Source organism: Apium graveolens, chromosome 4 (genome assembly GCF_009905375.1).
Source record: "Apium graveolens cultivar Ventura chromosome 4, ASM990537v1, whole genome shotgun sequence".
Lineage (NCBI taxonomy): Eukaryota > Viridiplantae > Streptophyta > Magnoliopsida > Apiales > Apiaceae > Apium > Apium graveolens.
Window position 1 is genome coordinate 117,428,679 of NC_133650.1, and position 72,089 is coordinate 117,500,767.

General features: G+C 34.1%; 3 protein-coding genes and 1 non-coding gene across 4 annotated transcripts; 2 read left to right on the plus strand and 2 right to left on the minus strand.

Moving 5' to 3' along the window:
- Window positions 1–3,146: 3,146 nt before the first annotated feature.
- Window positions 3,147–4,477, plus strand: LOC141719225 (mitogen-activated protein kinase kinase kinase 20-like). Its single transcript, XM_074521602.1, has one exon. It carries the CDS (start codon window positions 3,265–3,267, stop codon window positions 4,324–4,326), a length of 1,062 nt encoding a protein of 353 aa, XP_074377703.1. The 5' UTR covers window positions 3,147–3,264; the 3' UTR covers window positions 4,327–4,477.
- A 22,314-nt stretch (window positions 4,478–26,791) lies between these two features.
- Window positions 26,792–30,081, plus strand: LOC141719234 (PI-PLC X domain-containing protein At5g67130-like). Its single transcript, XM_074521610.1, has 9 exons — window positions 26,792–26,907; window positions 27,036–27,101; window positions 27,195–27,323; window positions 27,603–27,740; window positions 27,962–28,060; window positions 28,179–28,482; window positions 28,823–29,046; window positions 29,169–29,255; window positions 29,647–30,081. Exons 1-9 carry the CDS (start codon window positions 26,893–26,895, stop codon window positions 29,821–29,823), a joined length of 1,239 nt encoding a protein of 412 aa, XP_074377711.1. The 5' UTR covers window positions 26,792–26,892; the 3' UTR covers window positions 29,824–30,081.
- TRNAS-GCU (transfer RNA serine (anticodon GCU)) lies at window positions 30,082–30,163 on the minus strand. Its single transcript has one exon. It is a non-coding gene; the product is annotated as a tRNA-Ser (tRNA).
- An 872-nt stretch (window positions 30,164–31,035) lies between these two features.
- LOC141719237 (nicotinate phosphoribosyltransferase 2-like) lies at window positions 31,036–40,740 on the minus strand. The gene is made up of 15 exons (XM_074521613.1): window positions 40,400–40,740; window positions 38,524–38,671; window positions 37,402–37,521; window positions 37,113–37,247; window positions 36,962–37,023; window positions 35,822–35,897; window positions 35,640–35,741; window positions 34,311–34,427; window positions 33,528–33,586; window positions 33,110–33,284; window positions 32,784–32,918; window positions 32,602–32,700; window positions 31,749–31,857; window positions 31,482–31,594; window positions 31,036–31,409 (listed from the first exon to the last, which is right to left on the minus strand). The coding sequence occupies exons 1-15, from the start codon at window positions 40,558–40,560 to the stop codon at window positions 31,332–31,334; spliced, it is 1,689 nt and encodes a 562-aa protein (XP_074377714.1). The 5' UTR covers window positions 40,561–40,740; the 3' UTR covers window positions 31,036–31,331.
- Window positions 40,741–72,089: the final 31,349 nt, after the last annotated feature.

The window sequence follows — 72,089 nt, forward strand, 5'->3', positions numbered from 1 at the left end:
GATGTGACAGGTGGTTAATGTTCAAGCGTTTTTCCCGGAGTGTCAGGTGGCGGTTGAACTTCTTGTACAAATATATGTGTAAGTATATGTGTATGCACGAAACGTTGCAGTTTTTTCCCCCTTTTTGCCTCAAAAGTCGCGCCTGTTAAATAATTACTGCTATGTAATCATTAACTGCAGCGGTTATTTTCTGGACGCTCAAGATTGCGCCACGTGTTCTCGATCAACGGACCGGATTGCGGGGCAGTTGAGGGGGTTAAAGCTCCTTTTGTGCCTATAAATACCCTCTCCTTCTCATTTCTTTTTCCTTTACGCAACTGCGAATACATCTTTCAGCCATTTTTTCTAAGTCGAATTTGGGAAACTCTTCGCTTTTTGAAGCCGATTTATTCTCCTGCTTTCTTGTAAGTTCTTGAACTTACCATCATACTTCTTCTTGTTTCTTCGTGATTGTTTAGTGAGTAACTGTAGTTAGGCTTTTTGGAATGCATGTATACTCAAGTATTTGGATTTGTATATCTCTATTGTGTCGAGTTTTGGTGAATCAAAATAGGTTGTTTGCTGTTTAGATTTATAGTTCAAATTTTGCGAAGAAAAAGTCGGTGTTTGTGGAGAATCTGGGTTTGTGTTTTGGTATGCATATGTGTGCAAATGAGGGTTTTAATCTGTGTAAAACTGGGCTTGATTTTTACTTTCGTGACTGTTCATAACATGCGATATGGGCTTGTATATGTATGTATAGGTTTGTTTGATATGATTTGGTATATTGATTTTGAAGTTAACTGTTTCTGAGTAGATTTTGTGTTTCATTCTTTTCTTTTCCTTCCCGAAATGGCATAGACTCCGGGGTTATATGGTTAGGAGGGGTAGGAAAAAACAATTAGCTAACCTGAAGTATAGACCCGACCGTCCCCACTTTGAATTTCCCAAATATTCTTCTAGTGACTCTTCACCGGAACTAGAAAATATGCCTCCCCGTCGCCAAGCCATAGTTGAGGAGCTGCCTACCTTTCTATTAAACCCCGGGCAGACCTTGGGTAGGAGAGACGGGTCGTGGATAGACATTGACCATTACTTCGTTCGGACTCGTGAGAACAGCCCTCCCCATGATTATCACTTTAGGGATCTTACCACTGCTTATAGGCTCGGGGGCTTAGAACCTTATGATGGGGCACGCATGGATCAACTTTTTTATAATGCCCCCGGGACAAGATATGTTCCTGCCCCCCGTTATCCTGACCTCTCCGAGTACACCTTCTAGCAGATAGATGATCTGGTGAAGGTTGTATTTCACTTCGGGGATGATATGGAGTGGAGGTGGCCCGAGCCTCACGAGAGAGTTTATCACCGTCCCGCTGGTGGTTGGATAGGAATTCCCTTAGAGCATCTGCGTAGTATGAGACCCAATCTCCATCAGTTTACCAAGTCCCTGTGTTGTGACGTCTATGGGATACCCTTCACCCAGCTAGCTCCGAACTCTATTAAGTGGGTTTCCTGGTTTCTGGCCTGTTGCCATGTGAAGAAGTACCTTCCGACTTTTAAGCTTTTTCACTATCTTTTTAAAATCAAAAAGTCCACCTTGCCTCCTCTTTTTGAGTTTACCTTTAATATAGATGGATGTGGGCTCCCTTCTGATGCCAAAAAGTCTCCAGTCTTCATGTTGAACTCGCTCCGGGGCTAGCACTAGGAGTTCATCTTCGTCCGGGGTGGGACCTGGAGTTTATGCCTTTGTACAAAATTACTTTGAAAAATAGCAGATTCCCATCCGAGAGGCTTGGTGAAGATGCCTTGACGAAGATGTACGACTTTGTGATTGCTCTTGGTGCTCAGTAGCCGTACTTGCTACAATGACCTTAAGCAGACTAGTCACAATGTTTAGTTCGTGGTTATGGTCAGCAAAAACACACCAAAATATTGTATACGTGTAACTCATAAATATAACAGGGAGGTCAATTAAGATCTCACGCAAGCAATGAGAACATATCTTAATAAAATGTGTAAACGTTTTACTTATTCATTGTATTAGACTCCAAAACAATACATCATACCCAATTTTTGGTATAGATTAAAATCTACCTAACTCAAAAGTCTCCATCGTGGCTTCAAATATTTATAAAATAAAATAATTAATTTGTTGTTTTGATTTTGTAGTGGTATATACAAAAAATTTCTAAGAAAATATTATAAAACAATATTAAATTTAGAAATGTCTTAAAATGGCGTATGGTGTTTTCTTCTTCTTTTTTTTTTTTTATTAATGGGGACACTCGCATGGTCAGAGGCCGAGCCACAACAAAGGCTGTGGGCGGTAGCCTACAGAAACAAAATTATTTAAAAAAAATTCCATTTTCCAGCCTAAATATTTAGAAGTTAGCTCAAAATAAATTAAGTCCAGCCCAATTTCTATTTTATGGAAACCATTCGATCTACGGGGTGAACATTGTTAAGAAATATAAAATCAATCCTTGAAGTTAATTTTCAAGCAAGCAAAAGAAGATCAGTAACTTAGAAGTACAACTAAAACAAGATGAGTTTATCTTAACTCAATGTGTTTTCATTGTTACTTTAGTACTGCTACTTTGGTACTTCTAGCCTAGCTTATGCAGTGAAGTCGGGGAAAAAATCAAGAAGCTAGCTTAGATAAAAAAAAATAATCAAAGTTAAAATTTATTTTCTGACTCCACCCTAGTTAATCAGGAAAAGCAAAGCATGTTAATATTCAACGCATTTGGACTACCAAATTTAGCACACCGCAGTTCTTGTTTTATTTCCATATTTGTAACAACTATGTACCCTTCTTTTAATCTCACTGAATTTGACTAATCCAATACTTTTTTTCAAAATGATACAATGAATATGGCCCCGCCATAAAAATCTCAACAAAAATCCAATATGCGTGGGAAATTAAAAGTCTTTTTGTATGAACCCAAAATAAAATTGAAAATAAATAAATGTCCGCCACAATTTCAACCACGTTTCAAAACTAACGTCCGCTATTGTTAGACGCATTTCTCAGAAATGTCCTCAACTATCACGTGCTCTTTTTTATTCGCGCCCCCATTTTTTCACCACTCACGACTACTTGTAATATTACTATTATTTTAGTATTGTGGTTTCACAACCGCCTATATAAACGACCACACTTCATTACATAGTTATTATTCTAGTTGTTTGTTCTTCCAAACTTAACTACTTCAACTTCAAGCTCTACAAGAAGAATATACATACACAGACAATAAATATATACACAAGGTTTTGTTACAAATGGAGTGGATTCGTGGAGAAAGAATCGGGCATGGAAGCTTTGGCACGGTGGATATTGCGAGAATGCGAAATTTCGATAATTGTTCGGTGATGGCGGTTAAATCTTGTGCTTATTCGCATTCATCTTCGCTTGCTAATGAGAAGGAAATATTGGATGTGTTAAAAGATTGTCCGCAGATTATTCAGAGTTTTGGTGATTGTTATAGTTTTGAAAATAATGAAAAATTGTACAATGTGTTGTTGGAATATGCTACTGGTGGTGATTTGGGTGACAAGGTCAAGAATTCGAGTTCTGGTAAATTGTCGGAATTTGAGGTACAAAGATGTACTAAATCGATTTTACAAGGGATTTATTCGATTCATGAAAATGGATTTGTTCATTGTGATATTAAACTTCAGAATGTTCTTCTGTTTTCGTCGAAATTTGGCGGGAATAATTCGATCAAAATCGCGGATTTCGGGTTGGCGAAAAGGGCGAGAAAGTTGAATTCAGGGTGCGAATTACGAGGTACGCCAATGTATATGTCGCCGGAAATGGTGGCCGGAGGTGAGCAAGAGGCGCCGGCCGATATTTGGGCACTTGGGTGTATGGTGGTGGAGATGTTGACAGGCGCTCCGGCGTGGAAGTGCCGGAGAGAGACGGATTTCGGTGGTTTGTTTATGAGAATCGGAGTTGGTGAAGAAGTACCGGAGATTCCTAAAGAATTGTCAGAAGACGGAAAAGATTTTCTAGGAAAATGTTTCGTAAAAGATCCGCGATCAAGATGGACGGCTGAGATGCTTCTACGTCATCCATTTTTAGCTAATGATGATTTAAATTGCCAAGTTACTTCAACTTCTCCTAGGAGTGCGTTTGATTTTCCAGATTGGGTATCCGAACAATCATCTCAAATGACGGTTTTGCCCTCGCCGGAATGTTCATCGAAGCACGGTTCATTTGACGAGTTTGATAATTTTGAGTCATTTTCAACTTGGCCGGCAATTAGATTAAATGAGCTAGTGACTGATCAGAAGACACCCAATTGGTCTGTTTTTGACAGTTGGGTCACAGTAAGGTCGTAGGAAATTAGAGATTATTTTTTAATTTATTTTGAAGTAGCAGATTGATTGAAATTCAATTACATTTGTAAATAGACTTTAGAGATGCAGAGAATTTTGTTAGTTCATTGAAGTTTCACATGGTGTACAGTTCTAGTGCTTGACATGCGAAATGAGAATGATATGTTTATTTTTGGAAAGACGGTCTTGTAGCATTCTTAATTCTTAAGAAACCGCTGTTTGCAGCATACGCCATTGTTTTCTAGATATGGGCAAAAATTAAATACTTTTCTATGAAATTTTCCATCCATTTGTTTTAACAAAAACACGGATAAATTACTGATTAGTGTAAAAGAATATAAAATTATCAAATCATTTTTATTTTATAACTTTTTTCAGTGCTGCTTATTGTGAATGCAGTGAAACAGTTTTATATTTTTTCTCTTTTTATGATAAAAAACGGAAAAAATTACAAATGCCATTTTGGATCAGATAAATAATAGTGAAAGAGCTCCCATTTCAAAATAGATAAATTTGTTGGAATAATCGGTGATGTTGATCGATGTTGTAAATTACAAACATCGGAAAGGTCAAATACACAATCTTCTTGGGAAGCAGAGAGAGGTTGCAAAGTATTAGTATCATATGTATGCAAATTGCAGTGCAAGTTACAATGATAATTAAGTGATGTTTTCTGTTTCTTATTCGGTTGCAACTTGCAACAGATAAAGAAGCTTAGCTTGCCTGTAACAATAAATAGACCATTGGCTGGAATTTTAAAGGAAAAAAAGACATACACCACTTGCCTTTTCCAAAAGACTGCTGCTGCTGGTCTTCTAGAGCCATATATAATTCATACAAGTTACCTCATCCATGATACTTACAGACTTTTCCAGAAACACTGCCCCAGTCTATGCATATTAGCACATATACCCCCCTCTCTGCTATTTAAAGCATGTCAACTTGCCTTTATTTTATTCAGATCCAGATCTTCTTCCAAATTTACATTTACATCCTTTCCAATAAGGATTAAACTAAGAAATACAGTGCATGATAGGGCTGCACATGCACTGAGTTGAGTCGGTTTCGACAATTTGGTGACCCAATAATTCAAGTTTTAAAATTTTTAATCTATTAATATAAAAAAAAATTATAACCCAACCCTATTATATGAGTGATGGGTTAGGTCGAGTAGGGTTGAGTTAAATAAAAATAATAGTAGACAATAATAAAAAAATTACATACAAGAAATAAATAATCATTCAAATTATTACAGGTATATTAAAACAAGTATAGAGATATTTTATACCGCAAATGTAAAGTTAAAGACAAACACAATTCTCGGAAAAACAAATGGAAAGTTAAAGGTAAAGTCTTAATTCAAAAAACATAAATTCTTAATTTCACAATTGATCATAATTTACTTTTGCTCTGCATAACTATATGATAAGTATAAATATTATAACCAATCAAATTGGTTTAACATAATAATTTGTGAAAGCAGCTTGTTATGGTACAACTTCGTTGGGTTGGATTTAGTTGGGGTTTTAAAAAGTTAAAATATGAATCAATACAATATAATCGGCCCAACAAAAATTTAACCTGACTAACCCATAAATTTGAATAGTTCAATTTGATCTATCCAATTAAGGATTGAGTTGAATTAATTTGAACGGATTCGCTAAACTATGACCTACCCCGGTGCATGCAACTTGAAAGAGATTAAGAAAGAAAAGGTCACGTGGATTTGTTATATTATATTGGACCAAAGAATTATACTAGTCGATATGATGAACCGGACCATGTCATGCTGGTTGACCCTGGTAGTGGTGGCTTAGAGGGTGTCAAACATGAACCAAGTTGAGAGATTACCCTAGTACCATATGCATTTAATTTCGGTCATCCCCTCTTTGTCTGTTTGACTTTTTGCACATGATTTAATATAATTTTATTATATAATTAAAATAATTATTTTTAAAATTTTTCTTTTTTAATTAAAATATGCATGTTAAATTTTAATTAAAAAAATAAAAATATTAATTTTTATTATATTTTCAAAACCCTTAAAACATGAAAAAAGTCAAATTCCTACGTAATGGACAAGAGGGAATAGCTAGTTGACTTGGGATTTGTGAGTTCTCGTACATATATCTTTTTTTTCTCGTATTAAATAAATAAATAAATATAAATATATATATATAGGGTAACACTCCATGAAATACCCTCTTATACAGAGAATCGTGGAGAACCATTATTTAAAAAAATATAAAATATATAATTTATTTTATTTTTCATCATATATAGTTATAAATTTTAATTATCAAGTTAAAAATTGAAGTTACACAATTTTTTATTTAAAAATCCATTGAAATTATTGAAAAAGTTTAAATTGGTTCTATAGCAGAATCACAATAGGATCACACTTATTAAAAATTATTCCACTGTAGAATTAAATTTAAAATCAAGTAATTTTATCAAATTTTAATTGTTAAAATTTTTATTATATTTATTATTCTATTAGCATCGAATTTTATATTTTTTACAATTTGTGATGAGATTTTATAATAAAAATAATGGGTCTCCACGATTCTTCATATAAGATGGTTCTATATGGCCAACCTTCCATGGAGTGTCATATTATATAGAGGTAGAGAGAACCCCTCATTTAATGTCGGCCCTTAAATTAGAAATAAAGTTAACGGTCCATATTTTTTAATAATTAAATTTTAAATATTTGAGATAAAAGCGGTGATAATTGTATCTATAGGCTGATAGTTAGATACACACGGATGATTAGAGTTTATCCGACGATCTCCCTCCGACGATTAATCTCTTTACATCTCTCTCAATTTATGCGATTAAACCTTTTCTTCAAATCAAACTCAAAATTTTGATTTTGCAGCTTCATCAGGTTTCTCTCTTCATCCTTTATTTTGATATCTTTAAATTTGTTAATTGATGTATGTTTCAATTTTAACCTTTAATTTGTGTATTTTACCTCTATATTCTTGAAATTTGGTTTCGTATTTGTTCGTGGTTGCTTAATTTCGATGTACTCGTCATTTTTATTTTCTTTTTGAATTTTCTTCTACATTTAAATTGAAATTTGTTAATTTGTTGTTAATAAGTTCATTGACAATCATAAAACTCAACTTTTTACGAATATGTTTTTTGATTTTGCAGTAGAATCATAGTAATAAGTTTATTTGTATATATTTAAGGTTTTTGATAGTGTTTTATTTTCATAAGTTTTTTATTGTACATTAGAATCAAATTAAGTTATGAACACAAAAATATTTATTTTTCTAAAATACATTTATTTTAATGTTCCGGAATGTAATCAAAATTATGTAAACTCGGCCGGATAAGAATAGGGATAAGAATATTTTAGTGTTCTGAAATAATTTTTTTTTTGAGTTGGAGTCAATTTGTTGTTAATATGTTGATTCGACTATCATAAAACACATAATTTTTACGGGTACATTTTCTTGATTCAATAGTAGAATCAAAAAAAAATATTTTATTTGTTTTTAATAATTTCTGGTAGTGATTACTGTTAATATTTTTGTTGGCAGTAGTTTTGATTGTAATTGAATATAATTTTGCAGTACAAGTATTGATGCACCAATGGGTGCAACTTTCCATTTACAGCTTAAGAACTTGAGTATTATGCTTCCCAATTTTAAATTGTAAATGCATCTAAAACTAAATTATTAAAGGTATACATCGGAAAATGGGTCTGGAAATATCATTGGAGTGCTGTGTCCAGCTAGCCAATTTATTCAAGCCCCAATTCGGTTGGAGATGTTTGCTTACTTGAGAGATTGAGAGATTGTGATGTAAAGTTATATATTTTGTGTTTTTTTGCTAAATATTTTTTATTTTTTTATTTTTTATTAATTACAAATTAGGGGGGACTTTACTTTGTTACTGTTGTCAAGGAGTGCAGATATTTAATTATATTGGTAGCATCCTAGTTGTAATAAATGTGTGCATTTTAATAGTTGTAAGGTTGTTTCTGACGGTGTTGCTAGCATTTAATTTTAGGGTTTTTAAAAATATATATATAGGGCTAATTTATTTATTCTTTTGCAAAAATATGATTTTTTATAAATCGAATCAACTGGATGCAATTTTTGACGAGTTTCTACAACTATATGCAACCTTAAATGCAACAGAAAAAACTCGATTGATTTTGGTTGATTTTGTATTTTTACAAAAAAAATCAAAATTTAGTAAAATCGTAAAAAATAAAGTTAGTGTTTTTGGTAATTTCTCTTAATTTTATTTTAGAAAAAAAAGGTCATCCTAAGTTTTTTGTTGGTAGCAAGAAAATAAGTTTTGGTTTGAACTACAGAGGAATTTTATAGAGGTCAAACTTGGAGAATTTTATAGTCATATTGTAACTAGATGAGAATTTGATTGAAGTAGAACTTGGAATTTTTTGGAAATAAAAATTGATTTTACAGTAGAATCAAATTAGTATTTTTAGTACCGACAAAAAAATAGTATTTTTAGTACATCATCCGCTAATGTTTCTTCTTTTTTATATTCCTATAAGTTTAAAGATTAGAATCATATTATGTGTCAAATTTATGTGTGTTTTTTTGGAATTTATGAGTGCTTCTATTTTAGAATTAGTTTATATGTATAATTTATGTCCTTTTAAAAACTCATATGAGGTTCTGCACTATGATTATTTTTTATACCTAATTTAATTGTTGCCTTTTTCAAATATATGAGGTTTTTTATTAGAATCATTTGTTGCGCCTAATTATGTATTTAATTTTTGAATTCATATGATATCAGAAAGAATTTGTGTGCCTATTGTATGTGATTCCTTTTTGTATACACATTAGCATATATATTAGAAACATTGATGAAATTTGTTGTTTGGTTATAAGCATTTGGTGTGAAAATTTAAGACGTTGGTGTTCTCCTTTTTATATTCCAACTTTTATGATTGTAAAAGGTTTATGAGTAATTGCATCATTTAGTTAGCTTGGTTACGAGTCTAGTGATTGAATGGCTCTGTTGTCCAATTATTTGCAGATATGTTCTTGCATCCTGGTAGAAGTTTCTGATTTGCTTATCGTGGCTTTAAGGTGTTATCTCTGGAGCCCATGTATGGTGGTTTTTTTAATGGTCATTGGTCATCACTTTGACCATAGTCATTTTTATTTGGCTCGTGATGGACTTGGTTTAACTTTTGAATAATAGTAATATATTATAGAGTAAGTTCTCTAATGAAATAATTTTAGCCCTAATTATTTTTGTGTATTAATCTTGCCGATGGTAGTCATTTTCTACAACTCCCAAAGAAGCCATTCCATATTTACTACACTAAGTGTGACATTTTGAATCTAAGCAGTATCAGTGAATATATGATTATTATGGTCACATAATAGCAGAGTTGCACACAGAAGTTCATGACAAAGAAAATGTTTCTTATTTAGCATTTAACTTAGTTTTTGATTTAGACAAGTCTATGAAATGGGTTTCACGTGCTTTAAGTATATTTGCAGGTCATCTAATGATGTAGGCTTGAGGAAGAAATAGAAAGTTAAAAAGGATTACGAGAAAGAAAAAAAGATTTTTTGCAAAGAGGTGTCCAATGTGGTTACCATTACATCTAGATAAGTCTTCCACTGCAGGGTTTACTGTGATTTTTGTTCATACAACCAGTGATACTAAGTTAGGAAATATTTAATTATTCATGTAATGAATTTCTTGACTCTGTTATATTTTACGATTCATGTTGTGATTAATACTTTCATTGGAGAGACTTACACTTATGTGATGATAAAGATACATAAACTTGACATAGATAATTTATAGGTCAAATAAATTGATATTTTCAATAGTGATGTAAAGTCTATGATATCGTTATTCCTTTATAGAAGTTTATGAGTGGTATTTGCAGTATTAATTTACTAAATGAGCTTAAAGTTTTTGATGCATAATTTTTATTATTCTTTTGATGTATAATTTTTACTGTTGATTGATAGATAAATGTGAGAAGATGTTACTATTCAATTAAGAAGATAATATTGCTAAAATATCAATAATATGCAGTGCCTCCAAATAACAAGTTTATACAAGTTTATGAGTATATTTTAACGTCATTTTTTAGCTGGCCATACCCAGAGATGCGTTTAATTCATTATTAAACTTCAAATTCCAATTAAATACAGTACCAAACAAGATATTTGCATCGCTTAGGTAATAATGCAGTTTTCTATAATGACTGATAAAAAATTTGAGTCATATAGATAAGAGTAAGACTTTCTTTTCTCAGTAGTCGGCGCATGACTGTTATTATCCATATGGATATACAATTTGTTCCCTAATCAAACAAATTATATTAACTTCGTATAATAATCTATCTCTTTCATGATAATGCAGTTTCCTAGTACTTTTTTCTTCTTTATGACTTTTCCTAACATCCCGGTAAATACATGACCAAATCTGCAATGTAATCACCTTTCTTTGCATCTAATCCACATCTCCTGTTCAAAAAATTTTATCCTTACATGTTACAGATATGAAGCTGATTTTTGATCAAGAAATAAGCATACATTAGTTATTAAGTTCACAAAAGTAGATAAGCAAATGCAAGCTTAGTACTAGCAAATTATCTTTTGGGGAATTTACGAAATATAATTTTCATCGTTCTGATTATATAAACCATAACAAAACGCACTTATATTAACCCAGTTTCAATGTTCTTACTTTTGGTGTTCATTGAAAAAAACCTTAAAAGCATCTAAAGTCACACAAATGAAGGTCAAATTTCGAAAGGTTACAGTTTCGCATATGATTACAAAGTACACAAGAGTACAGAGTATCATATCTGGGATGATGTCTGCTAAACAACTCACATTTTAAATATTTAATTACTAGTTTGATACCGGAATAATTTCACCACTTGTGCTTGACTCAACTGATGCTGACTTGTTTGTGAGAGGCTTGAGAATGTCTTAACATCTTGATGACTTGAACGCAACGTTGTTATGGGTGTGATAAAAGCACGCACATGTGGCAAAAGATTATACGCAACAATCCTTGACTATTTGTAAAGATGTAGCCCTCGTATTCACCGACTTGTTCAAGGGCATCCACTGGAGCATCATACAACTTTTGAGGACAGTTTTCAGGTCTAGGCTTGTCATGCAGGTACATGACATCTAGAGTAAATAGTTTCTGAGTTACATGTCATTGATGGTGCGGAGCTACTAATGATCTATAGTAAAGAACGACCTGCACATGACAATAAATCGATATTTACGTAATTTTTTCATACCAGATTAACAACCATCCTGGTAGAAAAGAGCCCGACATCATGTCTTTGTTATCAACTCACATGTTTAGACAAAAATGTATTGCCATTAAAATAACTTTCAAGTACATGGCAGAAGTATTTCAGTAGAACAAAACACATACAAGAATAGACAAAGTCAAATTTTGTCTACTACAGAACCATTATATTACACAAAAATTCTAAATAAAAAAACTTAAATGATATGCTTCTATTATAGATCACATAACATCCAAAAATCATTAACAACACTAGAATTAGATCTATTATGCTTCTGCTTCCATAGTAGAACACAAAATACTTGCACAAAGGACATGAAATTTTAAAAAATATTCTACTAGATTCATAACAGTATAAAATATTTTGTAAGGGGGAGATGAATAAAGCAAAAAAGATGTGTGAATAAACAGAAAAAAAAAAGAATAATCAGCTGAAGATTCAGTTCAAGCCAAATTGGACAAAACACATTATACATTTGACTTCAAATACAAGAAAAAGAACAAAAACTGGACCTAATTACATATTTCAGATTGTGTGAAAGTATTTAAGTGCACCAAATACAGTCCTAGATTCCCGAGTATTAGATGTTACTAGGGCATGTATTAGAGCAAAAAAAGCTTCATTGAATTAAAGACCCTAAATAGGTATCTTGATGTTTTAAAACAATGCATATTACTTTTACAACCAAAAACATAACACTCAAGTCAGAGATCATTTTTGCATCAATACATGGCTAGATAAAAAATATTTGTCCAAGTGCTTACCTTCAAGTTCTATGTCATTTTCATGGGCAGCTTCCAACATAGAAATACCAACAGGGACCTTGATGGTCGTCTCCTTTCCTCCATCACCAACAAATGTCACAGAAATTCTGCAGAATCGCATAACAAGAAAAAATCATATATATTAACGCAACTGCAGTATTTTTTGTGTATTATGAACTTCATGATTCTCAATTTGGTTCTAAATTTAAATTATACAAGTGTCGATTTGTACAAAAAGTTACGAGCCTTTCAAAAAGTATGAAAAATTCAGTAAAAGTTACAAAACATCAGGAGGTGAATCAATATTCAGATGTACAAGCTAATTTCACCATTATTCAGTTCCATCTCAATCTAGAAGATATCTAAATCAATAGAGTGAAACTACTGCTTTTCTCTTTACTTTCATAACTCTAAAATTTCTTATCTATTTTAACTAGAATAACATAAACTAGCTTTTATGAATTGAAATTATACTATGCTAATATAATTTTTCAATAGAATCAATCACTAAAAAAATAAAAACTAGCTTCTATGAATTGAAAATTTGAAACATAATTATTTTCTCCTATAGAATTCATATTTACAAACAACAATACACATCATTTAAAGTCAGATCTAATTCATATGCGTAAAAATCACATATGATTCTACTATATATAAAATCACATAAATACAAGTATTCTTTTAAAGTAGAATCAAAAAATATAAACACATAGATTTTGAATGTAATGTAGAATCAAAACTTTAAATATAACATATTTTTAATCCACTCTAGAATCAATATTTCTATGTATAAATATAGAACACAAATCGATATGTGTTTGAATTTTGGTCAATTTTTTATAATTTTCTACTGTGGGAGCAAAAACAAGTACAAACACAGTTCAAAAACTATAAAAATCACATTCTACTATATGATCCTGAAATATAGTATAAAACATTAAAAAAACTTACATATTCGAGTAAACATCATCTAAAGATGAATATCTTCCTGGAATCAACCTGAAAATATGAATTAAATATTAGAAACAGATCTATATTATCTCGAAAACCTTAAAAATACGAATTAATGACTAATAACAACTTTTTATGCACCTCTTTTTGCTGAAATCTTCGACTATCAAACTCAAATCGTTGATTACTTACTGCCCTCAAATCTTCGATTCCTCTCCACTCTTGTTCTCAATATCTCATTGACTGTGTGTATAGTTTGTGTACTGTATTTATAGTTTTGGAGTATATATCTGTAGTTGTTACAAAATATCGCAGATATGTTTTTTTTTAATTAGGCTTAAAGTATCTTATATTTATGATAATACCACTGTATTATATTTAATCTGGACCGTTTAGAAAGTTAATGGCTGTGATTGTGATTCTCTATAGACCTCTATCTAATTACTCTATCTAATTAGTTCTCTCTTAATTGACACTCATATATATATATACACTATTATATCTCTCTCTGCTTCCCAAGAAGATTGTGTATTCATTTCCTTATCTAATAACGGAATATATATCTTAATCATTTTGAGCAGAATACATCTTCTATATCTAAATTAATTATTAAAGAGAACATATTCAAATATTATTAAAAGGCTCAAATATTGTCCAAGAGCGAAATATAATATATATGTCCAAGTTAATTACGAGAGTACACATTCGAATATTATCAAAAAAACTCAGTAGAAGCGTATTTAGTAACGAGAAAGTGAACATCAAGAAAGAGTGTGTATCTTAACTTGGATTAAAAAAAAATTACTAAAGTATCACCCCAGCCCTTACATATTATCTCCCCAAGTTTAACGGCCAGGTCCTCAATATCCCACCATGTCCCAATCTTAATTTCCTTTGAGCACAACTGTGAGTTCCACACCCTAGTCACTCACTCGCCCCCCCCAGCCACATCCCAATCCACCAGTACGGTGTTATCTCCCATTCAGTACATTTGGTCCACCGCACTAACGACAAATCACAAGTTTACCAAATCTGATGGACATGCTGTACCCTAATGATCCCAATACAACTAGTCATGTCAATACAACACTTTACACTACCGACTAGCAACAGGGAGAGGGGGAACTTACTGCTGACCTTAGAGATCCAGCGACTTGGGCCTTTAAGATATCCAACCAAGGGCACATGCAAATGTGCAATCACACTACCCTCTGTTTCTTCCACAAATTAATCAGATGTCTTCCTTTGACAGACATGATGAATCAGGTAATTTTGTCATATATTCCGTGCCTTTTTCTTTAATTTATGGTTGCATGATACGTTGTTGCTCTAATAAACTAACTAGCATAATAACCCGCTCGGGTCAATTTCTAGAGTTTTTTTAGGCATCATGCAATTATAATTTTTTTAGAGTAATTTCAACAATATGTTTATATGGGCTCTTGAGTCAAATTTTGAAGAAATGGAGAAAAAATTTCTCTCCAACAAGCTTCATGTCCACCTCTATAACATTAGGGCCATGTTTGTTTGGAAGGATTATAATCCAGGGATAATAATCCTTTCACTATAATCCCCTCCTTATTTTTTTAAGGATTACAATCCTTTAAAATAGTCCAATCCCGTGTTTGTTTCTAAACATATTTTAAGAATTATAGTCCTTTAACTAGTCATATCCCTCGTTTGTTAGGTAAAATTTTATAGATATGATTAATCATATTTAAAAAAATAATTTTTAAATTATATTCAGATCATAATCAATTTGGTTTTGTGTAAAAGAATAAATAAACATATTTTTGCAGAAAAATTATATAAATTTTGCATACATTTGAATAAACTAGAAATATTTCATGATCATTAAATATTAACTACAGAAACATAATTCAATAATGTTGCAATAATAAAAGGTTCCAAAATGACTCCATTAAAATAGCTTATACAAAGTTACTGTGATGTCCTGTTACTGAGTTGAGAAATCTAGAAATCAGCATTTTGGAGTAGTCTCACACATGACCAGCTAACTTTAAATGCATCAACAAGAATTAAAAACATAAACTTTAACACATGAACTAAAACTTGAGTCAGACATTCAAACAAACAGTTTGTCTACATTAAAAATTAAAAAAAATAAACTACTAAAAAACAACAAAAACATATCACAAAAAATAAAATAACATAACAGATACATAACATGTTACGCATTATCTGAAAATTGAACTTGTTTTAAATTAAAAAATTATTCTATAATCAGAATGCATCAACAAGAATTTATCTGATACACAGAAACACAAAAACTGATATCAATGTAAAAGATTCTTATTAAATAATAATAGAGATTGTAGTTATTTAGAAGAATGAGAAATGCAGGGTTGTAGATATACATTGGTATGACCGTAATTATTGTAACAAAATAAGGGTATTTTTGTCTATAAAATTTTAATACCCTTGTTATACCTTCACCGATGAGGTATTATATTTGTTGGAAAATATGGGTATAAGTCCCATATTGGTAAGTCATATTTTTGAGCATTATGACTAAAAGATGTGTGAGATATGATGATATTCTCTTAATAATGGAAATTATTATTTTCCATTAGAATTTGGCTCAAATATTATGGCATAAATTAATTTGATTTTGTTTCAGATTAATTGATATGGTGTATGTCTTGATATATTCAATCTGATTCTGTTTCAGATTATTTATGGAATAGAGTAGCTTGCAAGTATTACACCGATTCCATAATTAATGATATTTAATTATGGAAAAGAGTAGCGCACAAGTCTATCTACACCTATATAAACACCTCTAAGGCGTTAGGGTTAGACACACCAAAAACATATTCGTCTCTAAACACAAATCTCTCTCTCTCGGTGATAGTTTCGTGCCCGTTCAAGCTCGCTGAAGGTGCTCGTTATCCGTAACGCCGCCGCTACCTCGTTTTATCCTGGGAGGCTATCGACTCGCACATACGGTGAGAGGCGAAATAGCTTTAAGGAGACAGTTTCAAGTGGACTCGAGGATCTCTCTTCTGTTTATATCTTTTCTTCCTCCGTTTGATTTCGTTTACTCACGCACACACTTGTTTGATTATTTGTATTAATCGCAGATTGTTTTCACAATCTTAAAGCTATTTATTTTATATACATCTGTGACTGATACATCTGTATCTGCTTGTTTTGTTGAGTAACAGATCGATGGAGAACCAAACTGTGAACGATTCGATGAACATGACGGCTGATCCCAACGCACAGATCACTGGATCTGATGGGGTTCACCAGCAGCCGATTAACCCTAACGCACGGATCGTACGATCTGATGGGGGTCAAACGCCTGTTGGACATGTGCCTTCGGGACATGTGCCTTCGGGACATGTGCCTGTGGGACACACTGTCATTGGACAGTTTAGTGTTCCTCTTGGACAGATATCGGCAGGATTCACTCCTCCGATCATACCTGCGGTGCCTACTGGTGTGCATACACCTGTAGTACAGACGCACGTACCATCTGTTCCACCCGTGGTGCCTGCTGCACCTGTTATGCCAACTGTGCCTGCTGCACATGCTGAAAAACCTGAGAAGTTCAACGGAACGAACTTCAAACGTTGGCAACAAAAGATGCACTTTTATCTGACCACGTTGCATATGGATCTTCCTTAAGGAAGAACCACCGTTGCTCACTGCTGAGAGTAACATGCAGACTGTGTATGCTGCTGATGCTTGGAAGCACTCCGACTACATCTGTCGGAACTATGTGTTAAATTGTTTGTCTGACTCGTTGTATAACGTATACAGCGCAAAGCCAACAGCTAAGGTCTTATGGGAGTCACTTGACCATAAGTATAAAACCGAGGACGCTGGGGCAAAGAAGTGGATTGTTGGCCGCTTTCTTGATTATAAGATGGCAGACTCTAAGACTGTGGTCAGTCAGGTGCAGGAACTGCAGGTGATCATTCATGACATTCATGCTGAGGGAATGGTCATAAGTGAGTCTTTCCAAGTTGCTGCTGTTATTGAAAAGCTTCCACCTGGATGGAAAGATTTCAAGAACTACCTTAAGCACAAGCGAAAGGAGATGTCTATGGAGGATCTTATTGTTAGACTTCGTATTGAAGAAGACAACAGAGGGTCCGAGAAGAAAGTTAACGTTGCCACTGAGAAGGCAAACATGGTGGAGCATGCTCAAAGCTCCAAGCCCAAGAAGGCTAATTCTGGTAAAGGGGCAAAGCTGGCACCCAAGGGAGGGATTTCGAAGTCGAAATTTCAAGGGAAGTGCTACAACTGTGATAAAGTTGGTCATAGGTCTTCTGACTGCAAGAAGCCCAAGAAGCCCAACAAGAAGAAAGAAGCAAACATGGTAGAGAATATCTCCAAGGAGATGGGTGACATAGACCTCTGTGCTACGGTCTCTGAAGTGAACCTGGTCGGTTCTAATCCACGTGAATGGTGGATTGATACTGGTGCTACTAGGCATGTTTGCTCAGACAAGGCGGTTTTCTCTAGCCTCAAAGCTTCCGATGCTGGTGAGAAACTCTACATGGGGAATTCAGCAACTTCTACCATTGAGGGTGAAGGCATGGTGATCCTGAAGATGACCTCTGGGAAGAATCTGACTTTGAAGAATGTACTTTATGTGCCTGATATTCGCAAGAACCTTGTGTCTGGTTCTCTGTTGAATAAGCATGGCTTTCGCATTGTAATAGAGTCAGATAAAGTTATTTTGTCTAAGAGTGGTATGTTTGTAGGCAAGGGTTATTTAACTGATGGGCTTTTTAAGCTCAATGTAATGTCCGTTAAGGACGATAATGAAATGAAGAATTCTTCTACTTACTTGCTTGAGTCTCCTAATTTATGGCATGCTAGATTAGGACATGTAAATTATGACACTTTACGACGTTTAAGTGCAAAAGAATACATACCTAAACTTACTATCGATCCAAAACATAAGTGTGAGACTTGTGTTGAGGCAAAATTAACGAGATCATCATTTAAACGTGTGGAAAGGAACACCAAAGTGCTAGACCTAATACATAGCGACATATGTGATTTAAAATTCGCTCCAACAAGAGGATGAAACAAGTATTTTATTACATTCATTGATGATTGTACAAAATACTGCTATGTATATTTGTTGAAAAGCAAAGACGAAGCTATAGATAAATTTAAAATCTATAAGGAAGAAGTTGAGACACAACAAACTGAGAAAATCAAAACGATACGAAGTGATCATGGAGGTGAATATGTTGAACCGTTTGGGGAATTCTGTTCACAACATGGTATAATCCATGAGGTCACTGCACCATACTCCCCTCAGTCAAATGGTGTGGCTGAAAGGAAGGATCGCACTCTGAAAGAGATGATGAATGCGATGTTGTTAAGCTCTGGGCTCCCACAATCGATGTGGGGAGAAGCCATCTTAAGCGCAAATAATATTTTAAATATTACGATGCGCAAGAATAAGGATGTAAGTCCTTATGAAATGTGGAAGAAAAAGAAATCAAGTTACCAACACCTGAAAGTGTGGGGGTGCCTTGCAAAGGTACTGATCCCTACACCGAAGAAGGTGAAGATAGGTCCTAAGACTGTGAATTGTGTCTTCATCGGATATCCTCCACACAACACTGCATATCGGTTTCTTGTTCATGAATCCAAGATTCCTGATATTCAAAAGAATACCATTATGGAATCAAGAAATGCCTCATTTTTTGAGACGATGTTTCCCTGTAATCCAGGAAACCAACAACCTACGACGTCTAAACGATCTCATGAGTCTGTAGATGACGATAATGAGAGTGACGAAAGTGAAGACGAAAATGTGGGGGTAGTGAGAAGGAGCAAAAGACAACGAACGGAGAAATCCTATGGGTCTGATTTTATGACCTATTTGCTCGAAGAAGGTGACCCAAAAACTTATAAGGAGGCGGTTACCTCACCTGATGGACCTATGTGGAAAGAGGCCATCAAGAATGAAGTTGATTCAATTATGCAAAATCATACTTGGGAATTTGTGGACTTGCCAACTGGTTGCAAACCATTAGGTAGCAAGTGGGTTTTCAAGAAGAAGTTGAAAACTGATGGCACTATTGATAAGTATAAGGCCAGACTTGTAATTAAAGGATACAAGCAACAAAAAGGCCTTGATTACTTTGATACATATTCTCCTGTAACGAGAATAACGTCCATAAGGATGATGTTTGCTATTGCTGCAATGCGTAATCTAACTGTACATCAAATGGATGTGAAAACAGCTTTCCTAAATGGAGACATAGATGAAGAAATCTATATGGAACAACCTGAAGGGTTTGTTGTCCCAGGACAAGAAAGGAAAGTGTGTAGATTGGTGAAATCATTGTATGGTTTGAAACAAGCGCCTATGAAATGGCATAAAAAATTTGATGAGGTCGTGCTGGCCAATGGTTTCAAAATCAATGAATGTGATAGCTGTGCCTATTACAAGGATAACGAGAACAACTATGTCAAGGAGAATGACAATGGCTATGTCATGATGACACTATATGTAGATGATCTACTTATTGCTGGAAGCAATGATAAAGTTATCAAATCTACAAAGGACATGTTGAAATCAAGGTTCGACATGAAAGATATGGGACTAGCAAATGTAATTCTGGGAATTCAAATTTCTAGAACATCAGAGGGTCTCGCATTAAGTCAACCACATTATGTTGACAAGATCCTTGAGAAGTTTCTTAAGGATGACTTTGAGAAAGCTAGGACACCTGTAGATATGACTTTGCACCTATCCAAGAACAAAGGTGTAGCTGTTTCCCAATTGGAATACTCGAGGATAATTGGTAGTCTGATGTACCTCATGAGTTGTACAAGACCAGACATTGCATACTCAATTAGCAAGTTGAGTAGGTTTACGAGTAATCCGGGAGCTGATCACTGGAAAGCGATTATAAGGGTACTAAGGTACTTGAGGGGAACTCGAGACTATGGACTGCACTATGGCAGATACCCAGCAGTATTAGAAGGATATACTGACGCAAATTGGATATCTAGCAAAAAAGCACTTAAGTCTACGAGTGGCTATGTGTTTACATTAGCTGGAGCGGCAATATCATGGAAATCCTCAAAACAAACGGTGATAACTCATTCCACGATGGAAGCTGAGTTTGTGGCACTAGATAAATGCGCCGAAGAGGCTGAATATCTACGTCAGTTTCTGGAGGATATTCCAAGATGGCCAAAGCCTGTAACTGCAATAGGGATTCACTGTGATAGTCAATCCGCTATTGGCAGAGCACAGAGCACGATGTATAATGGAAAGTCTCGTCATATACGACGACGACACAGTTCCATTAGATAATTGATCTCAACCGGAATTATCACTATTGACTATATACCGTCAAAGGATAATATCGCGGATCCACTAACCAAAGGGTTATCAAGAGAAGTGGTTGAGAAATCATCGAGAGGGATGGGCCTTAAGCCTATTGCTTAACGGCATCATGGTGGACACCCAACCATTGCTGACTGGAGATCCCAAGAACTTGGTTCAATGGGACAACTAAATCATGATGACCAAATCACTGTGGGGGTAACCCCTGGCCTGTTCCTATGATGAGGAAACAGTGAGACCCGTAAGGTACGAGGTTAAGCTTTGAGCCTTTAATGATCTTTGATGAATACGTGGAGCTCAGGAGTGAACGCATGGAATTCAGTTGAGTAAACGCGGGTTACTCTATAAGATAAAGATCACCTATGTGGGAGAGAAGTGGGGCCGCTTCAAAGGAGAATTGCGAGGCACAATTCTTTAGAAACTTCTGCAGAACCAGGACGATGTTTCATGGCCAAAATGGACATACTCATGAGAGCTGAACGAGTCAGAAACGATATAGTGATAAGTATATCATCGTTTACATAAACGGTCGAACAGTTCAAGGACAAGCACGTCTACTGTCTACCAGTAAAGTCGGTATGCTTACTCGAGCGAAGGTTCAAGGAGCATTCTCTACCTATCGTATGCTATATCTGATCGAAGAAACTATCACCAAGTCAAACTCCGTGTCTGTCTGTCTGGTGTGTGCTACTAAGATTACCAATCTCACCCATGTGGGGGATTGTTGGAAAATATGGGTATAAGTCCCATATTGGTAAGTCATATTTTTGAGCATTATGACTAAAAGATGTGTGAGATATGATGATATTCTCTTAATAATGGAAATTATTATTTTCCATTAGAATTTGGCTCAAATATTATGGCATAAATTAATTTGATTTTGTTTCAGATTAATTGATATGGTGTATGTCTTGATATATTCAATCTGATTCTGTTTCAGATTATTTATGGAATAGAGTAGCTTGCAAGTATTACACCGATTCCATAATTAATGATATTTAATTATGGAAAAGAGTAGCGCACAAGTCTATCTACACCTATATAAACACCTCTAAGGCGTTAGGGTTAGACACACCAAAAACATATTCGTCTCTAAACACAAATCTCTCTCTCTCGGTGATAGTTTCGTGCCCGTTCAAGCTCGCTGAAGGTGCTCGTTATCCGTAACGCCGCCGCTACCTCGTTTTATCCTGGGAGGCTATCGACTCGCACATACGGTGAGAGGCGAAATAGCTTTAAGGAGACAGTTTCAACTGGACTCGAGGATCTCTCTTCTGTTTATATCTTTTCTTCCTCCGTTTGATTTCGTTTACTCACGCACACACTTGTTTGATTATTTGTATTAATCGCAGATTGTTTTCACAATATTATCCTGTTGGATAGTAGAAAATGTTATCCAACCCTTATCCTGGGATTATAGTCCAGTGCTCTAATTTGTAAAATAAATAAGGGATAACTTTTTTTTAAGGATTATAATCCAATCCCCTCCTTTATCCCATTAAACAAACATGGCTTAGGAGTTTCGAATGCTTCTTCACTTTTAGGAGTGAATATCCCTTCAACTATTATTATATTATATGTTTCTTACCCGTTATTTTATATTTAATAAATGAATATAAACAAGGTAGTAAGTGTACGTTTAAAATGAAACGATAAAATTTAATCTGTAGAATGTCGTTTGTATGTTTACAAATAAAAAGCTAAAAATTAACATACATGTTGAATACAGAGTTGACCAAAATCTTAAATTTTATTTAAATAAACTATATGTACTCCTCTATATTATTACTGAGTTCACCACTAATTTATAATTAACTTACTCAATTTAAAAAGATAAAAATACATAATTGAAGTCAGAATGACTTGCAATCATAATATACAATAATGTAAAATTTACATTATTGTTAATATTAAAGTTGATTTTAATGAAAAATATTATTTTTGAAATTCAACGTATATATGTATGGGAAATGTTAATTTTCTATTTACATTACTGTTAAGAAAGTAAGATTAAGTTATATGTATGTGTGTGTTAGCATGTAAATTATTATACGTTATATCTCTTAGTAAATTATGACGGTTTCAATTATTTATATGCTAAATATCTGATTTATGTACATGTATAATCATTATTAATATTTAGTGAGATAATTGATTACTTAAATAACATACATTTATAATTATTCAAAAATTAAAATTATGTAATAAATAAATTGCTATAATTTATATATGGTATTCACGTTATCACTGACAAACAATCCATATCTATTTCTTACGCAACCGGGTATCAATCACGGTTGTAACATAAAAATGAATTATATATTTTTAAGACTTATTATTGATATTCATGATTTTTTTCAAGAATTCGAAAGAAAATTGTAATTATATTGTTATTTAAACCGTTTTTAAGTTTCCTTCGTTACGACTCTAATATTTCTTCATATAATAATTTGATAATATTTTATACTATTCTCCTTAAATTAAAAAAATTCAGTTCGATAAAGTTTTATAAATATCAGTTGAACTGGATAATTCCTTCAAATTATTGAACAATATATGTTTTTTCCTTAAATAATATTAAATGATTGAATCAAATGTTATAATATAGTATAAATATAACTTTTATTTGAATAATTCAAAATATTAAAATAATTCAAAATATTTGTACAATATTATCTTGATCAATAAATATTGCTGATCTAAAAGAATTCTTTTTTAAAAGCTAGTTTTTTAAAGTGAAAAATGAAAAATAAATCGATTTAATATCTTATCGTAGTTTTAACAAATCTCGTGAGATCTCATTTCAAATTTCAAATATTCTTAAAATCGGGACAAATCCCAAAAATAATAATACGTTACCAGTGAAGTTACTAATTTTAATATAGAAAATCAATTGACTTGATCTTATAAAGAGCTCAAACACATTAATTTATATTAATATAAGATATTAAAAAATTTCACATTATTGCTTGTAATTTAAATTTACTAAACGTAGAATGTGACGATGTTTTTCGGCCGGGTCATGTAGTCAAATTTCGAGTATTTTTTGAATAATGGGCCAAGTTCTAAAATGTATTGACTCATTATAATCCGAACTTATCTAAATATGTAATATCAATATAGATTATTTATATATAAGCGATTCTATTTTCAATATTTTTTTAAAAAAATTATATATGTACAGTTTAATTACTTTTTATAATAAAAAAATATGTTAAAAAATATATGAGATATATTTTCAAACTAAAAAATGATTAATAAATAAGATAATAATCTATTTATGTACTACGCTTAATTTTATATCTGGAATTCAATTATTTAAAATTAATTGTACAAATATTCAACTAACTATCCTTTTTTTTTGCGGAATTCAAGTAAGTATTTTTAAAGTTAAATAAAATATTTATTTAGCACATTACATATTATGTGTATGATAAAAAACACATGTGACAATATGGTGTAGTAGTGGAAAAATGTTGTATAGTTGAATAAAATAACTTGAGTTTGATTCCCACGAACCACATCTTTTATATAAATATTAAAAATATGGGTAATTTAGTATTTTCAATGAGAATTTTTAATCTCATGATTTAGTCTTTTCAATTAGACTTTTTAATCTAATGAAATTATATCCTTGTTCTCGTATTATATATAGAAGAGATGTAAAAATGAAGTTTATTAATATTATTTTTATGTGAAAATATATACGAAGGCCTAAAGCTGGCTTTCACGGTTCACGGTTAATATCGTTGATAGATTTTGTTCAAGCAAGATTGGTCATAATTATAATGTGTGTAAATGAAACGATATGAATTTAAATAAGTGTGTTTACATTTTAATTTTTTCTAATAGAATCGAACCAAATTTTTTAATCAACCCCAATTTAAAGCTTGAACTGGCAAATAATTGAATTGAACTTCATGTGAACTGGAGTTGAATAGATACAAATTTCATCACGAATTCAAATTTTAAATTATATAAAGTAAACTATTTATTAAGAATGATCTCAAACTTTTTTTCCTGCAATATTTTGATCTCAAACTTTTTGTAAACAACTCAGTCTGTTTGTAGGAAGAAGAAGAACTGTAAATCTAGATTGTGCATGCATGTTATTGTTTTCAGACACAATTTTCAGTTAAAGAACTGTAAATCGCACACTAATAAAAGCTCCTCACGGCCCACAGCCCACGGGTAACAAGCCCAAAATCAGTTGAACAGGGCTGATTATAAATTGAACCCAGGTAGGAAGCAATTAGCTTGATAAAATATTTGCTAAGACAATGCTATGGTATTAGGTCATGTCGTTTTACAGGACGAAGAAGTTTCAAATTTTTAATTAGTGTTAAAAGAAATTATTTTGAAATTAGATTAAGGATTTATAGTTGCTTAAAATCATAAGTTCATGTTTGCTTGATTGGTTGTAATGAGAAGTAAAACTATATTCCTCGATAATATTATATAAATTATGTTGAATTAATACATTCACTATAATCTTACGTGAAATAAATAGTTAATGTGAAAAAACTATAATGACCGGCCACATGTTACAAATTTTCAATTAGTGAAAAGAACCATAACCAATTAGCCACCAAGCATCAGCTCCTTCGCCATTAACAAGGGAGCAGCCTCTGTAAATATGCCATCAGATTTAATTTGACCTTTTTCTGCATTTTGACTTTTGAAAGCCGACCTTTACTTTTCTCTATTGAACAACCACAGTTCAATTTCCCTCATTTTTCTTATTGAGTTTTCAACCGTAAGCAGATGAATCATGGATGTACAAGTAACCTTATGTCTTTTCTTTTTTATCTTCAATTTATAGTAAATCTTGAAATATTTTCTGCAAAATGAACATTAGGTATATTTTTATGTGTAATGACCACAATAAAATTTTATATTCCAATCAACTGTGACCAAATAATTTCTCCTACGTATACATGCTCATTATAACCAATACTCAATTGTGACACATTTAAGCCAATAATTGAATACTGAATAGATTGCTAACTAGACGATTTGGAGTTCTATGTAGATTGTAGATTGCACATTTATGTTTGTTCGATTCTAGTTGCACGTAGCAAATTTAGTTTATAATTATTTTATATATATAAAAAATTATTTAAAATTATATACGGTGTGCAAAATATGAAGAGTTATAACAACATAACAAAGAAATAATAATGAGAAAACTTTGTCAATAATATTGACCCAATCATACATTATTGATTTGATTATACCTAGTGAAAATTAGTAGCACACCTTTTTGTATTTTTAACACTTATCATTGTTCCATGGCCCAATCTTACTTCACAAAATTATATTAATATGTATAAAAGGTTAAGGTATACATAACCTATTAACATATTTTGTTAAAATTAATCTAATCAAAAAGCCATAAACGTGAGCATGACTCAAGTAATTAACATTTTATGATCTCTTATCTGGGTTCTAAGTTAAATCCTGGCTCCATCTAAAAATTACTTAGAATGCATCACACTTATAAGTCATATTTATAAAAAAAAGTCCCTAATCACCAATATCTATAATATCCTTATCAAATTTTTAAATACTTAAATTAATTTTCCTCGAATAGTAATAATATATATAGTTTCAATGGATTTAATACATATATAATGTTTAAAATTATCCAATTAATTTAGGTAGTTGTTATAATTACACCTTTAGTATATACAAACTCTGATTAAACTTAAAATTAGTCTAACACAATTTCAAAAAGGTTATTCTCCACAAAATCTAAATTAATATTACAAACATCTATTCATCTCCATCTCGAAAAGAATAAATTATGTGGAATCCTAGATTAGAAGGCAAAAAATATTAAAAATTTCAAATATTATTATAATATTTCCCCCCAAATATCTTATAAATTATAACTTTACTCTGTTAAATTTGAGATCGCTTATATTTATATATGGGCACAAGTTAAATTTCTACACTTCGTCCCGTAATTCTATAACTATTTTGCTATAAATTTTGGGTAATCCAACATTAAGATTACAGGACTTCGCAAGATAAAGAAAAGTAAAAGTACTAAAAATAATAAAGTAATCAAGTATACTTTCCTAAATTGAACCCCATAAATAAAAGTTAGGAGTAGTAAATTCTCAACACCTTTCTTCCTTTTTTGTATATAATCACAAAAATTTCCCGCTGTAGAAACTTTACTTTTGAAAGACATGACACTAATGGAGGTATGTTATACCTTCTTATTCATTTCTAGATTCTCTGTTGTTTACCACTCCAATACATACATATTATATATAATTTTTTTATAATTATATAGTATAGAAAGCTCTGTTTTGCAACTTAATTTTTGCAGGAACCTAAAAAACTTATCTTCACGTTTCTGATCACATGTAGCATCAGCTATGCATTAAGTCTCCAGGTAAGAGTCTTGAATTCTTATTTTCATTATATACAGTCAAGTAAATTTATGTGACAAATGAAGATATATTATTAAGCTTATGTTAGAAAATAGATTGGAGAAACATGTTCTAGTTCCGGGGACAGTACATGCGACAGAGGATTGATATGTGAGACTTGCCCTGCAAACGGTAATACTCGACCCAGATGTACCCGGGTTCAACCCATCAATCCCTCATCAAAGGTTTTTACTTTGCCTTATCTTGCTTTAAATAGGCTTTTATCTTTTTCTTATTATTACAACTAGTACAGGAAAAATGATTTTGAGAAGTTGGGAAACTGATCATTCATTGTATATTCCACTCGTAAGTAGGGTCCACGCAGTAGGAGATATGTTGTTTCGAGATATTGGGAAAATCTATGTGAAAATCTACCGAAAATGTTTGAGGATGTGAAGATAAAGAAAATTCTTGGGAATATTTTAAAATAAAATGTTCTGAGATTTTTTTTTATGAATGAACAGGTGAAAAATCTGCCATTTAATCGGTATTCATGGCTGACAACACATAATTCGTTTGCGATAGTTAATTCCAAGTCGTATACGAGTTCTGACATTCTTGCTCCTACTAATCAAGAACATTCGGTGACCACTCAGCTTCAAGTATGTTACCCTGTCTTGTATTACATGTAACACTTTCTATGTGATGCCGGTGCCTCTACACTTTAAATTTGTTTACCTCAACTGCATTAGCAATCCCATTATATTTTACCTAATCAGTTTTTAGAAGTTGAAAGCCAGGTGCAACTTGGCTTGACAAGTACCAATATGCTAATTGCCTAAAACAATCTATGTTTATTATTTATTATTATTTTATTTCTTAGAATGGTGTCCGAGGGCTTATGCTTGATATGTATGACTTTAACAACGACATCTGGTTGTGTCACTCGTTTGCTGGAAGATGTTTAAATGTCACCGCTTTTGTAAGTCTCATATTTCAGTCTATTTAATTGCTTTTGTATGTTGATTCTTGACTGTTTAAGGGTGACCTATATATTGTACTAATAGCGTCTAACTTTTCATCCTCTTCTTTTTTTGCAGCAACCTGCAATTAACACGCTTAGAGAGATACAAGTGTTTCTTGAGGCAAACCCATCAGAGATTGTCACTATATTTATAGAGGATTATGTTACTTCTCCACAAGGATTGACAAAGGTCTTTAATGCATCTGGTCTCAGCACATTTATGTTTCCATTGTCACGGATGCCAAAAGGCGGTGCAGACTGGCCTACAGTGGATGATATGGTCCGTCAGAATCAACGCTTGGTGGTCTTCACCTCTAAATCTTCTAAAGAGGAATCAGAAGGAATAGCTTATGAATGGCGATATGTTGTGGAAAACCGGTGTGAGTCGAACTCTTATTGCTGTATTTTAGAATTTAGAACATAGGTTCACACACCGCATGAACTTTTATGAAATATCAATGAACTTTTATGATGGTTTCACAGGATTCGTCCAATGTCATAATTGTTCATGTTTTGATATTTTGATCTTGACCCAGGTTCATGCTTAGAGTGAATATCATCTGCTTTAAAATTTTCTTGTTTTTATAGTTCGAGCCTTGAGTTGAGGCTATTCATAGACCTCTTGACCTCTTGTTGCACACAGCATTCACATAGTTACTTTCCTCCACTAGTGCATCTTTTTTTATTAAATATAATCATAATACGAAGCTGAAATTGCAGATGGAAAAGCAGGGATGATTACTGGATCCTGTCCCCATCGCTCTGAGTCGTCTCCGCTAAACACAAAATCAATATCACTTGTTCTTCAGAATTACTTCCCCTCAAATCCCAACATAACAAAAGCTTGTGTAGATAATTCGGCTCCCCTACTTAGTATGATGGACGCTTGCCAAAAAGCAGCTGGAAGACGATTTCCAAACTTCATTGCTGTGGATTTTTATCAGGTTTGGATGTTTTACTTGCTACAACATTTAAGTTAATTCTTTATGGTCCTTTATTAATGATCAATTTATTTGAGTTCAGAACGAAAAAAAGGTTTTGTAATGCAAGTGCTATGTCATTGCAGAGAAGTGACGGAGGAGGAGCTCCAGAAGCTGTCGACCAAGCAAATGGTCAGCTTACCTGTGGGTGTGCCAGCATAGCGTATTGCAAGGTTAGTTAGTACCAGTAGCTTTCAACTCAAAGATTGCAGAAACAATCATATTATTGTATAATATGGGACTACCTAATCCATGAACTATGGCTGTCTCTCCACCAAAATGGATTCACTAGATTGGTTAATTCATAATTGATATTCTTTTGACATTGCAATTGATCAATAGGTAACATTGCCAAAAAAGAAATTAATTGTTAGATTAAATTACCAATTATTCCGTTATTGGTCAGTGTACTTCATCTAAAACCGCGAGAGGTTCCATTAATATTTCTCAGGAGTATAGACAATGCTAGAACTAGGAAGCCAAGTCATAAATCTAGTGTTTTACCGGAAGAAAGAATGTAATATTAGGGTGATGCTAACGCCTTTCTGACCAAAAATATCACAGGAAAACGCAACATTTGGAATGTGTGAGTTCCCGCGGATTTCACCTCCACCACCAGCAGCACTTACACCTGGATCAGTGTTACCAAGTCCCGGCAGTGATTCTTCTGAGACTATACTTGTTGAGCTTCGTTGGCTAACTATAACAATTCTTCTTACAATGCTGTTATGTTGGACATAAGAACTTAACTGAGCTTCCAAGCAGTTATTCTATTATTCATTAATCACGGTTTTGTTATAGAATAGAATTCATTATGATTATGTTATAGTAGTGTTTCCCAAAATATACTTGCAGTACAGTTGTAACGTTGCAGCAATCAGCATTATATGTATAGAATAAGGTTGCTGCCTACTTGCCTCGGGACACAAGGAAAAGAAAAATAAAACGCAACATAAATTTAGCAATTTTCAGTATTTCTTAAGGAATTCAAAAATATTGCGACGCCTGAGAGATTCGAACTCTCGCGGGGAAACCCCATGTACTTAGCAGGCACACGCCTTAACCACTCGGCCAAAGCGTCGTTGTATGATATAAAGATAAAGCAGTAGGCTCTGTAATATTTTCTGACGTCAGCTGGTTTGGGCTGATTTCGTCAATGGTTATCATTATAACGTCAAATGAAATATTGGTCACAAGTATGGAAGACAAATTCGATAGATATCCGATCCGAAACCAAAATTTTAAATATATTAAATCTGAAATTTTGAATTTGGATTTCAACTATACCTAACCGATACCCGATATCATCTCTGGTCTGGTCTCAATTCTAGATTTCCGTAGAACTTAAAATCTTCTGGAAACGAAGCCCAATTTTGGAATAAAGTTGTCCATTTGCTGCTTTGGACGATGTACTTCTCGTTTCATTGGAGGTTGTCTAATCTCAAAATGGTGATTTTAGATTTTGAGTCCGTATTTTCGTATTTGTAAACATGTCAATTTTAAATTAAATTAAAAATTATTTAAATTTAATTGAAATGGGATTTCTGAATTTAAAGAAATGAAATTCCAAAATTAGTTCCGGGTCACTTTAAGTATTATCCAGGTCATTTTCGGGTTTTACATCATTAAATCAGGTTGGCCCAATAAAAATGGTAAATAAATTGTTTTTTGATTAATACCTTCTATTACCATTATTATTAAATAAATTGGATATGATTTTACAGCGAAATATATAAGACGGGTAAAAAATTTATTTTGAATTTTAGAATCTACCACAAATTAGTTATTAGATACTGGTCTGGCAAAGCTACTATCTGAATTTATTTTCCGTCAGCATTACAGCACTTTAGATTAGGCAAAAATGAATTCAAATGTTTTATCAAAGAGAAAAAATAAACCTTGTTGCTACTGAATTTTTCACTTCAGTAACCAATTCTTTGTCATTCACACTGCTGAAGCGGTAAACGTTGAATTTTTATTGCATCGGAAACCTAATGAAGTTTTCATCTACAAGTATTTCTGACCTATTCCTTTCACCTAGAAATAAGGGGATCTATATAAAAATGGTATATTTTCATGTTGGCTCAAGTACGTTAAGCCGCATATTATGATTGTAATTTATATTTAATAAATGGAAATTTCACTAACAAAGTTCAGCTGATAAAAAAACTATATGATGAAAGGGTTCCTGCAGCTTAATATCTGATTGCTTTTTCATTAGGATTGAAGTGCCTCCATACTGTATACACTCACTGCAGCTCCCCGACGGGTGCTTCATTGAGCCATAGAAAATGAATAAAGTCGTACAGTTTTGCACTTACGCTAACCTGAAAAATAATTTTATGATTATCTTATTGTAACATAAAAAAAGCTCACAAAAAGAAAATTATAAGTCATACCTTATAAGGTGTGGGGTTCAACCTCCTCATGTGGTCAGGCCGCATTTGTTCCAGTTGGTGGATGCAGCGGTCTCTGATATCCTTAAGAGGAAGTAATTCTTCTCTTGGTTTATCTTCAAGATGAAAAAATATTTCAGATTTGTAGATACATGGACTGTGTATCCCATTTATTCTCATTCAGCAAGTTAAGAATACTTCAGATTTACGTACTTGGTAGCATTTATTTTCAGGCACAAGTTACACATTCTAAAAATACTAGAAACTCACCAGGCCTCCCTGGCCAAAAGCATTTTAGAAGCTCCTCAACACGTTGTGGCACCACATAAGCCCTTTTCGATTCATTAAATGGGTGACGGCACAGAATCCTCTCTCCTGTCTGAACCTCAAATTAATATGAGAGAATTTTCTTTTGTTGCTTACAAAATTTATGAGAACAGAAGGTACTTCATACTAACATAGACATAAGTCACAAAACCGGTGATGGACACAGGAACGTTTAGGGGGTTTAGCTTTTAACCCAGCCAGGCCCTTTTTTTGGAGTCTACTTGCAGAAATCATCTGGATATATACTTTATATATACAATATATCATATAAATATATGCTATGTTGCCAGTTCAGGATGAGGGGATGTGTACGCATTGGAACTCCTAGGTCTGTTACTGGACAATAAAGTACAACTGTACAAGCCACTTACATTACATGATAAAAGAATGAAGAAACGGGGAGAGAAGCAGGAACAGAAGTTTATTGTAACAAATATTGCAAGGACAATGTGTACTCTAAAATATTAAAGCCCGCACGTTTTATTGGTAATAAACCAATAACCAATTTAATCCTCAACCTTTTTTATACTTTCTCTTACATCACTGCTTAGCTCATTCTTTATACTCGAAGTGATTTATCATAACACCTTATAAGGCTAAACCCAACCTAACCAAACATACCCAGTATATTTTTACCATAAGGCTGTCAGGTCTATAAATTCTGAAGCCTTAAATATAAAGACATCCTAATGGATAAAGAATTTCCAGCATTAGAACTGACTTCATTAAAACCTCAAATAATAACGCAAAAAGAAAGTAAAATAAAAAAATAACAGACTTTCTTTAAGAAAAATACCTTAGGAGGTGGCTCATTTTCACCCGTCATTATGTCTACAAGGGGATAACCTTCTTTCCCATACAACCGGAAAGAACGCTTCTTGCATGGAATTGAGACCTGGTAACATATACATGTAATGAACCACTAATAGAAAGGAAAAGCGTAAAGAAAAAATCACATGGCAGTTGGCATGGTCAAACCTTTGTGACGTCTTCTGAGAGTTTGATGCGAGGCTGATTATTTATTTCAACAAGCTTGAAAACACAACCTAAAGCAGCTTGAGCATAACAAGTAACCAAATAGGTCCCAATTCCGTATGCATCGACCTCGTGTCCCTGTATTAATATAAAATTGCAGAAGAGTTGAAAACTAAAAGCAGCGCAAGAAATCTTTCTAGCACATGGAAAGGTGTTTTTTTGCTAATTACACATGGGAAGGTGTTAAAGTACATATAACCAATATTCTAATAGTTTATCTCTATATGCTTCCATTTTTCATCTCTACAAATGACCATATATAAGATCACCTGTTTGTTCAAGGCATCTAGCGTTTCCTCATTAAGGTCATTACTAGCTGTAATATTTGTCTTCCCGAAACCAGAAACTCCAAATTCCTTTTCAACTGAAATGAAAAACTTCCTGGCTTCGCAAGACAGATACGCAAGGTCACCTGAGTCTAGTCTAATGCCTATTGCTTTATACCTGCAGTGCAATCAGAGGATAGAAATCAAATATGCATACAACAGAATGTAAATCTCGATGAGTAGTAGATTTTAGATATATATAAACATGTACACCTCAATGACATAGAGAGAATACTATTATATTAAGAACAATAGAAAAGTTGAAAATCTAAACAGACGCACAGGCAAAAATTTGAACATGACTAATAACCAGTACTGATCCAAAAGATATAAAGAGAACTGGAAAGTTGTAATGCCATACCCCATTTCATTAAGTGCTAGAGCAACTGCACAAAAATTCGGAACGCCGCTTCTCATGACCTATCAAAGTATAAGGAAAACTGTGTTAGATAGAGAAAGACCAAAAGATGTCTGCAAAGACTCTACGCAAATAAGATCATTATTTTAATTTTCTCCGATCTGTTAAATAACTTCTCACTAGAAAATGCAGAGCAAAAATCTATTGCATGTTCAAATATTAATGAAGATCAGGGTACCCAAATTGAAGTACTAGTACAACAAAGAGAAAACTCAACCTTCCACAAATTTCAATCCAGAGGGAAAAAAATTAGTTATGTAGAAGCAAAAAAAGGTCTAAATAACCATCAAACATTTAAGGTGGGAAAAAAGAAGAAGATAAATTAGCAAAAAAGATAGATACACATTACCAACCCAGAGGTGTCCATCTTCTTGAACTAATTACAACAATTTAGTCTTGTATGTCTCCTCTGTCTACTGACCAAACACAGCGGCTTGTGTGATGAACATTAAATAAGACTTAACTCGGTAGGGACCACGTCTATTGGTGAAAGACTTGTACCAAACATGAATACAAGTTTGTGCAAAGTCCAGTGAAAGACCAATATACAGAAACAGAAATATACTCGTTAACTCGATATAATAAGCACAAGTTAGACAAAGTGAGCTAATTATTGCTAAAGATTAAACACATCTAGTCGTGTGAGACCAACGTAGTAAGGAATGTCAAATACAACGACGCTGTATAATATAATTTAAAAAAACAAAAAAAATAAAATCAACTTACGTCATATGTATCTACAAGGGCTAGAAAGTTTCCAGGGAATGCCAATGCATAAGAGGTAAAAGCTGCTAGCTCGCTCTGATTGGTTTCACCAAAAATGCCGCTTAACAAGTTTGACCACTGGTATTCATGCAAAAAAAACAAGTTATATATAAGATATAGAATAAGAAACAGCCTCAAAGAAACACTTCCAACTCTTTTCTTCCATTTAATCTTCTGTTCTATTTTTTTTGATAAAGGTGAAAACAAGACAAGCTCAATAGCATAGTTTTGAATTTCTCTTGTACCTCATGCAAACTTAAAGTCAAAAATAGAGAATCTACACGCGATGAAGGGAGTATATTTCACTGTATTGCATATATCACAAAACTTTCCAAAGAAACAACTCCCAATACAGGGAAGAAGTTACGAAAATTTCTAGCCATAACATCTATTCCTACTTCCAAAAGCAAAAGATAATATATTATAGTATAAGCCACCAAAAAAAATTCTGTTCTTCAACTTTCTATGTAACTTTTTATTTAGTTTGGTAGATGAACATACAAGTGGACAACAGGTTCATATAGGTTCCAAGAACCATTCATTTAACCATTAAGTTGTTGATTGTGAAAAATTATGAATTAAAGAGACTGGAAATTAAAAGACATGAATCAAGGGAACTTATTGGGATAAAAGATTCAATTATTGAATCATAAATCACATATCAAAGTATACACAATCATGCACCTCATTCAGCCCTCTTCACATTCATCAATTTTCTTTCAGTAGGATCTTATTGGACCACAAATATACAATACTACCATCAACTGCTTTATTAACAGGACTATAAATAGTAGAAACATTCTAAGACCATAGTATAAAACCGACATCAAACAAAATATTTTACAGTAATATTTTGAGCATATTCCTGAAATTTTTATAACTTTGGTTTACATCCAGCCGCTTTACATAAAAGCATGCCCAGTTAATTCAGTAACATGAATGTCTACTGCATGGCATGAGAAATATATAATTTTGCTACACTTTTTTTAAAAAAATCATATTGGATTATTTCAAATGTTCCAAAATCATATTTACATTGCTCACGATGCAAGTTGTGCTTAATAAGTAAAGAGTAGAAGAGCAGCTCTAAATGTATTACAGAAAGGAATTTACTAAGTATGCAGCAGAAATGTTAGAAGTGATAGCCCAAAGCCCCAGGGCGTAAAAGGTTAGTTGCTAAATCTAGCTACAGATAAACACAATCTGCATGGACATCATTCAAAATGGGAATTTAGGATGCAAAACATGCGCAAATTATTGGCCGTTAAAGAAACATTAAATTTACCACACCTTAATTTTATTTAGCCATGTCTGAACTAGACTAACAAAATCCTCACAAACACTTGAGCCGTCACATCTCCGAAGTGATTTGTCAACAATCTCGTCAGGACTCTGCAAAACAGTAGATTAATCAGTAAAGCTGTCAAACATCACATCCTAATGCGAGATTCAATCACAGGGTAACAATTTACCATAAATGAGCTGACAAAGGCATGAGAATGTGTTCCACGGAGAGGTATTCCAAATAGTCTCCCAGCTGCGACATTGCTATGACACACACCAAAAGATAGATATAAGGTAGACTGCCTTCAAAAAACAATTCCTTAGATTGAAATATCAGTGGATAATAAAGGGATGTAAAAGAAAAACCTAATTACATAGACACGAATAATACCCCTGAACCTCAATATCTTCCAAATTGTATCACATTAGTCGCATTAGTAAAGTAGATGAGTCTTAAAAATAAATAAGTGATTGAAACCACTGATAGAGGCTTGGTAACCTAGATCAACAACAAAAGTAGAAACATCAAACAGTTTTCTATTGAATATATTAATAACAATTGAATTGATTATAAAGCAAGTGTGTACCTTTTGTTATGTCACAGTTTATTTGTCTATATTATTTTTGTTGCCTTATTCACTAAATTAATCCACATTGTTTCTAAATACTTTGTGCATGACAAGGATAATGTAAAAAGGAAGCAGTTGAAATAAGATGTTCGAATTTCTCATTAGTCAATAGGCAATACATCCATATCAGCATTCATCAGAAACAATACTTAGAATACTAGAGTGCCGAGTTATGGCTTGGTTTATTTTAACTGGTTCTGGTAATCGTCAGCCTTTGGACCAGCCAAAGTGCCTCACACTTGGCCAAAAACCTGGAAATAAAGTACATACTGTATGCAGAAGTTAAGGAGACACTTCTGCCAGCATTGTGTACTTTAAGGTTACTTCTGCAGAACTACTGGGGCAAATAGGCTTACAAGGTCCATCCAGAACAGATGCAAGTTAAATGCTACAGAAATCAAGCTGAAGTTCCCAAACTCCACAACAAAAATTAGTTTATTATTTTACAAATTATGATGATTAGACAAATCTAAGATTTAAAAGAAACACTATCATTTACTTATAATTTGTATTCAGAGGGGCATTTAACATCAAACATAAAATAACTTTGAACATATACAGAAAGATAACTATATCTCGCCAAAAAGGTACTGTAGAGAAGTGAAAACATATATTTTTCGTAATAGGTGTAGCTACTAGATATGATAGAAATAATCATGAAAGTTCCTCAAGGGAATACAATAAATTGTCAAAGATAACCTTGTAGCATCAAAACCTCCAAGATAGCAATACTTTGATGCACTTATGCCACCATCAGGGCCCTAAAATCATACATATTTAAATTTATTAATCTAATACTTATATACTAGATATGCATCCCAGAAATATGTGTTTATAATAATTCACTAACCTGTGCCCGACGAAGCCCGAACTCAAGGAGAAGTTTGGACTTGCCAGCCACAAAACGGTGTCTTGCAGCGTTTGTGGCAACAAGTGATGCATAATTAATAAGATTGACGTATGGAGTCTCCAACAGTTGAACCACCTAAAACCAAATCCTCCAAAACTTTAGGAATGATAATAACACGATTAATTAGCAATGGAAGTAAATATGGTTATCAACTATTATTTGACTGACAATCCAAGGAAGAGCTGAGAAGCTTTCTTGAAATTATAAAGATCATAACATGAAAACTTACAGCAACTGGCCCTTCAACCCTCATTAACGGCACCTTTGGGAAGACAACAGACCCCTCAGGAATGGCATAGACTTCAACATCAGAACAATCAATTCCTCTAAGATAATCATAAAAGCCAGCCTGTAGCAAATTAGTAGAAAGTGACTAAATATTTGGAGTATACCGACTACGGAACAGGAAGTTACATTAAGACAAAAACAATCAAAGAAATTTTGGAAACCCTACCTTTTCAAGAACATAGAAGTCTCATATCACACGAGGTTATTTAACATGACACAGCAAGAATTATCTTAGCTTCTTGTTATAGCTTGTTATTTTTATTAAAACACAATTAAAAAAACATGACAGAATTCTGCCTTTCAATTTAGTAACCGCCTCATTTGACGCAAGACTTCTATTGGCATGACAGAAAAGAAATGTACTTTAGCTTCTAGTCATTCGGTTTTACTTAATTAAACATGTTGATCTATTTCTAACAAGTGTAATTTATTTAACCTTACAACTGAAATAATGAAGCTTGACTCTCTTTGCTAAATGCTTCCAGCTAACCACTTCTATTTGTAGTCACACGCTACTATGTTGAGAATTGACTTGTAACTTGAAATATTTCCTATCGTTTATCCCAAGCATGTCATTGCAAAAGAGTAAACCAAAGGAATATAAAAAAATAGAAAAAGGGCAGCCAATTTCTTTCATTGCAAAAAGTTTAGGAAGGCGACTACTTTTTTTGTCTCAGGGAGTAGATTTGATCCTGTTTTTTAGTTGCACATAGCATAGATCCAATATGGGTTATAATAATTGACATCCTATGTTAATATCCTCATCAAAGTATAGACGTCAATATCCTCGTCAAAGTATAGATGTCAATGTCCTCGTCAAAGTATAGACGTCAATGTCCTCGCCAAAGTACATCGTCACATATTACCAAATTGTTCAAATAATTTGTGCAGGTCGCATATATATCCTCCAGGCCATGTATTGCGATATGAATCATATTTTGGCAAACCCCAAAGCCATATTCTCTGGTCTGCGCTATTTTTCTAATTCAATATTTGAAAGTAACAGATTATAATGAACACTTACTATGACTATGCAAAGAATAGGTTATGCTGAATGGTTTACCTCACACGTTGGAGGCAAAGATTCCTGGATAAAAGAAATCTCTTCTTCCGAAAATTTAAAATTAGCAATGAACCTAATGCATTCTTCTAGACCAGCAAACACTGTATATTCGCCTCTAAAAGGATTCTTTCGGAAATACAAATCGAACCTGAAAACATATTAGTGATATGGATTATAAATTGGTGAGAAGCTCTGAATACTGTAATCTAAAAGCGGCCACTGTTCAGAATAATTCTCAACAAGGAATTACTTTGCAGATGAAAATAACTGGCGAAATGGAAATCAGAAAATTGCATCAATTCCAACAAAAACATTATGAAGAGAATAAGACCAAATATGAGAAAGAAGTAAAGACAGCGTAACTATGATTATCCAATAAGGTTTTGTCAATTCAGATCCATCTCTGATTAATATCAAAGGTCCCAACTCCAAACTTGGTACATTTATGCTAAATACAGATGTAAATAATTCATATTAAGATATTGAAGGTAAAAATGAGCCGTATCATGAATTCAAACTCTAGCATATATTTTAGCTTATATGTAGGAATTTGGATAAAATTTACGTAGGGAAATTTTTTCCAAATAAAATCCATCCAAACATTGGAAAGGAATGTTTGCCCAAGGATATTATAAATATCACATTTTTTAGTATCTAGATAATCATACATGTTTAAGATAACTCTCTGTATTTTGTTCTAATTTCTATAAAGTTAGCATCTGTTATAAAAAAATTAATAAAATACAATTTTTTATGCTTGGTAAGATCATTTGCCCGCTAACCAACTCGATGAGCTAACATACATAATATAGCAAGGTTTAGTATAAGATCAATAATCAAATAATCATGAAAAAAAATATATATATATATATATTATAAAGATAGTCGATTCGTAATTTACATCGTGATGACATATGGGGTACTAATCCGACAAACAAGCATTAACTTGCTTTGCTAGTTTAGGCCTTTTTGCAGCTTCGCCATGAAATTTGTGAATATTTTATAAAAAAATGATTTCATGAGGAAAACTAGTAGTGCCTTGGAGGTGGTGGCGAAGTTCTGTGTTTGATTCTGCCCTCCCCTCCCACTGTACATAACAACAGATTACCTACATATACTTTTTAAAGAAGTGGGGTTTGGAGCAAACAGCCTCCCGGGTCTTTGGAGTAACACATCCCGGGTAAGTTTGGTTTGTTACATAATTATCTTTGAAAAAATGGTGGTTGGCCACTTTTGCTGAAAAATATGAACAAAGTCTAGCCATCATCTTTTTGGTAATTAGTCCGCTTTTTGAAAGAAGAAAGTAATATGTGGCCACTAAATTTCAAAAAATTATCCACCAAGATACAGCGCTGGAAAAAATTCATTATCCACCATTTGAAATTTACTTCATATATACAAAGGAGAAATAACTGCAAACAAATACCAATATATATAGGCACTGATTCCTCAGAACAATTCTTAGCATCAGCGAGAACAATTGTTCCACACATTCTAAAAAGTGTCCCACAATTGTTATCACCGATACTCTCAAATACATTACTATGTGTATATCTATCTACCTACCAAATAGAACACAATTCTAAACTGATTGCTAGCTAGCATCACAACATATATTAAAACAATCCAATACTACATACAATTAACTTAAATAAATATATAATTCTCAAATTAACGAAAACCTGATAAATAGAGAGAGAGGGAGACTTGGAGAGAGGGAGAGAGGGAGAGAGGGAGAGGGGAGAGAGAGAAGGGGAGAGAGGGGGGGGAGATGGAGGGAGGGAGAGAGAGAGAGGGAGAGGGAGAGGGAGAGGGAGAGGGAGAGAGAGAGAGAGGGAGATGGAGATGGAGATGGAGAGAGAGAGAGAGGACTAACACAGCACGTTCATTATGTTTGCCGGCTTTCCAATACGCATAAGCCATAGTGAACTGATAGAGATCTGTAAGAATAGGTGTCACCATCGGATTCGTGGGTCCAGCTATCTTCCCTCCCATATGCTCTTCTTCCCTTTTCGCTCCATTAGATTTCCCCTCCATTCTTAGGGTTTGTTTTTTCTAAATTCACCAATCCTCGTACACTTGTGTTGTGTTAATGTTCTGTAATAGTAGATGATATGTTTGCGCGAATATCTATCTATATATATATTGTGTGGGAGCTTTTTTGTTCATGGAAGGTGTAAGAAGGAATAAAATAAAGTGCAAGTTGCTAAATCCGTTAAAACCAATGTTATTATTACATACAAATATTTTGTAAGTATATATCTATTTGCGATGGGGGCGGGGCTTAGAAAATTATGCATCAATCATCCCCTTCTTGTTACGTCGTTATTTATTGATGATAAAAATGTACACTTTATTTGTATGTTTTGGAAACGAATATTAGTTGCCTTTTATCATTATATTTTTTTGGATATTGCTTTTTATCTACTTTTATTATACGTCACTACTTTTTTCTGGCCTCAAGGTCTGTCTTAAACAAGGAAATGAAATAGTTTCGACATTTATGGGGTAGTATGTTAATATCGTACTTAATATATAGATTTCGTATTTTAGCCCTTGTTTTTATTGTGCTTGATGTTAGTGTCATAAGAAATATCATTAAGAGCATCTTTAATGCTAGAGAACCCTTAGCTAAAAAAATTATGTGACATCTATGTGGTAATTTTAGAGAATATATAAAAAAAATTACACTCCAACCTTTTAACCCTTTAACAAAAATTATAAATAATCACTTTTAGTTGGCTATATTTGTACTAGGGGTGTGCACGATTCGGTTCGGCTCGGCTCGGTTTTTATTGAAAACCGTTACCGAACCGTATATGTCGGTTCGGTTCGGTTTCTAGCTATTAACCGTAACCGAACCGTTCAGAACGGTTATTTTCGGTTCGGTTAACCGTTTATCGGTTTCGGTTTTTTTCGGTTTTTATTTTTTTAAAAAAATTAATTATTTAATATAATACTAAGAATATTTATAGACGTTATTTAATATAAATCTAAGAAAATTAATTATTTAGTATAATGTAACAAACAAGTAGCATCGTTAAATGAGGGGATTTGTATTAATGAATTAATAGAGCTCTAATATGAATGACTATCGAGCAAGTGCAAGTAAATGCCTTTAAGCGAATTTAAGATAAGCTATAATAAAAAATTTATAGAGTATATAAATAATGTATACTGAAATTTAGTTTTGTACCACTGTGATACACTATTACTGCAGTTCTTTTTTTACATATAACTATTACCACAACTCTTCAAAATGCCATTTTAAATAAAAAAATCATGATCCATGTATAGGCCCAACAGCAAAATGTTTTTAAAATTCTTATATAAATTTGGCAAGTGTCATATACTCATATTTGTATAAAATAGATAAGTAAATAAATATATATTAAATATTTTAAAATAATATTAGCGGTTCGATTTTTCGGTTCGGTTTTAAGGATAAAACCGTAACCGTTACCAAACCATCCGGTCGGTTCGGTTCAGTTACGGTTTTTTTCGGTTTTTATCGGTTTCAGTTTTTTCGGTGCAGTTTTTTGGTTTTTCGGTCCGGTTTCGGTTTTTGTTTGCTCACCCCTAATTTGTACAATCATAAAAGCCCTTAACTATAATTTTACATATTGAAAATATAGATAATACTATTGGCGTATAATTTTAACCCCTTAGCTAAAATTTTAAAAAATGATGATAGTTAATCATATAACCAACCATTTTTATATTTTAGATGCTCTAACAGGCAAAATTTTTTTTTTTTACTAAATGGCAAAATGAAGTTGTTAAGATAGTAAAACAATTGAAGTTGTGAACTTAACCTATATCTATGTTATTAATCTACTATACTTTATAATAGCCAACCATTTTTACATTTTAGATGCTCTAACAGGCAAAATAATTTTTTTTTACTAAATGGCAAAATGAAGTTGTTAAGATAGTAAAACAATTGAAGTTGTGAACTTAACCTATATCTATGTTATTAATCTATTATACTTTATAAACATACTATTATAAATGGAATAAGATATAATTTGATCAATGGTTATTCCATTATATAATTATTATTACAACTAAAAATTAAATAATTTTATGCACCAACTAAATTATTAATTAATCACTAAACTACTATACATTATATACTATAATCTATTTATCTATATTATATTATAAAAAACCAAATATTAAAAATTTGATAGTTAGTCAGTCCTGAAATTACTTAACTATCCTTATTAAATAATTTTTATTACTTCTCAAAAAAATTATTAAAGTAATTGATAAACAAATCAACATTCATTCTTAACAAGAATCCTGCTCTCCGATTTTGCGAAGCTACCTAATGTCATCAGCAGTTCAGCATCCCCTGAACACTTACCCGGTTACCCCTGACCGTGGCAGACATAATTTGGGGATGTGAGACCGCAACGAGGCATAAGGCAGGGAGATCCAATCTCCCCATATTTATATATATTGTGTGCGGAAGGCCTTAGTGCGATCATTAGAAGAAATGAAGAGGTTGGTCTAGTGAAAGGATGTTCGATTGCTAGAGGGGCTCCCCCTATATCACATTTATTTTTCGCAGACGACTGCTACTTATTCTTTAAAGCAACAGTTCAGGAAGCACACTGTATAAAACAAATACTGGAAAGGTATGAGGGACTGTCAGGCCAAGCAATCAACTTCACGAAATCGATAGTTACTTTCAGTCCAAATACTGAAGTAACTTGCAGGAAGCAGATATGTAATACACTGCAGGTTCGAGAATCGGAATCCCCGGGAAAGTACTTGGGATTGCCAATGTGTATAGGGCGTAATAAGAATAATGCATTCAAGTTCTTGGTAGAAAGAGTGAGCCAACAACTGCAAGGTTGGAGGAATAAAACAATGTCGAAGGGAGGGAAAATGGTTTTACTTAAAACAGCGGCCCAATCAATACCATATTTTTGGATGAGTTTACTCTTAATACCAAACGAGACATGCATTAATATTCAGAGGCAAATGAATGCCTTTTGGTGGGGAAACGGTGGAGAAGGAAAGGAAATACATTGGCTTTCATGGGAGAAACTATGTGAGGGGAAACTGAATGGGGGCCTAGGGTTCAGAGACCTACAGAAGTTTAACATCGCCATGCTAGCAAAGCAAGGATAGCGTTTACTGAATGAAGAGAATCCACTGGTTGCTAAGATAATGAAGGCGAGATATTACCCAAACTCATCGTTTTTGGATGCTAAATTAGGGGCAAACCCCAGTTACATGTGGAGAAGCATTCTGCAATCTCAGGAAATTATATCTCAAGGTAGTAGAAGAAGGATAGGAGATGGGGAAAGTACATATATTTGGAAGATTCCCTGGTTACCCTGTGTGCATAATGGGTACCTTACCACTGATATGTGTCCGGAACTTGAAAATGTACAAGTAAAAAATCTGATGACTCCAGGTAATGATGGTTGGGACATTGATTTACTGCATGACTCATTTAACAGTAGAGATACTGAGCTGATTAAAATCATTCCAATATCTAAGAACATACAACAGGATATATGGTTTTGGATCCTGGAGCAATCTGGTTTGTTTTCTGTGAAAAGTTGTTATCGTAAGCTTGTGGGAGAACAACACTGGCCACAGGCATCTTTCTGGCGTAAGCTTTGGTCGTTAGAACTCCCTGGGAAAGTGATTAGTTTTATTTAGAGAGTATGTCGAAATGTGATTCCAACTGCTGTTGCTTTGGCAAGCAAAAGAGTTCAAATTGATACGAAATGTACTTGATGTTTGGTTAAAGACGAAGATATAGGTCATGTTTTGTTTGGCTGTTCATTCGCACAGGGAGTATGGGTTAAAGTAGGAATGCAGGAGATGAATAATATAGATTGTCAAGGATCGGCTTGGGATATTTTATTTACTTTGGTAAACTCGTGTAATAAGGATAAGATAGCATGGATAATGCTGATTTGTTGGAGCTTGTGGAACAGAAGGAATCGCTGGGTATGGGATAAAATCGTGGGATCTGAAACTGGTGTTCAGCTAGCGGCAACGAATCTGTTGCATGATTGGAAACAAACTCAGTTGGAAAAGAAGGTAGAAAGACCGGTGAACACTGTTAATCCTAGAAGCTGGTTCCCCCCCCCCCAAGGATGGATGAAAGTAAACATCGATGCTGCAACTTTTCTAGCTACTGGAATAGTGGGCCTGAGCAGTGTAATTAGGAACGCTAGTGGAGAGTTCATTCGAGCAAGGACCAAGCATTTCTCTGTGAATTTGCACCCCAGAGAAGCAGAGGCGGTAAGCTTGAAAGAAGCGTTATCGTGGGTGAAGGATTTGGGGTTCACATGCTGTGTGTTTGAGACAGACGCAAAGATACTTGCAGATTCGTGTAAATGGACTCAAGGAAGATCGTTTTTCCATACAATTGTTTTAGATTGTATTGAGCTTTTTAAGCACTTTGACAACGTGCTAGTTAACTTTGTTCATAGGTCTGCGAATGGGGTAGCTCATGCTTTAGTCCGAGCTGCACATTCCATGTCAGACTTCCAGGAGTGGGACTCTGTCGCTCCAGATTTTATCCATGATGTACTGTCTTTTGATTTGATCTATTGAAATTAAGTACTGTTAATTAAAAAAAAATCGATCGATCAGAAAATTCAAATCATCTATAATTCTATAATATTTTGTCAATATTATATATTATATTTGACAAAATATTAAAAAATTTGATTGATGAATAATTTAATTTTAATTCATGTTGAAATCAACTCCATCTTCCAATTAATCATAATTGATATTGAACTTTATGTTATAATAATTAATATTATTAAATTCAAATTCTTTTACCAACAATTTAAATTTAATTTATATTGAGATCTATTTTATTATAATTGATATTGAAGTCAAATTATTCAACTAATTTAATTTTTATTTAATTAAATTCTAAATCAATCTTTACTATAACAACCAATTTAATTATTATTTAATTAAACTATAAAAAAAAGATATTATAATATATATTACATAGATATTATAAATATCTATATATATACTATCAATTGATAATTTGTTAGCATTATAATGGTACCGAGATACAATAAAATAATTTAATACTTTTCATTCGCGTTAAAATAAATTTATATTATTGATTCGAGTTGAAATATATTTGTAAACAAACTAAATATAATTTGTTGAATTTTGTTGGTATAACGTGACTCGAGTAAAGAAATTTTTAAACATCATAAGTACTGTTGAATCTAAAATAAAGAAATATTCTATAACCAATGTATTCTAAATTGAATAGAATTTCCGACCATTTCAATTATTTAATCCAAAAAGAAGTAGGTTTCCTAAACTAAATAGAATAATAATGCAAAATTCGTGATTAATTTTTTCTTCAATTTCTGGATAATTGTTTTGGACAAAAATTTTAAACCATCACTGAATTAAGAATTATATCGTGAACTTCCTGTAGGCTGTAAAATCGTCAAAATCTGATTTACAGAACTCAAGATTTAGCTGAAATAAAATCAAATGAAACTCAGTAATTATTTTTGTTTGTTTCAATTTTAATTCAATTTTTTAATTATTTCAAATTAATAAACATTTGTTAAATACAAAATAAAACTTTCATGCATTATACGCCAAAACATTAAAAATTTGGTAGTCGGTAAGTCGTTTTGTTTTTTTGAATTTTAATTTGATTTTTTTAACTATTACAAATTAATAAATGTTTTTTAAATAAAAAATAAAACTCTCGTGCATTACACGCCGAAACATTAAAGACTTGGTAGTCGATGAGTCGGTATCATATTTGGATTTATATGCATGGGTTAATATAATACACGAGATTTTTTTTGTATTTATTTTATTCATGACACTTTTTTTAAAACCCAAATAGACATAATTCGTTAAAAGAACTACTATTAATTCGACTAAAGTATAATCATCTCGGGATAAAAAACAATTAAAATGAAACCAAATGTGATTCGTATACTATTGAACCGGGATAAAATTTATTGTTTAATTAAAAAATAACTACATTTCCTAAACACGCATAGAAATAATAATAATAATAATAATATCATATATTTCAATTAGTAATATTATTATTTTCAAATTTAAATATCTATAAATAAAAAAATCAAATAATATTATATCATTATTATATAATATGCATACAGGGAATTTTATCCAATTTTTTGGTAGTTACATTCCATGTACTACCAATTTAATATGGATTGTTATATCTTTTTTTAAAGGAAAATATATTAAAGGGACAAGTCCAAACTAACTTACATAAACTAGCCCAATTGGATAAAGGGCTAGCAAATAATCCAATCCATTTTAATTCTACCAAACCACCACAAACTTAACTTACTAATTCTTAAAACCACTAAAACATCATAACTATTCTTAATAAAACTTAATAATATGATTAAATAACAACTCGTGAGCTATCCCAACAGCCTCTATCTTCTCAATCTTCTTCTGCAGCTACCTTGCTACTCAACTTCTCCTTCTTCAAAGCTTCATTTTTTTAGCAACTCCCTGGACATCACCATCGACTCCCATCGCTCCAGCCGCCGGCAAACCCACCATGACCTCAAACTCAGCAACTAGCATTTTCAACTGCATCAGCTTCTTCATCATGCAAACCCAAGCATTTTCAACTGTATCAGCTTCTTCATCATGCAAACCCAATTCCAGACCCTAAACCTGACCTGCATTAACCTCCGCATTCTGAGGCAACTAATCTTCCTGAGGATCAAACACCTATATTCCAAGATTACAGGCTCAATTTCACTTTTTCTAAATGCCCGAAACATTTAAACAGTGCTCCCCAAACCCATGTACAAGTACCATAACTCTTCAATTCTTCTGAAATCATCTTCCACTATAACTATTTGATCCTAGTGATTAGCACCATATTCAGCTATATACGCAGCTAACTCATTAGCCTCTCTATCAACCAACCTAAGCTCACATTTATAATTTTTATCAGCTTTACGCTCATTAAGCTGCCACATGACATGCTCATACTGAGGCCTCCCTCCAAATACTGTAGAATTGTACAACTCCCAATAGGCATCTACATGATCAGTCTAAAAAATGATCTTCTTATATCCTTTGTAATAGGCCTCCTTAAGACCTTCCAATAGTGCATGAAACTCATTTTTCCTCTGATCCTCAAACCTCAGAGAACCACCAATCATGTGTAAAATAACCCCCACATAATCCCTAAATACAGCCCCTATACCCAAGCGTTTCCCATTTGGCAAAGCTTCTTTGGAAAAAAAGCTATGCACATTACATTTCACCACACCCTTCCTTGGCATTAACCACCTCACATTAACATTCACATTTTCTTCTTCCACTGAAACTTCTTTTTTTAAGAATTACTGAAACCCTAGAACTAAATGAAAAATTGAACTACTGAACTATTGAAAAATATATACTTCTTTGTTATATCTTTTTGCAAATAGGTGTGTGCATATATCTAATTAAAATCAAATTATATCATATGTTGAATAAATAAATTCTGCATCTTAAAGTTGCAATTTAATTTATATTTAAAAAATTGTATAATTACAAAATAAATTTGTGCATCGCACGGGTTCTAAACTACTATAATATAAGAACCGAAATGGAGTATATTTTGATTTAATGGTTATCCTCTTATCTTGGTAAATATAAATAAAAATAAATAGTATTATACACGTGCTAAACTACTAAGTTTTTTTTATTGTAGGGAACCCGCAGCCGCTACCCTTCCGGTGCGCACTGGATAAACCCCACGGGCTCACACAATAGCTTGCAAACCACGTGAACCAAGGTAAACCGCATTTAAGCGACAAACTCTGACTCAGGAGGTATAATCATAAATTCTCCTCCCGTGGGATTTGAAAATGTGACCAAGAGGATAGTTATCCTCTCTTTAACCAACTGAGCCAACCCTTGTGGGCATAAGTTGCTAAATTACTACATACAGTCTCCTTATCGGCTAAACTACGACCAAAACGTATCCTACTAAACTACGATCACAACTCCTTCATAATTTTTTTATTATTTTTATTATAAATCTATAATTATTATATATTTATATAAATATATTCAAATTAATATATGATTGGATATATAAAATTTAAAATTTATTTAAATATTAATGGAACTCGTGCATCGCACATGATATAAGCTAGTATATATTATAATGACTGAAATAAGGTATAATTTGGTTCAACGGTTATCCCCTTATATTAGTTATTAAAATAACAAATCTCTTGTATATATAATAGGAGAATAATGGAATAAAATTAGTGTTATTCCCAAGGAACTAACAATGAGATTTACAGAAGGGGGGTTGAATGTAAATCTCAATGTAAATCTCAAAACCTTTTCAAGGTTTGAGCAGTTTCAAAGGCTAAGTGTTTATGAACAGTTGTGTGTGAATTGCTTTGAGCAGGTGCAGACAGATGTATATTCAAGACACAAAATGTAAAGAACACAAAGGCTTTAAAAACTTTTCTGGTGGATTTGTTGTTCCACCAGAGATGTGTATTTCAGAAAATCTGTGATTCAAAGAATTGATCATAGCTGCATCCTAGTACAAACTAGATGATTTTCTCTCTATATTTTTCTAAACAGCTCTGGAAAATTCATCATCTAATTACTAGCTGCAACTTGGTTTATATATAACCAAGTTTACAAGTGAAGACAAAAATAAAATACAATTTTTAAAATAGTTCTTCACATGTTTCTTCTTCATTTCTCTATCCAATACAATCTAGGATAATCTGTGAATCTTTGAATACTTCCTTGTTTGCACCAGAATGGAAATGCTGCATTTTCTTGATTCCTCCAAGAGGCTACTACATTCCAATTATCTCTGTCAACCCATGTGCCTCTGTCAGCTTATGAATTATCACTGTCAACTGCTATTGAACTGAGCATCCGTTGAAGCTTTCATCCGTTGATGGCTTTATCCGTTAATACTTTATCAGTTGAAGCTTTACCCGTTGATGCACTCATCCGTTGATGGATGTTATCCGTTGAAGCTTTAGAGACATCCGTTGAAGCTTTGTTTCTCATCCGTTGAAGGCCTTTAATCTATCAATTGATACTACTTCATTTACACAAAATTACAAGGCATGAAATATTTACAATTAGCCCTCCTATTTGCATATCCACTAGTAGTCAACATGACTTATAATTTCCCACAACTTCTAAGAATTACAAATTAAATACAGAAACTGAAATGTGCTACAATACTAAACTTATTTCTAAGTAAAGCTACTCCATCAACGGATAGCCAGAATGGTCTTATCCGTTGAGGCTACAAATACTAGATTTCTACTTAAGTGTTTTGCTTAACTTATCATCAAAACTAATACACATATTCCTAACAATATCCCCCTATTTATGTCTACTAGAATTATAGGCATAAATTTAGGTTTAACTTGATGATAACAAAACACTTAACAAATATATGAGCTGAAATCAAGTAGAAATTCAAAAGTGCTGCAAAAGTGTATGTACTGAGATAGAATTGAAGAATTACATTGTTTCCCAGGATGCTCCTTTAGACTGAGCAAATTATTTTCTTTTCCTTTGTTCCCTTGTTTTCTTCCCTAGCCTCTTGTCATTTTCCTCTACTTGGAGTTGAAGTTGTCTGTAGAATTCAGCTTCATCTTCTTCACTGATATCCAACTTAGATTGCATGTCCTTGAGAGTTTCATTACTGGCAATTTTAAGCTGGTCTTCAAGTTTGAAAAATCTTCTGACTCATTTATTGTCACTGAACTTCATCAGCCAATGAGGTGATTTATGAATTGTAATTCCATGCTCAGGAATGAGTAATGTTCTAGGCAAGGAATTAGACTCCCACCAAGTTTTCCTTATGGTGGCAATCTTGTTGAGAATCTCAGTTTTGGCAGTCCTGGTAAAGCCAGAATCCCTTTTGATAGCTGAGTAGACTCTAACCAAGGTAGAATAACCCTCATTCAAAATTCTTTGAAGAGGCCAAGTCCTTTCCTCACTTCCTTTATACTTGAACACTAGCCTTTCTGGTAGCTGTTTGTAGGCACTAATTCCCCTTACTTTCTCCAGCTCATCCAGATAGAGTTCAATATCTGTATACTCTTTTATGTCACAAATGTGAACATAATCATCCTTTGAGGCTTGTGGCTTAGGCTTAGGTTTATGTTTCTGAGTGAATTTACTTGAGGTTGGGGGAGGTGTTGATTTGGATTTTCTTTTCAGTTTCTTTGGTGGTGGAGAGGTAGTTAAGAAGGTAGGCAAGTTGATGGTGTCCCAATCAATAGGTTCCTCTTTAGGGATGATTGGTTCACCATGGACATTTATACTGGGATCAGCAACAAAAGGTTCAGGAATGGAAGGTAGTGGTTTAGATTTTGATTGGGTTTCCACAGTGTCATCTCCACTCTTCCTTTTTGCATTGGCCTTCCTTCTGTTCCCTTTCTGCCATTCCTTTCTTTCCTCCCTTCTTTCCTCCCTTCTTTCCTCCACACTCTCACCAACCACATTCCCCATATCCACATTTCTGCTTTCAATCTTGTCTTCTTCACTCTTGTCTTCAATCTTCTTCTTTTCTTCAGTCTGACTTGACTTTAGCTGTTTTTCAAGCTTTGCTTGTGCTCTTTTTGTCAGCCTTCAGCTTTTTAGCTTCTTCCTTTAACCTCATGGTTTCTTCCCTCTTGGCTATTGAGAATTTGGGATGTCCTTGCATCACACAGATACTCTTTCCCTCTCTATAGATGATAGCCATGTTCATTCTTTCCACTACAACCTTGGTCTCTTTGTGCTTTATGATGTTACCACCCAAAACTTTGTCTTCATCAGGCTTTGGAAGAGGAAAATCCACTTCTTTTAGTTGAACAAAGTTTAGAGGGTTCTTTGTAGAGTCCTTGTTGAATCTAGTAGATGGCTTGAGTACCATGGGCTTCAGGTTCCTGAAAGAAGTTTCTCCAACCTTATTCCTCCTTACTGGCTTGTGCTCCATTGTGATTTGCTCAACTTTTGTGCTATGTTTCACAGATAATGATTTTGTAGTTGTAGAGCCAAACACCTGTTGCATCCTTTTATCAATTTTTCTCCTTTGCACTTTCACCTTCATCTCAGCTGCTGCTAGCTGGATTAGATCAATTCCATCAAGCTTTCCTTTGATTTAAAGTGTTGGAGAAGTAGTGATGGTAGGAACTAGCACTTTGGATATTTGAATGTTTGTAGATGGCTCCCCTCCCCCTTCCACTTTATTCTCCCCCTTTTTGTTATCATCAAGGAGATGAGTCAAGCCTTGTGCTTTATCCAGTTGCATTAGAAGACTGGTCTGAGATTGTTGATTTTGAAGAATGGTGACCCCAGAATTTTCAATAACTTGAACTCTGTCCTCCAATTTGGCCAGCTTCTTTTCAGCATCTGATTCTCTTCTCAGTCTCAGTAACAGGTCCTGCATGGTACCATAGGGCATGATTGAATCCAGCTTCTCAGAATTGTAGGACTTCAAGTCAGCTATATCCTTCTTGAGTTCATCCACAATCAGATTTTGTCTTAATTGTTGTAGCTTCATGAGATGTAGAGAATCTAGGTGGGCTTGAAGAATAGCCTTGGTACCAGCATTTGAGGTGTTCTGAATGGCCTTTTGGATAGATATGACTTGTTTGACTAAGGATACATTGAATTGTCCTGGTGTAGACTCCTTTGTCAATGCCCATTCAGGTAAATCTGGAATAGAACTTGGGCATTCATCTCCCCCTAAGTTCATGCTTCCATCAAATGAAACAGAGTCATCATCATTAGAATTTACTCCAAATTCTTCAGATGGCTCACCAGCTGTAGAAGGCATCAAATTGACAGCAGCTTTATCCCTTTGTAGAGATTCTGAAGTATGTACTAGATTTAAAATCTTCTCTGCCTCCTCATTGCCCTGAGTAGCCAACAGTTGATAGACTAACACAGGATGAGTAAAAGTGTCAGCATCCAAGGAAATGTTATCAATTACAGCTTTGTAATGTTTCTGAAATTGTCTTTCCTTTTCAGCATCATCCACAATCATTGACTCATGAGCAATGGCTGGATCCACCCTTATACCTTTTATACCTGTTTTTCTCTCAATTTCTCTCTTTTCTTGCATCAGGGGCTCCCCCTGGCTCACACTCCTCACACCCTCACCTTCACCTACTAAGGTGGCACTCCTCTCACTTTCTTTTGCCATGCTGGAAGAAATATCATGCATATTTAGACTCTCAAGCTCTCCTTTTGCCTGGGAGCAACCCAGCCTCTCACTCAAATTTTCACTCCCTTCCCTCAATCCTAGAAGTGATTGTACAGTAACCATGTCTTCTACACTTGGAATTAATTCAGTTGTTTGTGTAGAGGCTATCAACGGATAAAGAGTATCCGTTGAAGTGGAAACTGATGATATCAATGGATAACTGCTCTTAAGCTTATCCGTTGAAGAACAACCACTTGTCAACGGATGAGAGATATCCGTTGAAGAAGGAAAAGAAGTAGAAATTGAAAGTGACATAATTGTTGAATCTGTGTGGATTGATTTTAATTTAGGTGACACAGATTCTTCAACTAAGTCTGAAAAAATTGGCTGATGATCCAACAAATCATCTAAAAGATGATGATCACCAGTATTTGAGTGGGGTTCCTCCCTGAGTTGTAAAGAGGGAGAATCAGGAAATGATGTGAATATCATGTCCACATCCAGATATGGTGATGGAGAATTTGGTGATTGATGTGTGTCAATTTTGAGAGAATGGGGCTGTGACTCCATATTTGTTGGAGTCACATCAAGCTGAATTTGAGAAGGCATAGATACAGGTGGGTGTATCTGTGCAGTGTGTGCACCCTGTATGGAAACTAGGGTTTTGACCCTTTTTCTTCTTGTAAAGGATTTTACAGGTAAGTGTGTGGCTTCAGTGTCCCTCCCTCTTTTGTTCTGTGTCCCTGGTTGGGGACTATTTTCAATAGTTGCACCCTTTTGGGAGGATGCAACTAGGGATGAGTTTGAATCATTTTCAACCACCACAGTCTTTTGAGAAACTGTGGCTTGGCTAGCTGGGGTACCACTCACCTCTCCTACCTTATCCTGGGGGTTTTCTTGATGTTCACCCCTCCCCTCACCACTCATACCCTGTTTACTCCCCTCAGGGTTTATGGTAGTTGTTACAACTGTTGTCTTTTGAGAAACAACAGAGGTGGCTTTCTTTGACTTTGGTTTTGAAACTTTAGTTTTGGTGGCCTTGGTAGGAATCTGTTGGGACAAAGACACATATTCCATGGCCACAACTGAAGGCAAAGAAATGATGGGGTTGGAAGTAGTAGGAGTTGAAGAAGTATTTACCTCACTTACCTGAGGTGCATTCATGATTGGTAAGTATACCAATGGCACCTGATTGTTGAGGTTAATTCTCAAAAGGTCTGTAAAGACCCTCTTCTCTTGTGCCCAACATTTTAGTTTATTACTCTCATTGGTTATGACCAAACCTTCAGCAACATGGTTAGCCAATAACATAAAGAATCTAGCATAGTAGATGTTATGAGGTCTATTAGCCTTGTTACCTAACCTAGTACCCAATTCCAGCATAACATAATTGCTAAAATTAAAGTACCTATCAGAAACTAGCATATAGAGCGTATTAACAAGAGATGAAGTTATTGCATCAAAATTACTAATTTTCCCAGAGAAAACCTTGATAAAGGCATCACTAATAAAACTCCATTCTTTCCTAAGGCCTTTTCTCCTAATACTTCCTAAACTAGCAAAATCAAAGGAATAACCTATGGAATCTAACAGGCTAGATACATCATTATCAATGTGTGGTGTCATGGCATTGTTTTCCGAGTAGTTTGAAACATGACTATATATCATCACAGTTAATACAGTAATCTTTACCTTTGAGAGAGAAAGTGATGGTCATATCAGTGGGGTTGAACTCTGCAGTTGTCCAAATCTCCTCAATTACCTCACAGTAAATCGTTGGGGCTTCCAGCATTGCATAGCTTAGTTTGCAGTTTTTGATGAAGTCCATCATCTTGTGATAATCTGAGTGGGCTTCATTCTTTTCCACCAAAGCTACGAAATTGTTTTTCTCATAGACAAATCCAGATTGCCATTGTAGTGGGTAGAGGTTGCAGAGAAAAGTTGAGAGTTTTGGGAGAGAAAGAGAGTAAAAGCTTTTGAAAAATTGGAAGAAAGCGTAAAGTGAAAATAAGAATTCAAAGGGGCTTTTATACTTTCTCAAATTAAAACATAAAGAGAATGATTAAACAATATTTTTAAGTAAATTACAGCCGTTTGAGAATAAAGGAAAACTGTATGTATTCTAAAAACTGCCTTTGATACAAATACATACAACTGTGTATATATATGTATCAACGGTTAAGTAAAAAGAATCAACGGCTGTGACTTACTTAAAACGACTGATGTGACACTTCAATGGATGAGGTAAACAGTTATCAGTTGAAGATTAACATAGTTTTATCCGTTGAAGGATAAAATTACCATAAATGTATTTGTCTTTCAACGGATAATGAACATCCGTTGATAGAACAGTTTTGGCTTTCAACGGATAGGGAATATCCATTGATAGAATAGACTTTACTTAAAGCCAACTTTGTTCTTGCAACAAATTCATTTCAGGCTAAAAAACAAATTACAATAAGGACATGAATTTATGAATAATTAAGCATGCCTAGCTCACTTACTAATCTTGTGAATGTTGATTCATCAAGTGGCTTGGTAAATATGTCTGCAATATGTTTTTCACTTGGAACAAAATGAAGTTCCACTGTACCATTCATCACATGTTCCCTTATGAAGTGGTACTTGATGTCAATGTGCTTGGTTCTTGAGTGCTGCACTGGATTTTCAGTAATGGCAATGGCACTTGTGTTGTCACAGAATATTGGAATTTTATCAACATTTAGCCCATAGTCAAATAGTTGATTCCTCATCCATAGTATCTGTACACAGCAACTACCAGCAGCAATGTACTCAGCTTCAGCTGTTGATGTAGAAACATAATTTTGCTTCTTACTGATCCATGACACAAGCTTATTCCCTAGAAAATGACAGGTTCCAGCTGTACCTTTCCTGTCTATTTTGCAACCTGCATAATCTGCATCTGAGTAGCCAATTAGATCAAAACCAGACTCTCTAAGGTACCAAATTCCTAGATTTGGAGTCCCTTTGAGATATCTGAAAATTCTTTTAATAACAACTAAGTGAGATTCTTTAGGGTCAGCTTGAAATCTAGCACATAGACATGTAGAAAACATTATATCAGGTTTACTAGCAGTTAAATATAGAAGTGAACCAACCATGCCTCTATAACTTGTAATGTCCACAGACTTTTCAGCCTTGTTTAATTCAAGCTTGGTGGTAGTGGCCATGGGAGTTTTTGCAGATGAACATTCCATTAAGTCAAACTTCTTTAAAAGATCATAAATATATTTAGTTTGACTAATGAAAATTCCACCACTAACTTGTTTAACTTGTAAACCAAGAAAATAAGTTAGCTCTCCCATCATGCTCATTTCATATTTACTTTGCATTAACTTAGCAAACTTTTTACAAAGCTTATCATCTGTAGAACCAAATATAATATCATCTACATAAATTTGAACAAGTATTGTAGAGCCATTAACATTTCTAAAGAAAAGAGTTTTGTCAACAGTACCTCTTGTGAAGTAATTATCTAGGAGAAATTTTGACAAAGTCTCATACCAGGCTCTAGGTACTTGCTTTAGTCCATAGAGTGCTTTCAACAGATAATACACATGGTTTGGAAAATTAGAATCTTCAAATCCCGGAGGTTGGCTCACATAAACTTCTTCCTCCAATTCTCCATTCAGAAATGCACTCTTGACATCCATTTGATAGACTCTGAAATTGGCATGGGCTGTATAGGCTAGAAAAATTCTGATGGCTTCAAGTCTTGCAACTGGAGCAAATGTCTCATCAAAATCTATTCCCTCCTGTTGAGAATAGCCCTTGGCAACCAATCTAGCTTTATTCCTTATGACAATGCCATTTTCATCCATCTTATTTCTGAATACCCATTTTGTGTCAATGGAGCTCTTGTTCTTTGGCTTGGGTACCAGCTTCCATACCTTGTTTCTCTCAAATTGGTTTAGCTCCTCTTGCATTGCTAAAATCCAATCTGGATCCAATAGAGCTTCTTCCACTCTCTTAGGTTCCTCCAGTGATAGAAAACTACTGTATAGACATTCATCTTGAGTAGCCCTTCTAGTTTGCACCTTATATGTTGCATCACCAATGATCAATTCAAAAGGATGATTCTTGGTCCATTTTCTTTGAGGTGGTAGATTAGCTCTAGATGAGATTGCCTCAGTATTATCATAATGTGAGATAGAGTGTTGATTGGTTGAAACTCCCCCTGAGTTACTGATCCTTTGAAAGGAACTGAGAGTTCTATCAACTGATGAAGTAAATTGATTATCCGTTGATAGACTATGATCAACAGATGCTTCATTATGTACTTCAACGGATGATACACTTTGTCTTTCAACGGATGATTCATTACTTCCATCAACGGATGCTGAATTATGACTTTCAACTGATGCAGCATTTTGTGCATTATGCAGAGGCAGACTTTGAATCCTTTTCGAAGTGTCTTCTCCATCATTTTCATCTTCACTATCATCACAATATATCTCAATGTTGTCAAATTTGAGTCCTTCATGATGTCCCTCATCTGTTAGTCCATCAATCTTTTTATCATCAAACACTACATGCACAGATTCCATAATAATGTTGGTTCTTAGATTGTAGACCCTATATGATTTTCCAGCAGAATAACCAACAAATATCCCTTCATCAGCCTTTGCATCAAACTTTCCTTTGTAATCAGGTTGGTTCCTTAGAATGTAGCATTTGCAACCAAAGACATGAAGGAAGTTTAAGGTTGGTTTTCTTCTCTTGAACAATTGATAGGGAGTCATGCCTTTTGCCTGATTGATTAGAGAAATATTCTAAGTGTAACATGCACAGTTAACAGCCTCAGCCCAAAAATATGTTGGGAGTTTTGACTCTTCAAGCATTGTTCTTGCAGCTTCAATTAGTGATATGTTCTTTCTTTCCACCATACCATTTTTTTGTGGAGTCCTTGGAGTTGAGATCTCATGCATGATCCCATTTTCTTCACAGAACAGGCTCATGGTAGAATTCCTGAACTCAGTTCCATTGTCACTCCTGATATTTCTTACTTTGAAATCTGGATGATTGTTGACTTGCTTGATATGATTGATAATGATTTCACTAGCTTCATCCTTTGATCCAAGAAAGTAGGTCCATGAAAACTTTGAGAAATCATCTACAATCACTAGGCAATATCTTTTCCTTGAAATTGACAATACATTGACTGGTCTAAAAAGATCCATGTGTAGCAGTTTTAATGGTTCATCAATTGCTGATTCAAGCTTCTTACTGAATAATGCTCTCTTTTGCTTTCCTTTATGACAAGCATCACACAGTCCATCCCTTGAGAATTCCACTAGAGGCATTCCTCTAACTAAGTCCTTTTTGACTAGATCATTCATTGTCTTGAAATTCAAATGGGACAGCTTCTTGTGCCATAGCCAACTTTCATCTTGACTTGCTTTGCTGAAAAGACAAGTAATTGATTCTGCATCTATAGAGTTGAAGTCAGCCAAGTACACATTCCCTTTTCTAACTCCAGTTAGAACCACTTTGTTGTCCTTCTTACTTGTGACAACACAGGCTTCAGAATTGAAGGAAACAGTATTCCCTCTGTCACATAGTTGACTGATGCTCAATAGATTGTGTTTGAGACCATCAACTAATGCAACTTCATCAATGATGATATTTTCTTTTAAAATCAAGCCATATCCCATAGTGAACCCTTTGATGTCATCTCCAAAGGTTATGCTAGGGCCAGCTCTCTCCTTGAACTCTGTGAGCAGGGTGAAATCTCCTGTCATGTGCCTTGAACAACCACTGTCCAAGTACCATAGATTCCTTCTTTTTCCCTGCACACAACAAAATCAAATCAAGTTGATTTTGGTACCCAAGTTTCCTTGGGTCCAGCCTTGTTAGTCTTTTTCCTAGACTTCATACTTCCTGCACCTTTTGACTTAGATAACTTTGGGTCAACCTTGGTCTCAGATTTAGTTGGTTGAAGTGTAGGGTTAGTCACAGAATCATTTAGCACATTTGGTTGAATTGGATAAGGCATAGATTGTGCAAACATGTTATTCCACATAGGCATGTTGTATGGCATTTGAGGCATACTGAATGCAGCAAGATAAGGATTATTAACATATGGCATGTTTATAAAATGTGCATGAGGATTCTGTTGAGACATAACAGGCATAGCATGCAGATGTGACATAGACATGTTAGGCATGGAAGGAGTTGAAGGCATGGGAGCATTCTTAACAAACTTGCAGTTAGCAGATAGATGATTAACACTTTTACAATGCGCACAACTTTTTCTAGGAGCATACTTATCAGGTGTGTAATTGTTGTGTTTTTTAATCCCTACCTTCCCATTTCTATTAGATTTCCTTTTAGTTTCCTTTTTATCCTCAACCAACTTAAGCCTATTTTTCAACTGATCTAAAGTCATGTGTCCTATATTCACCTTACTGGCATCTTTGGATGTGCTAGCCTCTTCTTTGACAAAGTTCTTGGAAGTTGAACCAAACTTCTTATTGAGATTTTTCAAATTATCCTTTTTAAAATCACTTGCCTGTTTTAATTGATGAGCCTTCAACAGATGCTCCTTATTTCCTTCAATGGATAACTTTCATCATCCGTTGATTCCACATCTGTTGACAATCCATCAATTAATTCTACTTCCTTTTTGTTTTTCTTCCAGGCATTCTCACAAAGTGATTCAATTCCCTGAACCTTGACAATCTGAGCACTAACATCCCTAGATATTTTCCAGGCCTTGATTACTTCTTGCTCACGTTCTAGTTGTTTAGAAAGAATTTCTACTTTCTTAACAGACTCTTCTAGTTCACTCTCAACAGATAAGCATTTGATTTTAATCTTTTCAAGCTCAATTACCTTACCCTCTAACAGCATTCCTATCACTTAAAAACAAATTATTCGCTTTAATTCTTGTGTTCTCTTTAGCTAGTGATTTAATGGAAACACGTAAATGATATAATTCATTGGACATATCATTTATAGCTTCATTGCATTCATTTTTAGAAAGCTGAGAGAGGTCAGTAGTAATTACCTGGTTGCTTGATGAACTAGTTTCATTTTCATCAGAATTAGCCATCAGGGCTAGGTTGGCATACTCCATATCATCATCTTCATTGGCTCCATCAGCTGCCCAGTCATTTTCCTGAGTCAGAAAAGCTCTTTCCTTTTGTTTGAGCAAATCGAAATATTTCTTTTTGTAATCCACTTGCTCAAATTTCTTCTTTTCAGAAGTTGGCTTTTTGCACTCATTTGCAAAGTGTCCACTTATGCCACAGTTATAACATTTGAACTTAGATTTGTCCACCATATTCTTGTTTGGCTTAGTGAATCTAGTATTTTTCTTGAATTTCATCTTTGCAAACCTTCTAGACAGAAAAGCCAGATGTTCATCAACATCATCAGAGTCATCTTGACTGGAATTGTCTTCAACCTCAGCTACTTGCTCCATTCCCTTGCTTGATTCTGATTTGCTTGTGCCAATTTTGAGACTTGGCACTATCTTTTCTTCATTCCTGGCTTCAGTTCTCTCATTGTCAGCTACAAGTGCAACTGATCCACTTTTTCTCTTTCCCTTTTCCAACAGCTCATCTTGCTCCATCTCAAGTTCAGAGGTCTTCAAAATTCCATATAATCTTTCAAGTGTGAAGTCCTTATAATCTTGAGAATTCCTTAGTGAAACAGTCATAGGTTTCCATTCCTTTGGTAGAGACCTCAGAAATTTTAAGTTGGAATCCTTGACTTGGTACACTCTGCCATACAGCTTCAATCCATTCAACAGTTTCTGAAATCTATTGAAGGTATCATTCAGTGATTCTCTTTCTTCAAAATGAAAATATTCATACTATTGAATGAGAAGCTGCATTTTGTTTTCTCTAACTTGTTCAGTACCTTCACAGATAAGTTGCACAGTATCCCAAATTTCCTTAGCAGTTTGGTTGTTAATGACATTGTCAAACATATCTTGTTCTAGGCCATTAAACAGAATGATCATGGCTTTCTTGTCCTTGTGAACCTCTTCAATATCTTCATCAGTCCATTCTGCTTTTGGCTTGGGAATAGACAGTCCAACAGCAACTGTGGCAGTGGCAGCTGTGGCCACCTTGTGTGGGATGTGAGGACCATTTTCAAGTAGTTGATGTAGCTTTCATCTTGAGAGAGAAGATGTAGATGCATCTTCACTTTCCAGTGATAATAATTATCTCTTTCCAGGATTGGAATCTTTACTCCAATATCCTTCTTACTCATGATGTTAGTAGAATAGATCCTTAAACTCTTTGTATGTTAAGAGCTTGCTCTGATACCAATTGTTATTCCCAAGGAACTAACAATGAGATTTACAGAAGGGGGGTTGAATGTAAATCTCAAAACTTTTTCAAGTTTTGAGCAGTTTCAAAGGCTAAGTGTTTGATGAAAAATTGTGTGTGAATTGCTTTGAGCAGGTGCAGACAGATGTATATTCAAGACAAAAAATGTAAAGAACACAAAGGCTTTAAAAACTTTTCTGGTGGATTTGTGTTCCACCAGAGATGTGTATTTCAGAAAATCTGTGATTCAAAGAATTGATCACAGCTGCGTCCTAGTACAAACTAGATGATTTTCTCTCTATATTTTTCTAAACAGCTCTGGAAAATTCATCATCTAATTACTAGCTGCAACTTGGTTTATATATCACCAAGTTTACAAGTGAAGACAAAAATAAAATACAATTTTTAAAATAGTTCTTCACATGTTTCTTCTTTATTTCTCTATCCAATGCAATCTAGTATAATCTGTGAATCTTTGAATACTTCCTTGTTTGCACCAGAATGGAAATGCTGCATTTTCTTGATTCCCCCAAGAGGCTACCACATTCCAATTGTCTCTGTCAACCCATGTGCCTCTGTCAACTTATAAATTATCATTGTCAACTGCTATTGAACTGAGCATCCGTTGAAGCTTTCATCCGTTGATGGCTTTATCCATTGATGCTTTATCAGTTGAAGCTTTACCCATTGATGCACTCATCCGTTGATGGATATTATCCGTTGAAGCTTTAGAGTCATCCGTTGAAGCTTTGTTTCTCATCCGTTGAAGGCCTTTAATCTATCAGTTGATACTACTTCATTTACACAAAATTACAAGGCATGAAATATTTACAATTAGCCCTCCTATTTGCATATCCACTAGTAGTCAACATGACTTATAATTTCCCACAACTTCTAAGAATTACAACTTAAATACAGAAACTGAAATGTGTTACAATACTAAATTTATTTCTAAGTAAAGCTACTCCATCAACGGATAGCCAGAGTGGTCTTATCCGTTGAGGCTACAAACACTAGATTTCTACTTAAGTGTTTTGCTTAACTTATCATCAAACTAATACACATATTCCTAACAATTAGTGAGATTTTTTATTATCAGTAAAATGACGATTTTGTCCTTCATTCACTTTATTATAAAAAAATGTTATTGATGGGAATTGAACTTAAGTCTTTAGGTTCACATGAACTTCATCTTAGCACTCCACCATATTGTTACTTGTATTTTTAACCATACACATATAATGTGAGTGTCATAAATGATGACATTTTATTTAATTTTAAACATAATTACTGGAATGTTTTTAAAGTTGGTTTTGAAGAATTGAACTTAAGTTAAGCATAGTACATAAAAAGAGCATTATCTTATTTACTAAATATTTTTTAGTATACAAAGTATGTTTTGTACCTTTTTAATATATATTTAATAAAAAAATTAAATTGTACATATAATTGTTTTAAAAAAACAATGTTGAAAATGGTTACACTTATATATAAATAACATATATGTGTACTATATATTTAGATAGGTTAGGGTCATAAATAGTTAGTATATTTTGATTTATTTTGAATTTAAAATCTGAACTTGACCCTTTTTAAAAAAATACTCAAAATATGAATATATGACCCGACCGAAAATACAACTTCACTGTCTAGGTTTAAATTAAATTACGGGTTCGACGAGAGAATCTTACCAATAAGGGGAAATTTTGTAATATCCCACGTTAATAAAAATTAATGTTTTGAGGTATTTATATGAAAGTCAATTGATAATATGTATCAAAATTACTAGTTTCGAAAATAGAACTTTACCCATTTTCAAAAAGTACTCGAAATTTGACTACATGACTCGAATGAAAATACATCGTCACTGTCTAGGTTTAATAAATTTAAATTACGAGCTCAGCCTGAAGATCTTATCAATACGGATAAATTTTGTAATATTTTATATTAAATTAATATTTTGAGATCATTATACGATCAAGTCAATCAATAATATGTATTAAATTACTAACGGACCGATTTTACATTATTATTTTTTGGGACTTGCCCAATATCTAAATATATTCGAAATTTGACATGAGATCTCACAAGATCCGTTGAAACTATAACGATATATGTAATATATAATAGATGATGTCAAAGATTACTGGAGCTAACAATGTTATTAGCATCTATGATCTGAGTGGAAGATTAATGAATATTTATTTTCAGTAATCAGTTAAGCTTGGGGCCAACCCTAAGTTAGTTGTATTGTTATCTAAATTTGTATTATGTACTTGTAACACTTAAAGTCTGTAAAAATGCAGAGGTGCAGACTGGAGTCTTTTTCCTAAAATAGTATCAAGTCTAAGGATTCTATTTGGAAGAAGATCAAGAAGATCATGCCTCAGAAGAATTTTGAAGAAGCTTGGAGTTGAATAAATCTGTTTAGAGAAAAATGTTCTAAGTCAAGATCTCTACAAGTCACATATTTAATGTTATAGAGAAGTCATTTGAGAACTCCAGAATGACTTATCGAGAAGTCATTCAAACTCCAGAGAGTACCGACGGATAAACAATATCTACTCGACGGATGAGCTATATATCCACTCGATGGATGAATAACATCTACTCGACGAATGAGCAATATCTACTCGACGGATAAGCTATACATCTACTCGACGGATAAGCTATACATCTACTCGACGGATAAGCAATATCCACCGGGATTAAAGAAGTCAGGAAAGCTACTCGAGAACTCAAAAAGATATCGACAAGTCATTCTTTCACTAGAGAACTCAGAGTTATCGACAAGTCTATATCCATTCAAGAACTCATAGATATCTACAAGTCAAGTGAAGTTTTGAAGACTAGAGATCTCGATAAGCTGAATACCTCTACAAGCCAAAATCATTATGGAGAACTAGAGATCTCGATAAGCCTTTGTACTTATCGAGATATCAAGTGTTCAAATGAATCAAATTGGAGATCTCGAAGTACAGTCTCAAAGTACAGAATTGCAGATCAGTTTAATATCCAAGATAAACAATCAACAAACAATCCAACAGCTGGATTGACAAGTCTACAAAAAGCAGTTTGAAGTGTGTGCAAGATCAATGTCAAAGATTAACTGACAGAGGATGATTAAAGTAAACACGGGATACTAAAGATATGCTAAGCCAAAAATGGAAGATTTACTTTTCTATAAATAAAAATGACAAGTGACAGTTTAGAAAAACTAATAGCATGTTTATTATCCACTGTGTAAACCGGCAGTTAACTGAGCTATAAAGTTAACACTGGTCCTCTAGTTAGAAGTAACAAATTAGATCTAAATTCTTGTAACACTGTAATATCCCGTAATTTTTAGAATTCGATTAATAAAAGAATAATAGAACAAGAAGTATTAAAATTATATAAGGACTAGGATTTAAAATTTTAATTAGACTAATGGGCCTAAAATTTGGATCAGATTCTAATATGGATAACTTGTAGGTTAAGATATAGGGTTTTGTATCGTTATAAATAGATCTTATTCGTCTTCCTCATTTTTATTCATAAAATTCGTAGGGCTCTTCTCGACATAAATCAGCAATCTTGTAAAATTCGTAGAAAATTCATCGTAAGTCAGAATTCAGTGATCGTGGACTTTCCGGAAAGCTCTTTTCGTTCTCTATAACTTTTATGTTTCGTATTTTTCAAGATAACGTCGGTTAAAGGGTTAAAAAGGCTCAATAAGGATATGATCAGAATTGGAATCGTGGAGAAGATCGAGATTTTAGATGTGCTGTATTTGATGGGTTGCTAAGGATTGTGTGTGTTCTAATGTGAATTATCTGTTTGCGTGATTGAGGCAAGTAACTTTCGTTGCTCTGTATTATTTATTGCTTACGTGTCCTGTAAGTGATTATTCGTTGTTCCGTATATTTTGAAACTTGAATTATCTGTTTGATTACGCAAGTGAATCTTTATTGCTTCGAATTATTGTGTAATGTATCTTATATTGTTTGATTCATGTGCTCAAATATTTGTTTTGATTTTCGTATGTATGAAATTAATATGTGATTGATAAGAAACGAATTCAAATAAATCCTCAGTCTTAATCACGTATAAGAATTAGAATCCGATCATTGGACAGTGTGATATTTGGAACTTAGAACTAGTTTGCGCACATTCCGGAACACATTGATACCTTGTCAAGCTTTGGCTGCACTTGACGAGGGACGTGAACTAGCCCCCCGTCGAATAAGAATTAGAACCCGGTCACTTGGGAAGTGTGGCATAAAGTATAAGATGCCGGTCACTGGCAAAGTGTGGCATAAGGTGTGATTTAGGACTTTGGGACTAAAGATAAGAGTTTGTTATTAAGATTTATTGATTGATTAAGAATTTTGATTATGTGGATTATATAATGTGTTTGATTATGATTATTGATTATATCGTGTGCATCTTTGTTCACCTTTTATCGAATATATGTGTGATTTTGTGTGATCTGTGTTATGTGTCAAGCATGTTTAAATTTTGTTTTCGAAAAAGATTTAAAATATTATTTTGAGCCGTCAAACGGTAGTTGCTTGCTGGGCTTCGCCACTCATTCTTTTAATATTTCGGGTTTCGTCTAAGATTCGAGTTGGTTAGCATTGGAGTTCGAGGACTTAGAATTGGAGTACATTGACTTTTGGACTTCCGTTACCTGCGCTTTTGTAATAGTCTCCTTTATAATTGAATTTTTGCTTAATAAGTTGGATTTTGTATTAGTTTTGATTTAGATTTGATAGTCTGAGAGTGCGGGCTGTCTCAGTTGGTATCAAGAGCAGGCTGTCTTTCGGAGTGTATTAGGTATAGGACTAGTACATTCCTTAGAATTCGGTCTTGTGGACCATAGTTTAAGTTTGTCCTATAGGAGATTAGCGAGAGCAGACGTATAGGTCTGTTGTGAATTTGGGGACTAAATTCTTTTTAAGGAGGATAGTATGTAATATCCCGTAATTTTTAGAATTCGATTAATAAAAGAATAATAGAATAAAAAGTATTAAAATTATATAAGGACTAGGATTTAAAATTTTAATTAGACTAATGGGCCTAAAATTTGGATCAGATTCTAATATGGGTAACTTGTAGGGTAAGATATAGGGTTTTGTATCGTTATAAATAGATCCTATTTTTTATTCATAAAATTTGTAGGGCTCTTCTCGACATAAATCAGCAATCTTATAAAATTCATAGAAAATTCATCGTAAGTCAGAATTCAGTGATCCTGGACTTTTCAGAAAGCTCTTTTCGTTCTCTACAACTTTCCTGTTTCGTGTTTTTCAAGATAACATCGTTTAAAGGGTCAAAAAGGCTCAATAAGGATCTGATCAGAATTGTAATCGCGGAGAAGATCGAGATTTTAGATGTGCTGTATTTGATGGGTTGCTAAGGATTGTGTGTGTTCTAATGTGAATTATTTGTTTGCGTGATTGAGGCAAGTAACTTTCGTTGCTTTGTATTATTTGTTGCTTACGTGTTCTGTAAGTGATTATTCGTTGTTTCATATATTTTGAAACTTGAATTATCTATTTGATTACTGTTATTCCTAATGAACTAACAATGAGATTTACAGAAGGGGGGTTGAATGTAAATCTCAAAACTTTTTCAAGTTTTGAGCAGTTTCAAAGGCTATGTGTTTAAGATAAACAAGTGTATGAATTGCTTTAAGCTAATACTGACAGATATATATTTAAACACTAATGTAAAGAACACAACAGACCTTAAAAACTTTTCTGGTGGATTGTTGTTCCACCAGAGATGGTATTTCAGAAAATCTGTGATTCAAGAAGTTGATCACAGCTGCGTCCTAGTACAAACTAGATAATTTTTCTCTCAAGATTTTTCTAAACAGCTCTGGAAAAATTCTCATATAATTACTAGCTGCTACTTGGTTTATATATTACCAAGTTTACAAGTGAAGACAAAGATAAAAAGTACAATAATAAAATAAGTTCTCCACTTGTTTCTTCTCCATTTTACTCCAGTGCATTGTTGACTATTGCCTCTTTATACTAGAGTAGAACGGCTGCTTTTTCTGATGTTCCTGAAATAGGCTACCACATCTCAGTTGTCTCTGTCAACCCATGTGCCTCTGTTTGTAGGTACAACTACCACTTGTCAACTGCTATTTAACAGAACATCCGTTGAAGCCTTCATCCGTTGATGGCTTTATCCGTTGATGTGTTAGCAGTTAAAGCTCTATCCGTTGATGCACTCATCCGTTGAAGGATGTTATCCGTTGAAGCTTTAGAGACATCCGTTGAAGCTTTGTTTCTCATCCGTTGAAGGTCTTTAAGTTATTCGTTGACACCATTTCATTTATACAAAATTACAAGGCATGAAATACTTACAATTGGCCTTCCTATCTGCATATCCTCTAGTAGTCAACATGACTTATAATTTTCCTCAACATTTAAGAATTTATATCTCAAATTCAGAGACTGAAATGTGCTACAACACTAGACTTATTTCTAAGTAAAGCTACACCATCAACGGATAGCCAAAATGGTCTTATCCGTTGAGGCTACAAACACTAGATTTCTACTTAAGTGTTTTGTTAAACATATCATCAAACTAATGCACATATATTCCTAACAATCTCCCCCTATTTATGTCTATAAGAATTGTAGACATAAATTCAAGGTTAACTTGATGATAACAAAACACTTAACAAATATATGAACTGAAACTAAGTAGAAATTCAAAAGTGCTGCAAAAGTGTATGTACTAGAAGGTAATTGAAGATTTACAGTATTTCCAAGGATGCTCCTCTAGCCTGAGCAAATCATCTTTTTCTTCTTTGATCCCTGGTTTTCTTTCCTAGCCCTTTGTCATTCTCCTCAATTTGGAGTTGGAGTTGTCTGAAGAATTCAGCTTCATCTTCATCACTGATATCCAACTTAGATTGCATTTCTTTGAGAGTTTCATTGCTGGCAATCTTGAGTTGGTCTTCAAGTCTGAAAAATCTTCTGACTCCTTTATCATCTCTGAATTCCATCAACCAATGAGGTGATTTGTGAATTGTAGTTCCCCTTTCTTGAATGAGTAAGGTTCTGGGCAAGGCATTGGGCTCCCTCCAAGTTTTCCTTATGTTGGCAATCTTGTTGAGAATTTCAGTCTTGGCAGTCCTGGTAAAGCCAGAATCCTTTTGTATGGCTGAAAAGACTCTGATCAAGGTAAAGTAGCCTTCATTCATAATCCTGTAGAGAGGCCATGTTCTTTCCCCAGCTCCTTTGTATCTGAACACCAATCTCTCTGGTAGCTGTCTGTAAGCAGCAATTCCCCTTACATCCTCCAGCTCATCCATATAGAGTTCAATGTCTGAAATTTCTTTTATGTCACAGATGTGAACATAATCATCTTTAGAAATGGGTGGCTTAGGGTTAGGTTTATATTTTTGAGTGAATTTCTTAGAGTTTAGGGGAGGTGTAGATTTGGATTTTCTTTTCTGTTTCTTTGGTAGTGGAAGAGTGGTTAAAAAGGTAGGCAAATTGATGGTGTCCCAATCAATAGGTTCCTCTTTTGGGATGATTGGTTCACCATGGATGTTTATAGTGGGATCAACAACAAAGGGTTCAGTTATGGAAGGTAGAGATTTAGTTTCTTCAGTGTTGCATTCACTCCTTCTATGTGCCTTGGCCTTTCTTCTGTTTCCCTTCTGCCATTCCTCTTTTTCCTCCATACTTTCACCAAATATACTCCTAAAAACCTCATCTAAGTTTGCAATCTTGTCTTCACCCCTGACTTCAATTCCTTTCTCATTTTCAACTAGACTTGACTTTAGCTTTTGTTCAAGCTTTGCTTGTGCTCTTTTGTCAGCCTTGAGTTTTTCAGCTTCTTTCTTTAACCTTTTGGTTTCTTCCCTCTTGGCTATTGAGAATTTGGGATGTCCTTGCATCACACATATGCTCTTTCCCTCTCTAAAGATAATAGCCATGTTTCTCCTTACTGCCTCATCCATGGTCTCCTTGTGTTTTATGATGCTAGTACCCAAAACTTTGTCTTCATCAGGCTTTGGAAGAGGAAAGTCCACTTCTTTCATCTGAGCAAAGTCTAGAGGGTTCTTTGTGGAGTCCTTGCTGGATCTAGTGTTGGGCTTGAGAACCATAGGTTTTAGATTCTTGAAAGAAGTCTCTCCAACCTTATTTCTCCTTTCTGGCTTGTGCTCCATATTGATTGGTTCAACCTTTATGCTATGTTTCACAGATATTGATTTATCTTGTGTTGAGCCAAACAACTGTTGCATCCTTTCATCAATTCTCCTCCTTTGCTCTTTCACTTGAATTTCAGCTGCTGCTAGCTGGATTAAATCAATTCCATCAGGCTTTCCTTTGATTTGAATGATTGGAGAAGTAGTGATGGCAGGAACTAGCACTTTAGATATTTGGATATTTGTAGATGGCTCTCCTTCCCCTTCCCTTTTACTCTCCCCCTTTTTGTTATCTTCAAGGAGAGGGGTCAAGCCCTGTGCTTTTGCCAGCTGCATAAGTAGATTTGTTTGAGATTGTTGGTTGTGAAGAATGGTGGCCACAGAATCTTCAATAACTTGAACTCTGTCTTCCAATTTGGCCAGCCTCTTTTCAGTATGGGATTCCTTTTTCAATCTCAACAAAATGTCCTGCAATGTACCATAGGGCATGACTGAATCCAATTTTTCAGAATTGTAGGATTTCAAGTCAGCAATATCCTTTCTGAGTTCATCCACACTCAGATTCTGTCTTACTTGCTGCAACTTCATGAGATGCAGTGAGTCCAAGTGAGCTGTAAGGATAGCCTTTGTACCTGCATGAGAAGTTTTCTGAATGGCCTGTTGGATAGTACTGATTTGTTTGACTAAGGAGACATTGAATTGCCCTGTTGTATACTCCTTTGTTAAGGCCCATTCAGGTAGATTTGGAATAGAACTAGGGCCTTCATCTCCCCCTAAGTTCATGCTTCCATCAGAAGAAACAAAGTCATCATCATCAGAATTTACTCCAAATTCTTCAAATGACTCACCAGCTGTTGAAGGCATCTTGTTAATAGCAACTTTGTCCCTTTGAAGAGATGCTGTTGTATGTACTAGATGTAGTGTCTTTTCTGCCTCCACATTGCCCTGTGCAGCCAATAATTGATAGGCTGAAACAGGATGAGTAAAAGTGTCAGCATCCAAGGAAATGTTATCAATAACAGCTTTGTAATGTTGCTGAAATTGTCTTTCCTTTTCAGCATCATTCACAATCATTGACTCACTAGTAATGGCTGGATCCATCCTTATTTCTGCTGTACCTGCCTTTCTCTCATTTTCTCTATGTTCTTGCATCAGGGGCTCCCCCTGGCTCACACAACTCACTCCCTCACCTTCACCTACTAAGGTGGTACTCCTCTCACTTACTTTTGCCATGCTGGAAAAAATAGCATGCATGTTTGAGCTCTCAATCTCTCCTTTTGCCTGAGAGCAACCCAGCCTCTCACTCAAATTGTCACTCCCTTCCCTCAGTCCTAGAAGTGATTGTATAGTAATCAAGTCTTCTACACTTGGAATTGTTTCAGTTGTGTGTGTAGAGTCTATCAACGGATGAGGAATAGCCGTTGAAGGTGAAACTGATGGTATCAACGGATAACTGTTGTTACGCTTATCCGTTGAAGAACAACCACTTGTCAATGGATGAGTGATATCCGTTGAAGAAGGAAAAGAAGTAGAAATTGAAAGTGATATAACTGTTGAATCTGTGTAGATTGATATGAGTTTTGGTGACATAGATCCTTCAATTACATCTGAAAGAATTTGCGGGTGATCCAACAAATCATCTAAAAGATGATGATCACCTGTATTTGAGTGGGGCTCCTCCCTGAGTTGTAAAGAGGGAGAATCAAGAATTGATGGGAATAACATATCCACATCTAGAGATGGTGAAGAAGTGTGTGGTGATTGATGTGTGTTAATTGTGAGAGAATGGGGCTGTGACTCCATATTTGTTGGAGCCACATCAAACTGAGTTTGAGAAGGCATAGATACAGATGGATGTATCTGTGCAGTGTGTGCACCCTGTGTAGAAGATTGGGTTCTTGCTCTCTTTCTTCTAATAAAGGCTTTTGTTGGTGAGTGTTTGGCTTTAGTGTCCCTCCCTCGTTTGTTCTGTGTTCCTGGTTGGGAACTATTTTCAATAGTTACATCCTTTTGGGAGGATGCAGCTAGGGATATGCTAGTAACCCTTTCAACCACCACAGTTTTTTGAGAAACTGTGGCTTGGCTAGCTTGGGAAGCACTTAACTCTCCTTCCTTATCCTGGGGGTTTCTTTGATGTTCACCCCTCCCCTCACCACTCACACCCTGTTCACTCCCTTCAAGGTTAATGGTAGATGTTACAACTGTTGTCTTTTGAGAAACAACAGAGGTAGTTTTCTTTGTCTTTGATTTTGAAAGTTTAGTTTTGGTGACCTTGGTAGGAATCTGTTGGGGCATTGTCACAGATTCCATGGCCACACTAGAAGATAAAGAAATAGAGGGGTTGGAAGAAGTAGGAGTTGTAGAAGCAATTACCTCACTTACCTGAGGTGCATTCATGATTGGTAAATATACCAATGGCACACTGCTGTTGAGATCCATTCTCAATAAATCCGCAAGAACTCTTTTCTCTTGTGCCCAACACTTGAGTTTATTATTCTCATTGGTTATGACCAAACCTTCAGCAACATGGTTTGCCAATAACATAAAGAATCTAGCATAATAGATGTTATTAGATCTATTAGCTTTGTTACCTAATCTAGTACCCAATTCTAGCATAACATAGTTGCTAAAATTAAAATACCTATCAGAAACAAGCATATAGAGCATATTAACAAGAGATGAAGTTATGGCATCAAAATTGCTAATTTTCCCAGAGAAAACCTTGATAAAGGCATCCCCAAGAAAACTCCATTCTTTCCTAAGGCCTTTTCTTTTAATACTCCCTAAACTAGCAGAGTTAAGAGAATAACCTATGATATCTAACATGCTGGATACATCATTATCAGTGTGTGGTGTCATGGCATTGTTCTCAGGTAATTTAAAACATGCTAGTAAA

Coding starts and splice junctions, on each gene's coding strand:
- LOC141719237 (XM_074521613.1), bottom strand. CDS start 40,560: ATGGAGGGGAAATCTAATGGAGCGAAAAGGGAAGAAGAGCATATGGGA. Junction 38,672..40,399: donor AAACATAATGAACGTGCTGT/GTTAGTCCTCTC, acceptor ATATGTTTTCAG/GTTCGATTTGTATTTCCGAA. Junction 37,024..37,112: donor TCGGGCTTCGTCGGGCACAG/GTTAGTGAATTA, acceptor GTATGATTTTAG/GGCCCTGATGGTGGCATAAG.
- LOC141719225 (XM_074521602.1), top strand. CDS start 3,265: ATGGAGTGGATTCGTGGAGAAAGAATCGGGCATGGAAGCTTTGGCACG.
- LOC141719234 (XM_074521610.1), top strand. Junction 27,324..27,602: donor CCATCAATCCCTCATCAAAG/GTTTTTACTTTG, acceptor ATGAATGAACAG/GTGAAAAATCTGCCATTTAA. Junction 29,256..29,646: donor CCAGCATAGCGTATTGCAAG/GTTAGTTAGTAC, acceptor AAAATATCACAG/GAAAACGCAACATTTGGAAT.